Source organism: Oryza brachyantha, chromosome 4, assembly GCF_000231095.2.
Source record: "Oryza brachyantha chromosome 4, ObraRS2, whole genome shotgun sequence".
NCBI lineage: Eukaryota > Viridiplantae > Streptophyta > Magnoliopsida > Poales > Poaceae > Oryza > Oryza brachyantha.
Genome location: NC_023166.2, coordinates 37,174 through 96,288, shown reverse-complemented (window position 1 = coordinate 96,288; position 59,115 = coordinate 37,174). Strand labels below are relative to the sequence as shown.

Here is a 59,115-nt window from a genome sequence, read left to right as displayed (position 1 = left end):
TATTTTTTTCAAATTTGTATTTCTAATTGATTTTTTTATTTTTCTATTAATATGTGTTTTGTTTAGGCAGTGAGAGCGCATGCAGTGGCCTCCTTCTATAATATTACTTTATTAATATAATAGAATGTAAACCTCAAATGCAAAAATAAAGTTAAAAGAAATAAACTTTGCGGTTGGTTGTTACATTCTCCTCAGACCAAATAATTTTATCCACGCATTGGCATGGAAAATATCGATCAATGCCCATGGGGACATATTTTACAGTCTGGATTGTTCTAAATTTTTTGTCCTTTTGTTTTCCAATTTGGAGGTCTAATCGGGAGGACTCAAACTACATGAGCCTCTGTTTCCTATTTTTTTTCACAATTATATCATAGTCCAGATAGGTTGGTGATATCCATGACACTGCAACCTTGTTTCTTCTTTCTTGTGTACATAAAAGTCCAGACATAATTAACGCTGTCAATCTGTATCATTATTATTTATCTCACCCTGATTTAACGTTATAATCTTTCTCTTTTTCTATGATTAATATGGTAATTTCTAGCCTTTACAATAAATATGGAGCTTATTTCAAATTTGATTTAACTTAGGAATATCTAAAATACAAATGATTGTTTCCTAATCTGACATGCTCCAACACCTACGACAAACATGAAGTCTTCTTTTTAAGCTGATTAACTTGGTAACATGTAAAATATGAATATCCGTGTCCTAATATGATTACAGGCTCCAACACCTATAAGAATGCAAACACATGCATGTCCGACTACTGGTTTGTTTAGCTTGTGCCGTTTGGTTTTGACCGGTGTGGCTTAGAGCCCTGGACACCTAGTATCTTTTTATCTGTTCTCCACTCGGTTGGAGTAAAAAAAACGATACTAATTGAAAATAGCTTGTTTTATTGGCTCTACTACTCTAATGTATAGATATATATCTATACGTGCTATTAAATTCTAAACATTAAAAATATGCGATCACCTATAGAGACGGATTCTAATTCCATAATGTTGCATGCTCGGACTTCTTTTCTCTCTTATTTGATACCTGAGTTATGATAAATCTCATCCATCGAAATCTATAATTTCTCTTTTTTCTGCGATTAATCTACACCGTTATAATCTGGACCCACCATAATCTAATGGTCCATTTTTTTTCTTTTTCTCTGATTAACGTGGTAATTTCTAGTCTCTTATTAATCTATACCGTTATAATCTGGACCCACCATGATCTAACGGTTCATATTTTTTTTCTTTTTCTCCGATTAACGTGAGAATTTCTAGCCCCCAGAGTGAATGTGGAGTCTTCTTTTCAGGCTGCCTTTATATTATAATAGAATAATAGATAGATAGATAGATAGATAGATAGATAGATAGATATTGCTTTATACTCCCTCGCAATATTTAAAATTAAAAGGAACACACCAAGCTCATCATTTCGATAATACATAAAATTTACCCAGAATTCCTTCAAATATATTTTTAAATTAAATAAACAAATCTATACTAATATAAAAAGGAGTAGTTAGAATTTCTCTATAACCACCCTACCAATTATACACAGGATTGACTTAAATCGACTTTTCACCATTAGATGTATAAATTCAATGGCCTAAATTGATTAGAAATCTCTCTCTTGCGATCCTACGCAGGACACATCCCTCTAACCACACCCTCCACGCCGTTAACTAATCCTCCTCTCTATCGTCCTCCACGTCGTCTCTTCCCCATCATCGGTCGCCCCCACGGCTCCGCCCGTCGCTTGCCTTCCCCACGCCGATGCCCACCACCGGCTACACCCATGCTCCCGGCCATCGTCGGCTCCCGCCACCACGCCGTCGGCCACACCCACGCTCCCGTCCGCGGACGGCTCCCGCCCCCACGCAGTCGGCCGCAGCCATGCTCCCGTCTGCGGCTGGCTCCCACCCCCATGCCGCTGGCCGCCCCCAAAATGACACCCGTTGTCGATATTTATCATATGACTACAACTTGTATAAGCTAATTGATCATGTTCATTACAATACATTCAATGTGAAGATGGCATTCTGTTGGTTGGCCGCTGCACCTGCAATAAGTTGCATGTTCCATATAATTTTCATAGATTGCAATTGTTGGCAATTTGATGCAGATGAATCGTCAAGTGTATGCAGCACTCCCTCCATTCATTGCCAAGGGCATGAAAAATAAAGAAATGATTGGATGATGTCTGCATCTACTTATGAAAAAATAAGTTTCTTGAATTGTAACAAATTTGTTTTGCAACCTTCAGTTGTGGTGCAATGAATTGCATGGATTGGAGACCCAACTATTTATTTACCATGAAAAGCAACATACACACACATCTTGATTTTTAACAAGGCTCTTGTGATCAGTTGATTGTTAATTGAAGCTTTGTAGTGCTACAGCCTGCTTACATTATAGAATAGATAGCTTCAAACTTAGGATATGGTTATAAATTTTAGTAATTTCAGCGCACAATAGTTTCTTATAAATGGACAAAAAATTTTGAATTTTGGCAAACAGTCTGACCTAAACTATAAACCTAAATCAAAGCTCCTCAAGAGATCCATCTTAATTACCATATTTTTCTTTCTTTTTTTGTTCCAGATATCCAACATAATGAATTCAATGTTGTTGTGCTCAATAAGAAATTGGGAGTTAATATCACCATAAATGAACGGCTAATTAGGTTTTCAATATAATGGTTAGGGTCGCTCACAAGAAAATATACCATTGTATTGTTAATAAAGATGTCTCCTTTTCTTGTCATAGTATTTGATTTATTTTATAAACACTTGTTTTCCTTCATCTGAGGTGCCTTTTGTATTATATTATACATTGATTTTCACTAACATTTTATTTTCTTAATTTTTTGAACTTTGAGGATTTAACTTGGTTACTACTTTGCAAATGTTGTGCAAGTTAGAATGGTTCCTTTAACCACAGCCAACCAACAATTAAAATCTTAGTGAGAGAGTAAGAATTTTAATTCGAATAAAGCACCCAAATGCATCATAGGTGATATAATTTGTGAAGATACCGTAGGTAAATTTGTAAAATATGCATATCTGTAACAATGCTGGTGGCTTCTAAATAAATTTATATCTTTATTTTGTGAAACTAAAGGTATAGCTTTAAATGACACAGCGACTATTTTACAACATATAAATTTTCACAACGTGGATTCCATGTGCACACTTACTAGTTTACATAAAAACATATGCATGCAAAACAATCAACATAGACATTACATATACTGACAAGAGCAATAAAACATATTTAGCTTATTAAATTGGCTTATCTTTCATTGCTCGTGGCAAAACTCCACAGGTTAAAATGTGGTGATACTACGCTAGTGATGCACCCAAGATACAATCATACCGTTTAAAACACATCAATATTTATTAAAAATAATTAATAACGGCATTAATTATGAATTTATGGTTACAGTTACTAAAAACTAGAGCATGGATTCTAAGCTCTCGAGGGAACATCCTCTCGTCGGATTCTTATCTATCGCATGCTATTTAAATAGTCATTAAAAATATATGAAACAATTTGTGAAGATAGATTAATATGTGATATATCACTATACAAACATGCAAGTTAAAATATGACTTCTAAAATTCATAATAAAAATAACAAATTAAATTGTGAATAGTATACACATACTCACAATCATATATTTGTTACTTTTGTTATAGATCGTAAAAGTCATATTTTTTAACTTACATGTTTGTATAGTAATATATAACATATTAATATATATTTAAATTTTTTTTCATATTTTCTAATGATTATTCAGATAATGATTATTCAGATAGTATGTAATAGATGAGGAGATGTCTTCTCGAGAGCTTAAAACAGTTTCCCATAAAAACTAAACTGGTGCATTTGTAATTACGCGTGGCAACGCCACGCTTTCTTTCTAGGAGACTTCTAAAACAAAACTGATTTATAACAGGAGGAAGCTGGGTAAAATAGTCCCGGAAATTAATTAGGTGAAGTATATGTAAATAAAAAGATCCATGTCTTTGGCTGCATATATATATATATATATATATATACACTGCTATATATAGGTGTGTGCTCAAACACACACACAGAGATAGAGAGAGATTAACAATTGGTAGGTAGGTAAGATAGCTAAGCTAAGATGGCATCGTTCATGGAGGCAGTGCAGCAGCCGCTGTTTCCAATGAGCAGTACGATGGGCGCCCTGGCTCTGGCCCTCGTCGTCATCGTGCTTGTGCACGTCGCCATGAACGCCTTCGGCCGGCGCCGGCTTCCCCCGAGCCCGGCCAGCCTACCAGTGATCGGGCACCTCCACCTGCTCCGGCCGCCGGTGCACCGCACCTTCCACGAGCTCGCCGCGCGTCTCGGCCCCCTGATGCACGTCCGGCTCGGGTCGACGCACTGCGTGGTGGCGAGCTCGGCCGACGTGGCGGCGGAGCTGATTCGCAGCCACGAGGCGAAGATCTCGGAGCGGCCGCTGACGGCGGTGGCCCGGCAGTTCGCGTACGACTCGGCCGGCTTCGCGTTCGCGCCCTACAGCCCGCACTGGCGCTTCATGAAGCGGCTGTGCATGTCGGAGCTTCTGGGCCCGCGCACGGTGGAGCAGCTGCGTCCCGTGCGCCGCGCCGGTCTTGTGTCTCTGCTTGGCAGCGTGCTCCAGGCTGCGCCCAAGGCGGTAGACCTCACCCGCGAGCTCATCCGCATGTCCAACACGTCCATCATCCGGATGGCCGCGAGCACCGTGCCGGGCAGCGTGACGGAGGAGGCGCAGGAGCTGGTCAAGGTGGTGGCGGAGCTGGTCGGTGCCTTTAACGCCGACGACTACATCGCCTTGTGCCGTGGGTGGGACCTGCAGGGCCTGCGCCGGCGGGCCGCCGACGTGCACCGGCGGTTCGACGCACTGCTGGAGGAGATGATAAAGCACAAGGAGGAGGCGAGGGCGGCGAAGAAGAAGGAGCTGGAGGTAGACGGAGCCGGAGGTGGCGGCAGCGGAAAGGACCTGCTGGACATCCTGCTGGACAAGGCGGAGGACGGCGCGGCGGAGGTGAAGCTCAGCAGAGACAACATCAAGGCCTTCATCATCGTAAGCTCGCAAGCATCTCTTCTCACAGTTGCTTCGGAATTAAATTACTATCTACTTGCGTACCTACTCCACATCATACATACAGAGTATATATATACACATATGAAAATACAAATACAGTACATCGAGACAAGCCTTCATCATCGTAATTCGTAAGCAAGCATCTCTCTTCTGTTGCTTCGGAATTAAATTACTATCTACTTGCGTACCTACTCCACATCATACATAAATACATATGAAAATACATATATATATATAATACATCATATATATATATATATACACACAAAAAAAAAAGAAAGGAAGTTAAAAATATTCGTGCGTGCGCAGGACGTGGTTACTGCGGGTTCCGACACTTCGGCGGCCATGGTGGAGTGGATGCTGGCGGAGCTGATGAACCACCCGGAGGCCCTGCGCAAGGTGCGGGACGAGATCGACGGCGTCGTGGGCCGGGACAGGATCGCCGGCGAGGCTGACCTGCCCAGCCTGCCGTATCTGCAGGCGGCGTACAAGGAGACGCTGCGGCTGCGGCCGGCGGCGCCCATCGCGCACCGGCAGTCCACGGAGGAGATCCACATCCGAGGGTATAGGGTGCCGGCGCAGACGTCGGTGTTCATCAACGTGTGGTCCATCGGGCGCGACCCGGCCTACTGGGACGAGCCGCTGGAGTTCAGGCCGGAGAGGTTCCTCGCCGGCGGCGGTAGCGAGGGCCTGGAGCCGCGCGGGCAGCACTTCCAGTTCATGCCGTTCGGGAGCGGGAGGCGCGGGTGCCCCGGCATGGGGCTGGCGCTGCAGTCGGTGCCAGCAGTGGTGGCGGCGCTGGTGCAGTGCTTCGATTGGGAATGCTCGACGGGGGGGAGGATGGAGATTGACATGGAGGAGGGCGACGGGCTGGTGTGCGCGCGGAAGCATCCGCTGCTGCTCCACGCCCACCCGCGCCTCACCCCCTTCCCGCCGCTCCTCTAGCTTTTCATCTATCCCTTCCATTCACAACTCTACAAAACTACTTGTCTACTAGTACTACAAATGCATGTCTCCACTCAAATATTGCAAATTTGAATATCACTTGTATATCTTACGTTTTTCAAATATTCCGTTTTCGTTAAATAAAAAAGGCAACATCGATGTATATATTTTATACTCTCTCTTTCCCTAAATGTTTGACGTTGCTAACTTTTTTATAAACGTTTGATTATTCGTCTTATTCAAAAATTTACATAATTATTAATTATTTTTATATCATTTCATTATTGTTAAATATACTTTTATGTATATATATATAGTTTTATATATTTTATTAAAAAATTGAATAAGACGAATAGTCACACATACATATATAAAAAAAATCAACGAGGTTAAACATATATGAGTGAAGGGAGTACTTTGTTTGACTCCAAACGCACATTTCCATTTTATACCACATCCCTTCCTAAATTATAAAAGCCTTTTTGGCTTAGACAAATGGATAAAACTAAGAAAGCGTGCGGAATTCAACGGGAGAAGGCCATTGTGATTGGACACAAGTAAAGAAGAAATTAAATAGGAGAAGAATGTGGTTAATGGAGAAAAATGCAAGTGGACAAGTTGCTATATTTTGGTATAAATTTTGAATTCTAAAAGTTTCAACATTTTGGCACATGTAAGTAGCATATGTCATGTCCATTATTAGAAAACTCTTTTAAATCTCTCGCATCCCCTTATTTTCTTGTATGTCATGTAAATAATTGTGCAAAAAAATTTAAAAAAACATAGATTAATATGTGATATATCAATACATAAATATGCAAGATCATATTTTACTTCTACAAGTTAAAAAATCAAAAAGAACTAGTAAGACTAAATTTGTGTATAGTAATCTGAGTTTAATTTGTTCTTTTTGTTAAAGTTATAAGGATCAAATTTAGACATGCATATTTATAGAGTGATATATTATATATTAATCGATTCCATCAATTTTTTTATAACCAGTTAAAAGACAAGCAAAAACAAGGGGATATCTCATCAAACGATTACAATCCATTTATTATAGGATTACGCAGGGATGGATGGCCAAGATATGAACTAATGTTGGAAAATGCTTCTCTGCAATAGTACTTACTACAGGGGAGGATCCTCATTCATCTGTCACAAGACCGCACGCACAGTAGACAACAAATAGTAGACGATACCTTCCACAGTACTCCTAACGTAGGATGCGTTACAATAATTTGGCTCGTAAGCTAGCCTGACATATTTCAACAAATTGGCTCAACACATAGCATCTACTTTTGTCGATCATTTGGCACAGTTTCAGCCCTCAGATCCTATCTCATTGGAGTTGGAGCCCAACCAAATGATACATATCTACTAGAAAATAGCGTAAAAAGATTAAAAAGCTTTGAAAAATTGAACTACAGAGTGGAGTAGGCAACCTCGCCAAGCCTACCTATCACAAAATCCCACTTATCACGTCTCTGCACTAGTAATAGTTTTAAATTAAATGCTTTTAAAAGCATTGTAGATGACTCTTCACAATGATACTCCCTAGGAAAATTACCTGTTGGATATGAAGTTTCATCATTCATATTACTAAAAGATTTAGTACGAGCAATCAAAAATATAGGTCATACTTAAAAGTATCTTTAATAATGAAACTAGTCAAAAAAAATGATCTATAGGGCTTGTGCATTTCATTGCCAAAAAAAAAAGAACTTACCAACTTTAGCAATACTAGTAATAAAGGATTGGTAATATTTGGTTTAAGACATTACTAAAATTTGGTTTCAGTTTTGAGAAGAACGTTTTGGAATTACCAAAATTCGATAGGGTTTTGTTAGTAATAAATAAACTTACTATGATGTTTACTTTGTTAGCTTAGCTATGAGTATGTTACCCACCAAAATCAGACAGTTTTAGCTTTCTCTCTCTTTGGAATTATCTAAGATTTCCGCTTCACAAGAAATTAATAGCTTGTATTCTGTTCTACGCAGACCCATCAGTGTCAAGTTTGGACATCTCTCATACACGATCCATCCCATTCCACCAACCCCTCTCCACCCAACCCATGACATCTTTGCGTCACCATTTTTTGGTACCATGTCAAATCAGTTCACCATTTGCTTTGCATTTTTTTTGTTCCTATGGCTGGAGCTCAACTGTTCTACCAAAATTTAGCAATATATCTCTTTCCCACCCCTATGTTATTTATTTGATGGAAAAGTCAAATATTCCTTTCAATTTAATGTGAAATTTTCATCTAGCAACCCAAGTTGTTAAACCAGACATTAAGCGCCTAAAGAAATCTCAAAACTGTCCAAAGAAGAAGAAAAAAAAAACTGTTTGTTGGGTAGATTCGCCTGCATGATGCATTAAGCCATTTAACTCAAAACGGTTTTCTGTGCTAGCAGGCTGGCTCATTATTTTGCCACAGCCACATCGACAAGATGACTTAAACGTAAACCACTAACAAAAGAATAAAAAAACAGGCCAAGGGAAAAAAATGTTGCAGAAAATTCACATTAAAATTCATGCTCATGCACTAGCAACACGCACATGTCACGCTCTTTAGGCTGCATGGCAGCTTCAGTGGGTACAAATGACTTTACCTGCAGGTGAACCCAAGTTGTCAAGTTCATCATTCGTGCCATTCAAATGGTTTGTATAGCTTAACAAAAATTTTAGAAATAAGTTGATACCCAGCTGAAAGGAGACTTATGCTACAATTTGGTTAGTTGTACATCAATAAAAATATTGGGAAAATATAACCCCATGTATGATGCAAGTGCTCAACTGTCATACAAACCAGCCAACATTCTACCTTCAGCAGCTCTTTTACATGAAATTAGCATTAGCAAACAGTGCTGTTAAGTACTAAAAGTTTTCACTGACGCATAGTTCAATCACATAGAGATTAAAACAACACAGAGAGAATTAAGTACAGTCAACATACAGATGCAACAGTTTGCTTCTATTTGGCCTTTATCCCGTCAGTACCTTTAGAACCACTGTCATAAGCAGAAAGGAAGAATGAATTCTGATTCTTCTGCAGAAACCTACCATGAATTCCCAATTGGTTTAGTAAGCAAATGTGGTATCAAGTATGCCTAACTATTCGGGACTAGTAAAATCTGGTTTGCACTCATATTCTAATACAGACAGGAAGATTTATTGTGCACGGGATAGATATTTTCAAGCATGTTTCCCGAAGTAGACTAACCATAGAGCTGCTAAAGTGCTAATACATATATAGAAGAAAAATAACGTCTCAAATTATATGAGAAGATGCTGGCTAACTTCACATATTTGTGTAATTGATGGAAAATGAATATGCTGCCATAGTGAAGCACAACAATAAAATCAAGAAAGATTTGCGTACTTGAGAATGTCCAGCAATTTCTGCTGTAGTTTGTTGAGTGCATCTTCTTCCATGTTGACAGAAGCAAGTAGCTCTGGCAATTTCACTGTAAAGTGACAAAAGTGAAGCATTTCAGAAATTGTACTTACATCGCCTTCCAAATTATTCTGTGTCAACATCCTACCGATACAAAGCATTCATCTTAAACAGAACCATATATTTCATTCAGCTAAGCAGGTTCCATAAACCCCAAAATTAAGGTTGAAAATTCAAATTTTGTCTTATAAGCATGAGCAAAAGCGAAAAGATAAGGCCCTTTGATAGTTGAGGGGTATACAATGTCTGGTTTCATAGTTAAGAATTGATTTCTAGACTCAAGGGAATAGATGAGGAAGGTAATATAAATTTTACTTGGTCATAGTTAAAAAGCGTGACTGACTGATATAACTGGCCTCAACAAGAGATGTTTAGAAGCAATGAAAGCTTGAAGAAGTAAATTTGCATGATAGATTCAGGGAGAAAGTAAATTTTGAACAGAAAATGAACCTTGTTCCTAATTGTTTTCTTACTTTACAGAATAATTTGTTAATTTTTGGATATATTTTTTGATAAATTAATTCGGAGGACAACAAACTATGTCTGTTCATCATTTGTTGTTCTTTTTGAAAATCATGCTCATCTAGTGCTTGAACAGGGCTAAGCAAAGGTGAGTGTAAACATGCAATTAGTTCAATCTACAATGTACATGTACCTATAAACCATGTTGTAGGCACATCTACAGATAGGGATTATGCCTTTGGATTTAGTTAAATTTTAATGCCACAAAGGGGTTGTTGAAGAGCTACAGGCTTCATTAAACAAATAGTGACTAAGCATCTTATCATTTGAACAGGAACAATAAAAGCTAATGGTTGATCAGTTCAAGTGAGACCAACTAAAACAAGTTTCTAAAAACAGGCTAATAAGATAACACTCAATATGATCGGTATATGGCCTTATATGCTAAAGCTCTTGTGAAGCATACCATTCAAATGAACTATACAAAAGGATATATCCTAAAAACAAGATATCTCATGTAATGGACAATAATTGCACATACCAAAAAGGCGCAGTAGATGCTCAGCTCCATATATAGTTGAGGGTGAAACATCACCTTTAACCTCTTCAGAGTACTGTTGTCGCTCTTTCTTATACAAAAGCATTGCAGGCAATGCTTTATCAAAGTAGCATCGCAATCCTTTCAAAATCTCAGCGTAAGAGTCATTTATCCTTCAATGAAAAAAAATGCAAAGTTTTAATGGGTCTTTTCACGAAACATAAATAATTTGGAAAGAACAAGAAATATTGGTGATGATTTCCCAACCAAGCGTTCAAGTCAATTGTAAAAATTCTTGATGCAGACGATCTAAACAGCTCTTGATAAGAATAACACAAAACCTAAAACATTGTTGCACAAGGACAGAAGTTGCATAATTATGGTTATTGTGAATATTAAAAACAATTTTATTGGTTTTAGATCTCAGACATTTCAACAAGTGAAATTTTACCAGAAAGAGTTAAAGTGTTGATGGTTTTCTTCAGCATACAAAGAAAAAACAGACCAGACCATAATCTTGACCATAGGAAACCAGAATAGGCAACCTCAATGGTTTTGTTTGCTTCATTGCCTGTTCATGCAATCAGACAGGTAAAAACCAGGTGAATCATAAGGTTACATCTGAAACCAAATGGGCCATTAAAATCTTGAATCATGCCAGAAATGTGCAGCAAGAAAGATTTGTCCAGGACATAGACTGACAAATGCTGGAGCTCTCCTTGTGAACACGGTACAAATTAAATCAAACATACACAAAAATAGGGGTGGGAAGAGCATCTAGCCCTAGAGGGAAGGCTGACACCTCGTTTCCATGACCATTCAAGTTAATTATTTGTTGTGCCTAAGTAGAAATATACAACAGAAATAATCCCACTGGTCAGGCCCAGACAGTGAACTAGAACAGACGCATTTCAATAGCTGGTTTGACTTTTGGAGCTATGGTTTTCTGTAATGTAGTGAATGGAATACACATCATAAGTATACTGCTGGTTTGTGCTGCCCATAATAATCAGTAATTAAAAGCTAAGAGTGAAAATTATGCAGTTGCACAACAAAGATAGAAGCTGCCAGTTGCGGCGATTACTGTTTCCACTCAATATTCAAATGTGACATGTGGTTATTGTAGTCCACATCATCAGTTGATTTATTTAAGTTAAAATTATCCCTTTAGTGGTCGTAGGTTGTTAGGGCTTAAGGGACCGATGAAATGATACAGCACATTCTTGTAACCAGCATTTTCAGCTAGCATATTTGGATGTTGATCTTTCAAAGATTAGGTTTCCCTACCACCTATCTAACGCATAACACACATCGGTTCTCTAGTCAGTGGACTAAGACAGTGAAGGGGACCTGGAAGGAAGAGAAGAAAGGGCTTAACTCAATTATTAACCTAGTGGATTGGGAAATTTGGAAGCACAGGAATGATTATGCATTGAACAGTGCAAGTCCTAGTGTGTCGACGATAATTCAAAATATGGCAAACAAAGGTGTTCTTTGGTGTTTGCTTAGCTAGAGCTTCAAAACTCCATGAGGAATTTTATACGTTTATAGCCCTTGCGGCATAGAAGGGTCATTGTTTTTTTGTTTTTTCCTTTTGATGCAAATCTTGCTGGTGGTTAGGGTCAGGGGGTATTTTACGTCATGGTCGGCACCACGTACGAGAGCAGGAGACGTGCGAAGAAGCCAGCCGAACAGCTTGCCGGATAAGGAACAGTACCGCGCAAATTACCAGCAATCAGTTTTAGCAAGTTAGTTCAATGTAAGGTTATTTAGAGCCACGAAATTTATGGTTAATGCAAGCAAGAATCAATCTCTATTCTCTCATCTCCACTTCTCTACCTCATTCTCCGTTTTCCTGATACGCAACCATGGGTCGGCTATTGACGAGGCTGCCGAAGCCTCGCCCGCCTGTGTCCCACTCTTACCCTATTCAATCACTTGCCGGTGCTTGTGACAACTTGGTATCAGAGCCCATGGTGCTCAACGACACTTCTTCCGCACAATTCTCTACCGATGTTGATGCACTGGCGAAGCTCCAAGACTCCATGGCGACGGTGCTCAACGGCATTTCACTCCTGGCATCCAAAAGTGATCTTGCCGATCTCCGTCTCTCTATTGTCGTGGTCACTTCCCGCATCACAGCCCTCGAGCAATCCTCTGCCACCTCCTCTGCGCCGTGCCTTGGCGGCGATGGCATTTTGCCACCTCCACCACCTCCGTTGCCACCACTGTCCCCACCACAACCTCCATCACGGCCGGGATCCGGCGCACCACATGACACCAACTCTAGTAGCGCCATTCCCCGCTTCTACAAGCTCGAGTTTTCGAAGTTTGATGTCTCCGACGATCCGCTGAACTGGCTTAACCACTATGAACAGTTCTTTCGTGCACAGCATTCGCCAGACGGGTATCGAGTGTGGTTGGTGACATACCACCTCACTGGCGCCGCATGTATCACACTCTTCTTAAATGAAACCCCCGATCTTTTCACTTATGCTTATAAGCCAAAATTTGAATTTGAAAGCTTAAATTTGGAGTTGATTTTGGGGCTTTTTTCACTGTGGTTTATTTTCCAACCTTTGCTTTTAGATCACTAATAACACATATATAAAAGTTTTACCCGTAAATTATTTTTATCATTAATAAGTCGTTTCCATTGTGCATATAGAAAGCAAAAGGATGAGGTTCAAAATGATGTGGAGATCTCCTGCATTTTTGAGAAAAAAGATATTTTTTGCACCCCTGAAAGTTTACCTATTCCCTTGTTTGCCTCACAATGACATGTTGGTCCAGTGTCCAAAAGTCAGTAGGGGGCCTTGGAGCAAAGGGATCGCATGAATTTCCAAGTAGCAAGTAAGGAATTGCACTAACGGCACTAACATTTATCTTTATTCAAAACGTCATGGTGTATGCCTCAAACGCCTATAGTGGAAATCCAAATCTCGCACTGTCTACAACTTGCAATGTCAAAGATATGCCATATATTTATATATAATGCTTACTTGTTATCCTTCTTTGTCCGATGCTCCAAGTACTTCGCTAGAATATCATCGACAGTGGGGGATCGAGGTAGCTTCACAACCTGCAGAACAAGTAAACTTGGTCAGGAAAGGAACTGATGAGAATGATAAAAAATTAAACATAGTCACCAAATTCGGCATAGTGATAACCGAGGACAAACACATTGTATTCATAGTTTTGTAACAAAAACCTTTCCAGAACAGGGATTAGGGCAACGCATTTGACTTGCAACATTAAGTCAATCTAGTTATCAATAATTCTTCTTGACATGAGAAATGGAAGGTAGTATCCTTAATTCTTACAATTTTCCTTAACATGAGAAATGGACATGTTGACATCAGTCAATCACGTTCAAAAAGATGCAGAAAAGCAAGCACCACAGATACCATGAAATAGACAAGAGACACAATATATCTAATCTAGCAATCTAGGTAAGTCTGGGTAATATATATCAAGGTTACTTGTCTAATACTAAGGTGGAAAGGTTGTCTTTTTATTATTTTAAACAGAACTCCACTAGCCGCCTAATGTAAAATGACAACCTATCCAATGGTCAAGATTGTCAGTTTTTTTCCCAAAGAAAATCAAGATTGATATGATTCATTCTCTTATTGGAAAGCTTGCTCCTATGTGATACAAACATGCCCTCTTAATTACCTGTTGTTTTCATGCCAATTCAAACAAAAACACAATATTAAATTAGAGTTCAAACAAACAAGCAATGCCATTTGAACATAGATAAATCAAAGGCAGATCAGAGAAAGAATTGAATACCTTACCCAGCTGCGTGACAAACTCCCAATCATCAACAAGTTGCTTTTTTAGTGTTGAAGGAAAATGTGACATGAAGAGACTCTCTGATGATTTTCTTTCCTTCTCCTGGATCAACCAGTCCGGAGTCATTATTATGTTTACAACAATGCCAGACAACTAAAATGATCTACCACATGCTTGCCAAATATAGCTGAAAGCCTCAAATTGTTAACTTTATCGGTCTCCTTGCATAATAGGTAGGCCATGAATTATCTTCACATATTGTAAAACATTCGTTTATACTTCCAATTTAAAATTAAAATGTGTTCTAAATTTATCCATACTACACAATTTTTACACAATTAGACTGTTTTTGCTGGTATGAAACATCATGTAGTCTACAAATTGTATTGTTTGGTAAACTAAACAAGGCGCTGAAGCAGCACAGATTTCCTAATATTCATCGTTACAATTTTAGAAATATTCATAAAAAAAAGTCATCATCATAAAAGAAAAGCCAAGAACTTTTAGTGTTCTATAGCAAAAAGAAAAGAAAGAAATGTAATCCACAAGGACCAAAGAATGTTCCCATTTCCCACATGAACGCTGCAAAAAATGAACATAACTACCAAATCATGCAATACTAGCAAATAAAAAGAGAATTGATAAGATTTTTCAAAAGATAAAAAATGTGCACAACATCAGCAGTTAAGCAATGGTATCTCAAAAGGGAAACTACAGCTTCATACTGGTTACTTAAAAATCATAAAAAATGAACTTCATAGTATAACATAGTTGGAAATGAGAGACACCTCAGTCACACCAGGCTGACTCTTGCGTTTCTTCCCCTTGACTGCAGTTTTAACATCACAGAGATCAAATGAAATAAGTATCATGCAAATGGAAAAGAACCTGTGAACCACCAGAGACAATGATAACAAGAACTTTGGAAAATGTATAAGTGAACTTACCAAGAGACTTTGTGTCCTCTTTGTCCGTTTTTGCATCTGCTGATGCAATTACAAAGCTTAAGTAAGACAAATTTTAGGAACAAAATACAAAGTAAGACATTAAGTGACACCCATCCTTTAGTGGAAGGATGGAAATAATTTTGGTCTAACTACCATAGCAGCATGGGAAATTCCAGTTATCAATGTAGCATATAGAGTGGTAGCAGCGCCACTTTAGAAATTCAAGAACAAAAAAAAAATATTTGTTGCAAATAGTAACTTCTATACTTTTTCTCCTCTGGTATACCATTTGTCACCATTTCTTATTTTAGAAATACAGATAAAATTGCAGTTCAAATTCGATAAACAGATTGATTGGCAACTGAAAAGAACATATACAATGTTTTAAAAGGTTTTCTTGCTGAATTGGTTCGAAGCCATGGCAATTTTTCATGATTGAACCAAGAGATAGCTTGCACCATAAAAAAATATGATGATGAGTTCATAACCATATCGAAATGAAAAAAGATGAATGGGAAATTTCATAACGTCCTATATGCATAGTACCAGTGCCCATAACAGTAAGTACCGTGTGCTTATACCAGAAGCTATCACAAAATTACGCCAAGATTGGTTCATATTTCCAAACTTCCCAGGAAATATATCCATGAAGTTTGAGCCTAATCCATGGATGTAAAAGATCAAGGCATTCAGTTATAGCCATCCCATCATTCACAATGTATTTGCCATTTGGTATTTCTGTTCTTTTAAGTACAGACTAAACATTGCCATGATGACGTATTAACAAAGTACAATTTTTTCATCAAAAAGACATTCCACAGCTGCAGCACACGGTACAACAACAATTTGGCAAAATAGTTCCTAGAAAGGAAACTCCCAGTGGAACATAGCTTAGACATGATCCAACAGTACAAACATTGATTTAACATACAAATAATTTGTCATGGATAGAAGTAAAAACTATCGACCCAGTAAAAAGCATGTGTCATCAATTCCAATGGAAATGATACAGGGAAAGAGGAATAAGCTAACCATTGGAGCCTTTTGGCTTATGCTGAGATGACCGTCCAGACTTTACACTTTTATCAGCAGATTGGCTCTTTTCAAGCTCTTGTTGTTTACGGATATTTTCCTCCGTCAATTTCAGTAAACGATCATTTGTGACCCATTCATCCCAGCTATACCCATTGAAAATAAACATATCAAGAAAATTGTTTACTCAGATTAGGAGGGTAGGAGCACAACTTAATGGCATCAGTGCAATGAAAGAAATAAGCACCTCAACAGGATTCATGGAAATATAAAGAAAAAAACAAATTTTGCACCGTAAGTGCAAAGATGTTAGACTATCCAAATATGGTGGTAGACAATAATATGACCCTTGCAGAGAAATAACAAGACGGTAGAACATATCTAAGGTCATCCATATCCAACTCAAGGTCCAAAATCCTAACTTGAATTCTTTTAACTCTCAAGGGCCTAAGTGAATTTTTTTATCCAGCAAATCTATTAAACAAATTTGTGTTGGCCATCCTTCAATTCAAATGTGGAAAATAGATTGGCCATATTTCAATATATGCCAGTCATCCAGGATCCACATAAACAAATCTAACAGTTTCATTTAAAAGTGAATTTATAAGTAGCATTGGATATATTGGTGTTCAAAACTATAAAATTTTGAGTGCGATGGTTTCAGAAGCATCATACTCATACACAACACAGAGACACAAATGTAGGCCCAAATCAACTCTGTTTACTATGGCTTTGACATGATGAAAAGCTTTCGTGCTGTATTGCTCCGATTTAGGACATGAAGCGAATTGCACTGGAGACCAAGGTATTTGGCTAAAACAAAACTGCATTTGGTTTAGTAATATCAGTTCAGATGCATGAGAAGCTTTGTATACTTTGACATATCTCATGCTATTAATCTATAAGTATAGTAATAATGTAAATTGTTTGATAGAGTAAAACATCAAATGTATGACATAGGTACTGGTATAGATCATCTATGCATGATTAGAAAAAATATTGACATCAATATAAAGAACTGGAAAGCATTGGTAATGAATTATTCACGCAAGGAAAACTTATCGAACATCCATTTTGGTATGCACTTGCCTCTTACTCCAACCCTACAAAAGTAAAGAGGAAGATTAAAGCAAGCCAAAGAAGACGGGAATCTTTAAGGAGGTGGCAAATATATGAACAGGTAATGGCAGTTCCCCAATATCCTAAGGAAACATCCAAAGTCAATGCTTTTAAGCACCTGTCATGCTATAAAAATGCCGTGGCGATGGAGACATAGAGGACTCACGAGATAATGGACGTGATACCGCCACTCATCCTCCTTGTTTTCGGACTTTTGAACCTTGGGGAAATCCAAATGAAAAAAGTCCGTTAGGCAATGCATAGTACAAGGCAAAGAAGGGTACTCCGGAAATTATGTAGAGAGTTTCAGTGCACAGATATGGCCTAAGACTAGCAGAAAAGCAAGCAGCGGATAGATACCCTAAATAGTGGAGTAGTAAAAAAAATTTAGATGGAGCTATGGTGAATGCTTGTTTGTTTTGTCTGGATCCGAATTCCGTAAATCCAATCCAAACGCCATTGAAATGAAAAAGGGGAGGGGATTGGGCAGGAATCGAATGGAGATTGAGAGCTGACCTTGGCCTCGTAGAGGAGGGGGCCGTGGTAGGCCAGCACTCTCTCCCCCTCCTTGAAGGACGCCTCCTTGGTCGACGGCGAGCCCCTCTCGTCGTCCTTGTCCTTGCCGCCGCCGCCGCCGCTGCTGGTGTTGGAGCTTCCGCCCATGTCGGCGCTCGGGAAGCCCTAGCTAGCGCAACTGCGCGCAAGATCCACCTCTTCCTGTCCCTGGGTTTGGTGTGTGTGTGTGTTCCCTTTCTTCTTAACTCCACGTGGAATTTCTGCCCTGCCCTGGTCCGTGGAGGAGTAGTTCAACAAATTCTTCCATTCACCTATTGTATTTCCTGGTTTTATTTAAATTTATATATGTGCTAATAAACCTATATATATATAACATATATATTGATATATAAATCAAACTCAGAAAGTTTTATAATATAAAACAGAGATAGTATATTAATTAGGTCAGGTCTTTGTAGCACAGTTCGACTCTAGCTTCACTTTAGAGTGGGTGTAATACTCTTAAAAAATAAATAAATAATTTTTGGTTTTTAATGTTGGGTTGTTTTGTAGATATAAATAACTGTTACATAGATATAAAGAAAATACTGGTAATAAATAAATTAAAAAATATATCTAGAAGTGGCCCGAGCTATCGTGAACAGAAGGCGCATAAACTCAGCCACTTTCCCAACCCACCTTCCCTTCATGCCACCACTTCTTCATCTCCCCCTCTCATGTATGTGATTTTCTATTCCTCTCGTGTGCAACACCTTCTCCAACATAGATATCCACCATTAGAACTTGGATCAAGAAGCGATGTAGAAAAATGAAACGAGGAGCATAAGACAAGTAGGAAGATGGGTTTAAGATTGGTTAGATAGGTGCTTCCCCATAATCTCCTTGTGGGTTTTTCAGGAAAACCCTACGTTAGTTTTACCCCTGTTCGAAGAGTTGTTTTTATGGTTTATGTTGTTGTCAAGGAAGGCTAAAGAAAAGATTAAGGTATTTATATTCGGATTGCTAGTTCTACGCGTCGGCAGATTTATGATGTTTTGATTTTTCATGTATATGTGTTCTGTCTATCAGTTTACTTCTGTTTTTTTAGTTGTTGAAGTTAAGAGGACTATTAGAGGTTCTTAACGTTTGATAAAAAGGACATCATAATTATGAAAAATGCAGATCTTTCTATTATTTACCATTGTATAAAAATTATTAGCTTCTATACTGTGGTTTGTGGTCAGTGCATTTTCGATTAGGTGTTGTGCAAGGTGGCCAGCGACTAGCACACGAAAGTGAGATTGACGCAGGCAGCGGCAAAGCACACGATAGCAAGGGTGGCCGATGGCTAGGCTAAGCAACGGATGCGGCAGCGGCTTGGGTGCACGAACTGGGACTTCCCAAGGGCACGTGCAACTGGGGCCTGAGATAGGTGGCGCACAACTGGGGTGGACTTTAGGGGAAGGGATCCTCTATTTATAGGAGAGTAGAGATAGAAACAATCTAGGAATCATCTCCCTATAAAAAACGTAACAAATAAAGATAAAAGCAATAGATAGATTAGAGTCCCTACGATTTTATGAATTGTATGGGAGGGGAGAAGTGGACTTCAACTAGCGGAGGGGAGGCCAAGAGTGCTACCGAACAGGAGAGGGGCGCCTAGGCCAGTTGGCTGGGCCAAGCCCAAGCCCACACGAGCACAACTTTCAGCCCATGAACGACGACCTATGGCTAAAAACAGGAAAAATGACTGAACATGCTGTCGACTATACTTAAATTTTGAATAACTTGTATTTAGTGAATTTTTAAGTCGTTTCTTCGGAAATTTCAACTGTGCGTCTGTTGACATCAAAATGTGAACATTAACGTGTCACACATGAAGGCTTAGGAGTCAATCTTAGACAACTCCAGTGCAGGACCTAAATTCTTAGAAGGTGCACGGGCGTGCCAATCAGTTTGATCCTGTAACTGACAAGATAAACAGTAAAACAAGTTGATCGGCTATCGAGCCGATAGGTGACTAAATATCCAGCCGATCGGATGTTGGTGTAGCAGCGTTTAGCCGATAGGATGAACGGCCGGCCGTAAAAAGCTTGGATCGGCTAGAAACTTAATAGAAATGGACTTAAATTAAATATTAGACCAACGTAATTCGCCAAGTTACACATTAATCTTAGTCGATCGGACGAGCCCCTAGGCCAGCACTTAGGTTCTAGCTGTTGCTTGGGGTCGGATTGTCCAGCACTTAGGTTATAGCTGCTGCTTGGGGCCAGACTGTCCGATCCTAACCGGACTGTCCGGTCCAGGCTCTCTGGAAATACTCTCTCCTAGCCTCTAACACTCATTCATACACTCATGGATGCATGTGTTGACTAGATGACCCCTCTTAACAGTACAGATTGTCCTATGACTTAAAGCGAAAAAGAAAAACGCCTTTTCATCGCTTCAATTCCGTTCGCTTTACGCTTTAGGGATCACTTCACGTCTTTAATGAATTTTCGCATTTGGAGCGTGAGTCAAAAACATATCTTACTTCTCTGCAACCACAAAATGTTAGCACACACATGCTTTGACTAGAATTATCATTAATCATCCAAAATCCGCTTTAGGGGCTAGATGCACTTTCATGAACTTTCGACAACACCAGATCTAGAACAAGATATGAGTAGATCTAGCCAACCAAAAACACGAATAAGCAAACTACCTCCAAGCTTTGCACAAATAGCAACTAGAGTATGTGCGGCAACCAAAAGCAAAGTTTAAATCACAAGTTAGAGAGATTTCACCACAAGTAAGCACGGACACTTTTTACCGAAGTTCCAATCCTTGAGGGGATTGTACTCTCCGTTGAGGAGCTCAACTTGAGTCGGGTTTCTACATCCCTTTTCTCAGGGTTGCACTCGTGCACTCCCCCTTATTCGAGGTGTCTCTTCCCTTTCGGAGGCGAGACCCAACCTTCACAAACTTTTTCCTAGTGCACCATAAGAACTTTGGTGGCTCAAGAAATGACGTCTAGCCGTCTAGGTGTCCTTAACCACCAAGAGTAACAAGCTTGCAATGAGCTCTTGGGGATGAATCTAGTGCTCCAGAAATTTCTCACGAAGTCAACACCAAGCACTCAAACCAACTCAAATCAACCAACTCTCACACACAAAATCCAAATCACTTAGATCTGTGGAGAGAAGAAAGTGAGAAAGCAAGGCTCAAAGTGAATCTCAAAAAATCAAGCCAAGGGTCAAATGAATCAATAATGTAAGTAGCAATCCTAGCTTGGGGGTGGGAGAGGGTATTTATACCCCCCACTCAATTTCTGCCCGTTGTGGGCAAAATATGCTCTCTTCGAAACTTCCAAAGGCTCCTTTGGAACTTTCGGTCAATTCAAAAATACGAGCCCCCACATTTAGAAAATTCAAAGTCAACTGCGAAAAATCAAGTCTTCGGAAGTTCCGGTCACAATCTTCGGAACTTCCGTGAATCTTGCAATACCGAAATCGATTTTCTTTGGAACTTCTGAAACCCTTCTTCGGAACTTCCTTGATTCTTACAAAACCGAATTCTGCTATCTTCGGAACTTCCAAAGCTCTCTTCGAAACTTCCGCGAATCTTACAGAACCGAATTCTGCTGCCTTTGGAACTTCCAAAGCTCTCTTCGGAACTTTCGTAAATTCAGTACAACTTTAAAAAGAGAGCAAAAAGACCCACTTCAAAAATATTTCCAAGCACCGGATTCATTCCTAGAATTCATTTGTGCACCCCTCTTTATAGTACGACATTCATAGTTGACTCAATCTCAAAATAAATACACATGCCAGCATAAATATACCGAAATTCTTCTCACTTCCACGTGGACGGCGCAACAACAACATTTCTTATGATGACTAGATATACCTTCACATTCTCACACAACTCATAAGTCCTCATCATTTGATTATCATTAATCACCAAAACAAATTAGGGGCCTAGATGCACTTTCAATACATACATATATAATTTAGTATAGCTAAACCCTAAACTATTCTATACACCCCATACGGAATAACTATTCTATACCCATCTCCCCTCTCAAGGTCCAAACCCACCTTCCACCCTCTTCCTACCACGGTCAACGTCTAGTCAAAGCACTCATCCACCAGTCAAACTTGTCTGTTGACTTGCCCCCATAACCCAACTTTTGCTACTTTTTTTTTTGAAATGAACTCTGAAATAGTGCATTAACACGAAAGCTAAAATGCAGTAACACGACAGGTAATTTTTAGTAACAACATTAAAATGTAGTCATGATGAATAGTGTTTTAAATCACTTTTTTAAGCATTGTGGTGAAAACAATTTTTAAAAATAATATAGGACACGAGAGATACTACTCTATAAAAATTGAGAATACAATCTTTTAGTTCTCCACATGTACTAGTAGTATTGCTATACTGCATGTTACTGCATTTTATGATGTTATTGCAAAATTGTAATAACTTATGAGTTTTTACAGTAACATATGGTACATGAAAAATAGACTATTAACAACGAGCCATATTCATGGTCACAATTCTCATGTTACTGTAATTGTGTGGTAACAACGCATATATTTTATAGCAACTTAGCGTGTTACTGCAATTCATTATAATGTTAGTATAGTGTCCTATTATATGTAAGCAATTATATTCTTAATTTAGTATGTGCTTCGATTTGTATTTTAGTGTAGATGTGACATCCATACGGAACCATGCTTCAATAGATTGTGAGGACACGGAAGCATTATTATATAGAAATTACAATGTTACTGTGCGGCTATTTGCGATAGCATTAGTGTATACTTGTACAATTTCTATAGATACTCTTAAGATTTCAAACTTTAAACAACTTTATCTCTCACCTCATATATGTTTTTTGAAAACGTTTATACCTCATTGTTAGAAAAAAGTGATTTAAAAAGTAGATCTCTCATGGCTATGTTTCGACGTTGTTACTGTATATAAGTTGTGTTGTTCCTACATGATGACCGTTATGTTACTAGACAGTTCCTATGGGCGAGGGGTGGGCTTAGTTGGACATTTGGGAAAGCCCAAAAGAGAGTTGACCAGCGAGATACCCTTTGACCAACCTTTGGTTGTGGTTGAGGTGGGAAGTGGTTTTTGGGTCTTGGGAGGGTGGAGGTATAGAACAGTTATCCTATAGGGTGTATATGTCACACACACGCTCTTTGCACATCTTTTGTATGTATAGTTTTCCATAGTTAGGAGAAAAATGCACTATTGGCTCCTTTGGACAAAACTAATTTCAATGAGCTCATAAGAGCATACTAATACTTGAGTCTTGCACTAGAACATATACCTTGTAGGTTAAAAAAGAATTTTTCAATAGAAAATAATGGAGTAGTATCTATTGGCAATGTTCCAGTGATGCCATTTATGCACCCAACTACTGATCCAAAGATTTGGTAATGATTATATGCAAGGCTTCTGATCATAAAAGCAAGGGCCAACATGTGGGAAATGTTATGTTATGACCTTGTTTCACTTGAAGGCATGTGTATGTGTGGAGCATTTGAGACTAGTTTATTTAGGTGTGGGTAAATATGCACCTATCTAATCATTGTAAACTTATTTAAATAGTTGTGTCCATGGTTACAAAACAACCGAGTCATGCCTATGGTTACAAGATGACCGCTTCATGTGCTAGTCCGTCTATGCTAGCATCCAACTTGGTCTATGACTTGGTTTAGTCATGGGTTATGATAGTATGTTGTGTGTTTATTTGGAAAATGGTGGTCCATGGATGAGGTTAGAGCATGGGTTTGTGCTCAATTTAATTTCAATTTCAGATTTGCATACTTGTTGTCCTTACTTTTCATAGTGTTATTTTGCAAATGCGAATTTAATAAAATTAGCTTTATGCAAAACTAAGACAACATAGACTTCCTTTGTACTATTATGTTGTGTAAGTCTTGCTGTGTACCATTCATACTCACGCTGCTATCTTTCATGTGAGAATACCGACACAGTTGATGTGGTCTACGACTATCCCGTCGAGGGTGGCGAGGGCAGTGAGTAGTTAATGTTAAGCCCTTTCCTCGGTTGGTTGCCTTGTGGGATTTATGCATGACTTCTGCTACTATCTTTTGTGCCACTTTGTGATGAAATGGGCATGTGAACCCATTATGTATTATATAACTTGTTGCACCTTTATCCATGTGTTAAGTACTTGTGATATGTATTAATTGCTTGTATTGAAAGTGTGAGGCTATTTCCTTTCCTGGGACTACCTAAACATGAGTATGACTTTTGAAAATTTGAGATAGTTAGGGAATAGTGCTTCTGTTTTGAATCCATCAGAGTACGCATTGTGATTGGTCGCCACCATTGAGTGGTTTGAAGGACGTGGGACGAGGAGGACTAGTAAGCTATCCTTTTGAGTATCTCTTTAGTTCATTGGTCATGTACATGTTGAGGATGAGTGACTATTTACGTGTTTATGGATCACACTTGTACAATAGCATGCGGTAGTCATGTTGGACACTAGATGATATAATACTTGTGGTGTCCATGCTAGCTATGGTTATTTCCACACCAAAACCTCACTGCTAGATGAGTCTTTATTTTTTTTAAAAAAAGTTATATCAGTCAACGGTACATTCTCTCTATGCACACTCTCTCCTTGAGACAAAGATAATATGATATGACTGTAAACATGTTGATAACTAAGTAGGATATGTCTATATTGTGCATGCTAAAGGTAAGGCTTTTTTCATGGTGACTCAGCTCCTAGTATTGAGGGCGACCTCTTCCTTGGCACATGAGCCATGCATATTTCCAAAAAATAGATGGTGAAATCATCTCTCCCACTCTCCTTTTATACATAAACCACTTGAGCGATTTCTAAAAATAGATATGTAGGTACAGCCCATAGCAAAGATCAAGACGTCAAAAAAAAACCAAAAACCTAGGGCAGTAAAAAAATAATCACTCTTCCTCCTCATCCTCTTAGATTATATTGGTGTTTTAATTTGATGCTGCTGATAGTTGGATTTGTTTTTGTTCTGTTTGGTTTCCAACTATAATGGAGAAAGATGCTTGAGCTGATCGGCCATATCAGTTTGTATTATTTCTACCTGTGTTCATTAGTGGGAGCGATCGATGATGCAGAGAAAATCTCTCATTTTGTTTTCTTGTGATAGCTCCCCATTTCCCATACTACTCTTTTTGATCATTCTCAACATTCCAGCATAACCAATATGCATGGCACATGTAGAGGCATCATCAGATTCTTTCGCCAAAAGATTGCCTCGCCGCAGAAACTCAAACCATTCTGATCAATCAACGGCATTGGCAAAGAGAAGAGGAGAGCCGACCTATGAGCAACAACAGTTGGGCAGATCGGAAGGGATCAAACAGTCAATCAATAGGAGGAGGAAATTAGGAATCAAATCATATTCATATATTGCTAAGGAGATCGACACACGATGAACAAAGCGAGATGGTTGGTCATGGCCTTCCTGGTTTGTTTGCTGCTCCTCACACCCACAGACTTGGAGGGTTTGCAGCTCGTTGGCGCCATCAGGAACCACCTATTCTTGCCCGCATCTTCACCGCTGCATCATCTGCCTGATCTATTGGAAGAACAACCGGTAAGAACCTATACTGCATACCTATTCTATCATTTAATTACCCGATCTTGTTGTTCGGTTGAGTTTTCACTTTTAGTTATCCACAGTTTGTTTTTTCAACATGCATGTAAAGAGTCAATTTCATAGGGTTTCTGAATATGTAAATTATCGATGACTATTCGCATATATTTATACTGGGATAGTACTCCCTCTCCCTCCTGTTGTTAGGAAATATATAGGAAGCGGTGTCATCTGTGTCTACATGCACGCAACCAAAAGAAAGAACATTACTATAATTTAAATCTTTTTATCTCATTTGTATAGAAAGATAGTCACCTCCATCTTTTCACTTCTAGTTACGCTTCTATCAAAAATATGAATTTTCAACTTTAAATTCAGAGTTGATTATGTGTTTTCCCATCGTAGTTTATTTTTACAGCCTTTATTTTTAGGTAGCTAAGACATATTTATAGAATTTTTATTCAATTTTATTCATACATTATTTTCTATTTATAAATATATCGTTTGTTTTCTTGTTAAAAAGAAAAAAAGATGACCCGACTAACACTTCAAAAATCAATGAAATCGGATATATATATGTGTATATTGTATTCCCCTATATATACAAATTAACAGCTACTGTGTAGAATAAGGTGACTGTGTATTCAGGTCTGAACCCTTTCTAGGGTGTATATCTTATTTATCATTGAAATGAGGCAGATCTTCTTCCATTGTTTCCAGAAAGGCGACTGAATTTATGTGATTTTGTATTGATATTTCAGTTGGTAATAACTTGAGAAAATTAGGATTTTGTCCTAACCCCTTATGTTTACCTCTGTTCTAAAATATAAACATTTCTAGTCTATTTAGCAATGATTGAGGTTAAAGGGAAAAGGCAACCACACCTCCTAATAAATAAGGAATGAATAAAGATAAAACGTTATGTGAGAGATAAAATGAGAAGAATTTTGAATGTAAAGTAATTTATGGGATAGATAGTATTGTAAATAGTGTCAGAAATACTTAAGAATCAAATCATAGAAATACTTATATTTTCAAACATATGGATAATTTATTGATATATGTACCAAATGGTAATGGTAGTGGTCGGAGATATAAAACATTTCTGTGATCTAAAATTTAGGTTTTACAAATATTTTACAACAGTTAAAAACTGCTACTACCTCCATATTTTTTTATATGACGCCGTTGACTTTTAGGTTCACGTTTGACCTTTCGTCTTATTCAAAAAATATATAATTATTAATTATTTTGTTATAATATGATTTATTATTATAGGAATTTTAAGTATGTTTTATAATTTTGCATATTTAGATATAAATTTTGAATAAGACGAACGGTCAAACGTAGATTCAAAAGTCAACGGCGTCGTATAAAAAAATACGAAGGGAGTACTACTCTACCTACCTAGAAATGGAGAGCATGAACAAATATGACCATCCACGACAGCTATATATTTCTAATGTTAACTAGGATCTCGAGCATAAAGGAGGAGGAAAAGCACAACATTAAGGTCTTTGGTCGATTCTAAGCAGCTGGCCTAATTAATAATCCAATATCAAATGTTTAAAAATTTTAATTACATCAATCAAATACGGTCACTTCCGTTGGATTATAATTTGAAGGCATGCACGTAAGTCAAAAAAATCTTATACACGCCCTCGCCTCCTAGCCTCCCATGCATTGCAGGCGTGTTTGACAGAAGAAAAAAAAATCAAACGTTTGATTGATATATAATATATGTAGTCTCTTTGCATAACTAGCCTATATACGGGGCAGCTGGGTAAGGTAAATAAACAGCCTTAATTCCCACCGATCATTTTCTGAAAAAACTCATAAAGTAAGTACTGTATGTACCTTCATTTTTAACGTATGATATCGTGATGTTTGATCATTCGTTTTGTTTTAGGAAAAGAATAGTATAAATATGTATTGTGTTTACAATATTTTTAAGGATAAATTAAACATGACATAACAAAATAAAGTATTCTTTCAGAAAATTTAAAAAAGACGAATCGAGTGATATGGTCATTTTTGTTACTACAAACTACAGTAGATGACTAGCTATGTATCTATTTATGATATGTATTAATGAACATGTGGTATGTACAGGTGAATCAGTTGTGGCTGGATCGTAGGAGAAACAATGTTGAAGAAGTTAGAAGAAGAAAGAGTGAGAGGAGTGAAGTGAAGATGGGCGGTCAACGACCGTTGGTCGCCGTTATGAAGAAGGAAAAACATGGGGCGGCGAAAAAGAACAGCAAGGAGTCCTCTGGCAGCAGCAGTATGGTGATCGTTGGCTTGGCAGTGGCCTCCGCAGCATTGGTTGCACTCATTGGCATCTGCTGTTGCGCCTGTCGTGATTCAGCATCTTCGTCATCGCCGTATGATCTACGCGACGATAAGCCGCTGTTGAGCCTGAATCTGGGCGACATGTCATCCGGTTCCTCTCGCAAGTCGTCGGCCACCCCGATCGACGTCAGCAGGCTGGGAGCGTTGACGTCGGAGTGCCAGCAGCAGATGGACAGAGGCAAGCCCGGAACCATGTCGATGAAGGTGTCAATGCAGTCGCAGGCGATGCGGATGAGCTCGCACGAAATTACCACCATCGCCGGAGCTGGACGCGGAAATAAACTGTCAGCTTCTTCAGCAGCAGCAGCAGCAGATCATGCACCTCCGCCACCGCCACCGCCACCAGCTCCTACGGCTCCGGCTCCTCCAGCTCCTCCCCCTCCTTCTTCCTCTCATCATCGTCCACCACCAGCAGCACCTCATCCTCCTGTGCCTGTGCCTGCGCCTGCGCCTGCGCCTTCTCCTGCTCCTCCTCCTCCTGCAGCAGCAGCTGGGCCACCGCCTCCACCTCCTCCTGCTGCTCCTGCAGCTCCCAGGGCTCCCGGTCCTCCACCGCCCCCAGCAACAGGCAGAGTAGGAGCTGGACCCCCACCGCCGGCGCTGCCTGGTGGTCCCAGAGCACGTGGTCCGCCGCCATTCAAGAAGTCGGCGGGGACAGCAGCACCCGCCGCAAGCGTGGACGCATCCAAGGCAAAGCTTAAGCCCTTCTTCTGGGACAAAGTCACTGCCAACCCAAACCAAACCATGGTCTGGGATCAGATCAAAGCAGGATCCTTTCAGTAAGCCAGCCCAGCCCAGCCCTCTAGCTAGCTAATTATTTTTACTCCATTTCTTCTTCTCAGTAATTATTTGATTATATATATATAGGTGGTAACAATAAACCAATGGTTAATTAATTGTAGGTTTAACGAGGAGATGATCGAGAGCTTGTTTGGGTGTCAGTCGACGGAGAAGAAGAGCAGCGACGGCAAGAAAGAGCTGGCGGCCAAGGAAGCGACGCAGTTCGTTAGGATCCTGGACCCGAAGAAGGCCCAGAATCTGGCAATATCACTCAAGGCACTCAGCGTTTCAGCTGAACAAGTGCGCGCTGCAGTGTTGGAAGGTAACCTAATTACGTACTGTAGTACTTAGGCGGCGTTCGTTGGAGGTGAGAGGCAGGGTTAGTTAGAAGCAGTTTTTTATCACACGGGTGTATACACCCGTTGCTTGCATATCTTTTAAATAGTCATAAAAAATATAAAAAAATTTAACAAGATAGTTTAATATGAGTTATATCACTCCACCAACATACACATTTAAATTCATCTTCTACAAGTTATAGCAAAAATAACAACAATTATGAATATACGTACAGTTAGTTTCAGTTTTTTTTGCTACAACTTATAGAAGTTGAATTTAAAATTATATGTGTTGTGGAGTGATATAACTCTAGTAATAGATTAATACATGATCAATTAGTTAGTAATTATTAAAAAAAATATAAAATAGATTAATATAATTTTTTAAAACAACTTTTGTATAGATTTTTTTGTTAAAAAATACACCATTTAGTAGTTTGGGAAGCGTACGCGCCGAAATCGAGTTATTTTAGCTCCCGGCTGAACGTGGCCTTACTAATATTACTGCCTCCCTTTCATACTGTAAGACTTTCTATCCTTGTCTAAATTCTTTAATTGATGAATGCATATAATTTATATATATGTCTAGATTCATTACAATCTATATGAATTTAAACAACATTAGAAATTCTTACATCGTGAAACGGAGCGAGTATTATATAGGAGTAGTCGCATAGCCGATCCTACTTATACCAATCATTACACTTACTAGTTAGTATTAGTACTATTATATTATAAGTTAGTTTTGAGTATAGTATAAGATGTCTTGACTAGAAACACACACTTAGATTGGTAATTGGTCTAACCTTTTCTTCTACAAATTTTAAGTGTTAGGCCTAAGGGTTCGTCTCTGGTGCATTTTACCGTCAGTTTGAATTTAATTGATGTCGTTGATATATTTTTATCGGACGGCTGTAATTAAATTATATTACCAACAATATTAGGTGTAGGGTACCATCGGCCTAAAATAAAATAGGTTAAAATTTTAAAGATTTTCAAGTTAAAAAATTTAAGGGTTAAATGGAGTTATGAAATGCCTTAACCATTGCCTCCCCTCACTTACTTGCAGGTCATGATCTCCCGCCGGATTTGATCCAAACGCTGGTGCGGTGGAGCCCGACGAGCGATGAGGAGCTGCGTCTCCGGCTCTACACCGGGGAGCGCTCGCAGCTGGGTCCCGCCGAGCAGTTCATGCGCGCCATCATCGACGTCCCCTACCTCTATCAGCGCCTGGACACGCTCCTCTTCATGGCCTCGCTGCCCGAGGAGGCCGCCGCTGTCGAGCAGTCCTTCGCCACCCTTGAGGTGGCTTGCCAGGAGCTCCGTGGCAGCCGCCTCTTCAAGAAGCTGCTGGAGGCCGTGCTCAAGACCGGCAACCGCATGAACGACGGCACCTTCCGCGGTGGCGCCCAGGCCTTCAAGCTCGACACCCTCCTCAAGCTTGCCGACGTCAAGGGCGTTGATGGCAAGATCACGCTGCTCCACTTCGTCGTCCAGGAGATCATCCGCTCGGAGGGTGTCCGCGCCGCTAGGGCAGCTAGCGGCGGGGGCAGCAGCAGCGTCGGCTCCATCTCCTCCGCGGAGGACCTCATCGTCCTGCAGACCCAGAGCAGCATAGGCAGCGATTCATCGTCATCGGATCAGCAGGAGTACGATGAGACGGAGCGGTACAAGCAGCTTGGCCTTGGCGTGGTGTCCAGCCTTGGCGATGACCTGCAGAACGTGCGCAAGGCAGCGTGCCTTGATGCTGACGCACTCACCATCTCAGTGGCTAGCCTCGGCCACCGGCTGGTGAAGGCCAACGATTTTTTGAGCACGGGAATGAGGAGCCTGGAGGAGGACAGTGGCTTCCACCGCCGGTTGGCCAGCTTCGTGGAGCAGTCGCAGGCGCAGGTCACCCACCTGTTGGAGGAGGAGAAGAAGCTGCGCTTGCTCGTTCGCTCCACCGTCGACTACTTCCACGGCAGCACCGGCAAGGACGAGGGCCTGCGCCTCTTCGTCGTCGTGCGTGACTTCCTCGCCATTCTTGACAAGGTGTGCAGGGAGGTCAAGGAACAAGCGGCTGCCAAGGCCAGCAAGAAGCCAACGCCGGCGCCAAGGAGCAGGCAGTCATCGCAGTCGTCGCTCTCCAGCTCCTTCCGCGACCCGCGGCAGCAGCTCCAAGATCGAAGGGCAGCGGCACAGAGCCGGCACAGTAGCAGCTCCAGCTCCTCCGATTCCGATTGACTAGTTAGCTAGCTAGCTATAGCAGGTATACATTAGATGTTGGGGGTGGACCGCCTAAATATAAATTTCTTATATCGCATGACTTATTTTTGGGGCAAAAATCACACAAATTCTTACCTTTAGATTTCCTCCAAGATTCGTTCGTCATCTTCGTCACTACTCACTAGCGAGCTTCGGTGAACTCTAACAAACCCCAACTCTAAAGTAGAGAACCTCATGATTAGGTTTTCAGAATTGGGGTCAACTCTCCTTGGCCAAACGGGCCAACCGGCCCGACACGGCCCAGGCACGATCGGATCCATGCCAAAATAAGTCGGGCCGGCATAGCTCGATCAACATACCGGGCCATGTCGTGCTGGCCCACGAGTGGCATCGGCGGCCCACGCAGCCCATGCATGACACAATACCACTCAGGCCATGCCAAGCTGTCCTGAAGACACAATGACACATCGTGCTTTTTTAGCACATAAGTCTATATTTCGCCCCACACTTCTTTGCATTGTTGAAAAAAAGTCTATTTCTCCTCCCTCTTCTTTGGGCCATGTTATATATGGCTAAAATAAATCTATTTTACATACTTTTATTTTTGGCTAAACCTTATATGAATAAATTAAGTATATTTTAGGTCCTAAATATTTTTTAAGTTGAACTGGGCCGTGTCGGGCTAACCCAGCGTGCCAAGGGTGAGGCCTAAACATGCCCCAACTGTCGGGCCGGGTTGGCCTGAGCCCGACACCAACCATGCCATGATGTTGTGCTTTCGACCGAGCCGTCGGGCCTCGGGCCTTATGGCCAACTATAAATGAGCGGGTGTCAAAGGAGGCTGCGGCGGCACTGCCATGATGCCGCGAGGTTAGAATCCGACAATGGTTGGTGTTGTTGGCAACCTTTCTACTTTACATGACATACATTTTAAAAATGTAAATGTCTGTTGCTAAAAATTGCAACTCCTACAGTGGGAAGGCGGCCTTGCCGACCCGGCGAGGCTCGATGCCTCTTTCATTGTTTTATAAATGGACAATTTAGTCCGAGGAATAAATATACAACTTATTAGCAATAGAAATAGGGGCAATTGTATAACTGACCCTACTTTGAAGTCTAGCGGCGGATTTAATCTTATTTTGTTGACCTTATATTTTTGACCCCGTTTTTTTTTAAATTGAAGCTTTCTTTTGACGCTACCAGTATACTTCCGTGAGAAACTAGATTAAAAAATGAAAATAAAATGGGAAAATTTCGTTCTTACCCTTCTTTCATACTTTAATATTGATTTTACCCCTCTTTTTAAGGTTTTCGTATTCATCCCTGTTTTTTTGAAACAAATGAATTAGATGCCATCCAAAAATTGGATGGAAGTTAGAAAACCATAATCTGTGATATGTAATCAGTGAAAACAAATAAAAGAATTAATTCCCGAAATTCTAAAGAACAATTTTACCCCTGATACAACTAGAGAGAGGGGAACAACTGGAGTGGCATTTTGCAACATCTCAAGGCTAGGAGGCGGTCACGCCGTCGGCAGCAAGCGGTCGCGGCATCAGCGGCGGCCGAGAGGGGCTCGCGCGTCGGCGACGGGCGGGAGGCGGTTGCGGCGTCCACTGCGGGCGGCTGCGGCGTCGATTGCTGCCGGGAGAGGCTCGCGCGTCGGCAGTTGCCGGGAGGGGCTCCCACATCGGCGACGACCGGGAGGAGCTCGTGGCTCCGACGGCGGTTGGGACGGCACCGCCTGTGCAGGGGAGGGGCTCGCGACACCGGCGGCGGCTGGGAGGGGCTCACGACACCACCGACGACTGGGTTGCCTTCGGCGCCGGCGCTGGCGCTAGCGCTGCCACCTCGCCGACCACCTTTGCTCCCTTCCCATACTCTCGCCCGGTCGCTCCGGCTGTGACCGCCTCCGCCGCATCTCGCTTCCGGAGCCGCTGTACTTGCTCTTCCATCTTGTTCTAAGCAGTATAAGGTAGTTGTTTGTGTTGTATGGAGCAATATCTAACTATTGTTCTCTAACTATTATCACATAATTATCACAATTAGTTGGACATGATATGCTATATATATCTAACTGTTTTTAAATATGTACACAATTTCTAATAAAGCTTTGTTAATTTATTTTTAAAAAAATTAGGTATTCTTTTGAAGTGATGATGAATTAATTGTAATATTTCTTTTGTGATTGTATATATATCGCAACAAAGGGCAACAAATGAATAAAAAAATAGGATTAAAAAATGAAATTCTCGAAAGAGGGTAAAATATTCTTTTAACCTAAACCCTAACAACGTTAGTCCTTTCATCCAAAAGAAGGGCATTCACGTTTGGTTTAAAAAAATATGAACAAATACGAAAACCCTCTTAAAATCAATATTAGAAAAAAAGGTAAGAATGAAACTACCCTAAATAAAAATTACACAGATGAAAAGATCAAAATACCCCTAGCCTAACCTTACCCTCCTCTTAATTAGTAGCTGAGACCGGAGAGGTGCGTACGACAACGACGGTGAGCCGGGGCCGTGGCGGGCAGCTGGGCGGAGCGGTCGCGTGCGACACTGCTGCGGCGGGCGCCCGGGCAGCGCGTCTGCGGCGAGGGGCTAGGCGGCGCGGTCACGTGCGGCGCGTCTGCGACGGCGGCTAGATGGCGCGTGCAGCGCGACTGCGGCGGCGGCGCGTCTGCTCCTCAGCGAGCGGCTAGGCAGCGCAGCGCGACATCGACGTGCGGCTGGCGACGCTGCTGTGGTCGCGTGCGGCACAACAGGTTTTTTTTTTTGCCCATTTGCATACAGAAGCTGCTGAGCTTTCAGATGGATTCAGGAAATTAGCAGTATCAAATTAGCAGTTGCACAACAAGTTCTTTTTTGCCCCTTTTTTTTGCATTATGTGTCCGGTGATTTAAATGTTGGCAATGCGTAGTGCCACTTGCATTTCATTTGCCATAGGGGGCCATCCCCATTCCATCTACCGGTGATTTTGGCATGGATTTGTAAACCCTGTAACAATATTTGTTATAAATACACCAGGTGTACAGTATGGCCAAGGGGCAACAAGCTGTGGAGTGGATTTGATCTTTTTTTTTATTTTGCACTTTTGACCCGTTTTTTAAAATTAAAGGTTGCAAATGACCCTACTCCGTTAAGTGGAGATTCTATTTTTTTTGATTTTGCACTTTTGACATGTTTTTTCAAATTAAAAGTTGCAAATGACCCTACCCCGTAAGTTGGAGATAGCGGTGTTAAGTGAGGTTTAAAATGGCATTTATACCCATACAAATTTGACCCTGCTTTCTGAAGACTTTCTACGTATTTGGCTATATGGACAATTGCATAATTAGCCTTGTTTTGAAGTTGTCAAGTGCCAGTAGTAACCAGCATGAATTATATTGTTCTTTTGGCGAGGGAATTATACTGAATGGCCCAAGAAACTTTGTTTGCTGCAGGAATTTGAAGTGGGAAGCTGGCATGTGCCAACAACAAATGGTGATGATATTGAAAAACCAGAATTTTTTTAGAAATAATATTATTTTTATGGAAAATCATAGAATTAGATGCCGTCCATGGAAATTCGTAAATTCCTGTCAAACGATGGGTATTTGATTGGACCCTGTCGAATTGTTACTGTTCGACAGGGTCCCCTGTCAAACACTCACCGTTCAACAAGGCCCACCACCTGACGCCGCGCGGCCTGTCGAACTGCTGTAGGCTGATAGGGCCTGTCGAACTACTGCTAGTGTTCGACAGGTGCCTGTTGAGGGCATATCGAACTGCCCATGTTCGACGGGCCCTGTCAAACTCGCAACCATCTAATCTTCTCACCAGTCGAATGTTAGTTGTTTGACAGAGGGTCCGTCGAACTAAAGTTCGACGGGACTCTAAATTTGTGATTTTCCGCGGACAACCTCTAATTTTACCATTTTTCATAAAAATAATATTATTTTTTAAAAAAATTCGAGAAACCACGGGAGTGGATTTTGATGAGGTTGAGTGGTTATAGGCTGCTGAGCTGACCCAATCGATGCCGGTCAAGTTGTAGGGAGCAAGTATGAGATTTCTGTAGCACACTAGCACATGAAAGAAATTTTGGTACTCTGAATGACTGTTTAGCTGAGCCATTGTTGTACAGTACGATAAGATGACTGGCTAATCATTTAGTATTTATTCAAGGCAGTAACCTGAAACAGCAAGGACTAGTAAACGAGAGCTTTGTGCCGTGTATTACTAAACCTAAAGGCGTGCGGGCTGGGCGAGCGCTCGCGTGTGCCACGTCGGATAGCTACAGTGCTCGCGGATTTTTTTTTGCACCTTTTTGCGTTGCTTGCTCGGGTGGAGGCTGGCTTGGTTCATCGCTGTGCTGGCGGCCCTTGGTTTGCTTTGGGGCGTCTGCTCTATCTTGCTGTGCGCCTGCTGCGGGGGGCCGTGCTGTATGGGTCCCGTTGGTAAGCGTCTGGTGCTTTTACCCGTGCGTCCCCGAGCGTTTTCCCTTCGTCTCGGTGTCCGCCAGCCGTTGATTGGACGGTTTCTTTGTGCTTTGCTTTATTAGGGCAGTCCTAACGGGACATTAACGATAGTTTCTATGTTTCGATAACTCAACAATTTGCTAAGGTGGCACCAGCTTTATTACGGAGAGAAGAAAAAACAGAGACACCGTTTCCTCCGAACAAAACCAAGTCTTCTCGCGCACCGATACGCTAAGAAACGGTAGAACTAGCGATGGGGAGACTCAGGTCGTTTCTTCCTCTTCTCCCCCGGATCCCTTGCACCGCCGCTGACTTCTCTTGCGCGCTCTGGTTCTCTCCCCCATTCCCACGCGCACCCCTGCTTCACTCGTCCTGTACAAGCTCTCGATTCACTCTTTCTGCGTGTGCTCATCTCCCGCGCCCTCATTTGCCGCTCCTCTCAGAGAATGGATCAAGTCAGTGGTTCCATGCAAGAGGATTTGGTTCTCCAGCTGCCCACGGTGTTGCGACCTCTGCTCTGGCCACCGGCGACGCTGCAACTGTGTTCAAGTCATTGGTGTTCCTGCATGGTGGACAACGTCACCCCTTGGGGCCTTCTTCAGGCATGATTCTACATGGTTGTAGCGCATTATTTCCACTAAATATGTATTTTTATTTGAGTAAAGTACATGGTCAATGCTTAAACTTATGACGCGGTACCACTTAGGTCTATAAACTTAGAAATTACACGTTTACGTCCATGAACTCATTTTAATGTCACCTGTATGGTATATTTAAAACAAGTTCATGGACCTGAATGGTATATTAAAACAAGTTCATGATCTAAACGTGCATTTTTAAAATTTATGTACCTAAGTGGTACCGCGTCATAAGTTTAAGTACCGACCATGTACTTTACACTTTTTATTTTTTCAGGATGTACCCACCAGATCGGTTTACCAATTTTGTGCAATCAAACCAATATGCTAACCATCTCAATGAAATTAATAGTATAGATATACTAACCAATTTTCTGGATTAGTATGTTTAATATATGGTTTGGGAAATTGTAAGTGGTAGTCCGGACGGTGAACAATATTCCTATATATTCTTTGTTGTAAGATGTTTCATCTGATATATAAAAATGAATCAGGCTATATGGTTGCTTGCCACAGTTAATCTCTTTATTGTTTTTATTGTATTTAAATTATATATAGTATAGAAACTATTGTAAAAACTATGAATTAAGAAAGATAATTTCTATTACACTTTAGTTATCCTCTTTCTTTCTTGGAAACTGCGTCAAGAAAATTATTCATTGGGACTGCCCTTATCCTGCTTTTTTGCCTTGCGCGTGGGCCTCTGCTGCTCGGGGCCCCTGTGCAGCCTCCTTGCTCTCCATGCCCCTTTTTCCTTTTCTCGTGCTGCGAGGTTTACTGTGGATATGAGCCACGTATGTCCAAGTTAATGCACTAACTGCCCCTTTTCAGTTAATGCACCAATCAAATCAGCCAGCGGTAACGTGCACCCTGAAATATACTGTTTGGATTCGGGACTTTTTATTTATATTCCGTTAATTAAAAGTACTAAATATAGACTAACAATAAAAACTAATTACATAAATAAAGACTATTTTATTAGATAAAATTTTAAAGCCTAATTAATCCATGATTAGTAAATATTTACTCCAGCATCACATTCACTAATTATATTTAATACTTTTAATCAGTTTTTAAAACAAGGAGAAAGTTGAAGTTGACAGGGCCGTAGAATAGTGCGTCCGTTGGCGTTTTCTTCGCGGCGAATGTGCCGCTGCTCTCTGCCGAGGGGTTCGCCCGTTCGTCTCTGATTGGTTCGCTCACTCTGCCTGGTTGGTGGCTTTTTGCCTACGTTACGCACGGCTCGCGGCTGCCGCTGGTAGGTGGCCCTCCTAAAGGGCTGGTCCCCATCGTCAGTGTCGCCTGCTTGCCGCTGCTCTCGCGATTTCGTTCTGCTGCGCTCTGCTCGAGTACGCTTTACCTTTTTTTCCCTCGGTGGTGTCGCCTTTTTCTCCCCTAGACCGCCTCGTTCCTTGCTCATTCCGCTCTTCTGTTCGGTTTTTTGGTTGTTCACTGCTTGCATCTGCTCGGTCTGCTTCCCTTTCCCTGCTCTCCGTTTGTTCTGCGATGGGTTCGGCCGGCTGAGCAGGCCGCCGATTTTGCTTGCTGCGGGCAAGATTTTACTCCTTGGTTGCCTTCCTCATTTTTCTCTGGTTTGTTCCTATTCCTTCAATCTTGTGGCCTGGGTTTTGCAGGGTTTCTGCCGTCGTTCAAGCTATACGAGCGTCGGAGCGTCCACAAGAGCTTGAAGATGATTGTGCCGCTCGCGATGGCGGCGGCCGCGGCCGCGGGGGCGTCGCTGAGGAAGGCGGCGCAGGAGGTGCTATCGCCGCGCGTGCTCCACTGCTCATCCCTACCGCTCAGCTCTGTCACGCCGCCGGTGGCCGACCCCTTCAACCAGTCCCCGGCATTGGTGTCGACTTCACCGGCGGAGGAGGCAGCGGCCATCCCGTAAAAGTTTTTTCCGTACAGCCTACCAAATGCTTGTTTAGAACCACTGCTATGGATTTAACCAGGTGACGAGGTGAGTTATGCTTCCTCTTCTTTCAGGTCTTCGCTGCTTGTGCTTGCTGATTTGTCCGGTGTCTTTCCTTCGCCGAGGTAGAGATCTTTTTTTAGCTCGCTCTGTACCTCGTTTTATACTATGCTGGATCTTACTGTTTCTAACTTATTTTCAGGATTTTCCCCTTTGATTCGTGGAGTATGCCCTGGTTTATCGCGTTCATTTCTGTCTCGCAGCTTGTATTCCTCCAGTCAAGGAATAGGTTATTTTTGTCTATCCCTGTTTTGCTAGGGAGGCGCGATTACTGAAGAAAACATGCCTGGTAGCATCATTGATCAAACTAGCTTCGTGTTTTTTCGGTGTGCTTCAGACCAAATGCCTATTCCCTCTACGTTCCTGTTTTGTTTGTGTGGTCTGTGTGTTCTGCTCTTCCTACTGGACAGTCTGCAGGTTGGCTAATCTTGTATTTTTTTTCTTGGGTTTATTGGAGTTCTTTTGGAAACAAGGTTGCTTCGTTTGCTTTCTTTTTTCTTGTTGGGTCTAGATCTTTTGTTGGCAGGAGGAATGATAGAGGTTTATGGATTGTTTTGTCTCCTGACCGTACAGGTTGGAACTTGGAAGGGCAAATTAGAGCCTCGTTACCTGGTTACGTTGTAGCTTTGCGGGTCGTGAGGCCTCCTTCTGTTAGGTTAGCGTTGGTGTTTATTATTGCCTAATCTTCTTTGAAGTTGGTCTAGGATTGATGTCACGATTTCACGTTAAGTTTTCGGCTATTTACCTGGAAAAGAAGAAACAAAGTCCTGGCATCTTAGATTTGTTTCTGCCGTATCGTTCTCCTGTTATTTAGGCCTTTTTGTGCTTTCATTACCAAGCTCGCCACTCTGGTTATTCTTCTGTTTGTAGGCTCTCTTTTCCTTCCTGCTGACTTCTTCATGTTCTGCGTTGATTCTTTGGATGTCGCACGTCTGGATTTTTTTACTGTATGCTGGTGGTGGTTACTTGATTAGTTAATTTGCTTTTAATGTTGGTCTCATCGACTATTCTTCATGTCCTTTTTACCTTTCTATCTTTCCGTTCGCTTCCGATTATTTAAGTTTCGGCGTGTACGTCCTTGAGCCTTTATGAGCTTTTGCCTCCTGATATATTTACGTTCAGATAGGTTATTATATCTTTCTATTTGATTTATGCCACTTCCTATTAGGTTGTTCTCTCTTTCCATATTTCGTTATATCAGAGGTGATTATGGTTTATACTTTGATTAATGGGTGGGATTGGGCTGATGGAGAATTTTAGGCGGTACTACCTGGTCCATGGCAACAGAGCAGGAGGTCTTCTGGGCGCCCGCGCCCCTCACCACCAAGTCCTGAGCCGACGTCGAGGGCGATGACGACAACGACTACTTCGCCACCACCACCACCCCTCGCCCCGTATGGATCACCTGCCATGGTGATGACAGGGTCAAGGAGGAGGACGAGGATGCCATGCACGCAGTCCTGCAGGAGGTTTATTTCTCCATATGAATGCCTGCTGTCTGCTACGCATGGATTTTTTAGCTTGATTAAATGCTATGTTTGTGTTGCGTAATGTTTGATTATAGATAGCGAATAGATGCTATACACATATGCGAGTACTTGTTGGATTGAGGTAGGGTATATTCAGTTAGCTGTAGTGGTAGTGCTGATGCCTGCAGGATTAATTTTGGCAACTGCGATGCTTGGTAGACATATGGATTTATATGTGGGTATTGAAGGCTGTACAGCATGAGGTTAGAATACACTAAGTTTACTTATGCTTTTGCATAATTAGTTTTACAGGCTATGTATGCGTTCATACGAAATGGTAAGCAAGGACTGTGGATATCTCATCTGTATGTATTTATGTATGATTAATTTTAATAAATGGTATTTCGATGCCTAAGTGGTGAATCGAGACAGTGAACATCCCCGGTCTATTTATTCCTACATTATTATTTTAATCTACATGCAAAATAATTTCCTTTTAGTATTTGTTAAATAATCTAACACTGTAGGTGTAGCCCTACTTGATACAAGAACATGTATGGTAGGCCTGTTTATACCTATAGGATTGTTTCTTGAAATGATGTTATTTTGTTTCTTGTCATACAACGTATGCTTAGCTGATAAATTCACATTGGTGAATCCCTGCCGCAAATAAGAGCACACAATATTTTGGCTTCTAATGAGTTGGTTCCCTGTTGAACATGAACATGATATATTATATTTCTTCATAAATGATTTCTTTTCCTCTCGTAATTCTTCCTCATTATTAGATTTTAGAGAGGTGGATGATTGATGCAAAGTGTGAGAAAATAATTGACTTTTGTTTAATACAATAATGATTTTAAGAGAGAATCTGGGTGTTGCATTTTTACTGTTGCCACTTTATGCCTGATTGGTAGCATCTTATATGTGTTTGCCTCTACATGCGGTAGGAAATAGAGAGTGAAGATGAGGACCTCGATGATGAGGTTTTGATGTCGGTGCTGTGGATGAACCTGAGCATGAGGGCATGCAGGAAGCAGGTGTCTCGTACAAAAAAAGTGATACCATGCCATAGATAGAATACGTGCTTCACAATGCACAATGTCTCGTGTGGGACCCACCTAAACTTTTCCTTTTTTTTTTATGTCCCAGCCTGTCTCCTCTCCATCTCTTCCCCTCTTTTCTCTCGATCTCTCCTCTCTCTCTCTCTCTCTCTCTCTCCGGCGGCGACGGTGCGTCTCGGCGGGTGACGGCGACCTCGGCTGCGGCGCTCCGGGATCTGGCGGTGGCGGGTGGGCGAGGTCGGCGTCCAGGGCGGCGTATCTAGGCGGGGACGGCGCTTGGCGGCGGCTCGCTCGGGGACAGGTCGGCCTCGAGCCACCTGGTAAGAAAGCTGCCGTAAGAAAGCTGCCGTTCCAGTTGCACTGCCTAAAGATACAGAGAGGTAGCTGCCGAAAAGGGAGTTGAAAAAGAAGGAATTATCTGAACTTGATGCTGTGTTGGCTGAGTTGGGAATTTCTGGTTCTTCAAGAAATGCTACCCAGGATGAAAACAATCGTAAGCACTACAGTATATCCTTTTATGGTACCGACATTATACTTGATGAGTGTTTCTGTGTTCGTATGTCTGTCTGCCTCCATGGTTGGGTGGTCTGAATGTTTTTTAACACGCTATATTCCCTTGCAGCTGAGAACAAAGGTTCAAACCAAACTGGTAATGGAGAGATAAAGGAGGATGCAACGGTACCTTCAGAGAAAGAAGAAGAAAAACAAGAAAGCAAAGGAGGCAAAAGAAACACAGGAACCAGCTGATGGGACAGAGGAGACTAACCTGATGAAAACACAACCTCAGTTTTTGTGAAAGAGCACCTAAAGAAGATGGCTTCAATGAAGAAAAAGAAATCAGGCTTGCGGCAGCCAAGAAGAAAGAGAAGAACCATTAGAACCAACAACCTGTGCGGTAAATGGCTGCCAAAGTTTTGAAAAATGTTCTCTGGAAAATCCCCTTGTATATATACCCTATTAAACAAAAGAGGTTGGGTACTGTTGAGAAAAAAGCAAAACATGTTCTCTAGGCGGCGCGCCAATGGCGCGCCCAAATCTCTAGTTTAACATACTAAGGAGCTCTTTGGATCGGACTTTTTTTTTTCGCTTTCACATCGGATATTTATGTTTCGCTGACGGCAGTGGAGGGCGCGGACGACGGCTAGCTGGCTGGTGGCTGCGGGCGGCACTGTGGCAGTCCCATTCACGGTGAACTCCTTATATGTTTTCTGTTCGTTGTGAAATTGTGAACTGATGATTCTTGGATGTTTTAAATTTATATGTTGCATAGGGACCTAGAGTACAGATGTATATTGATGCATACTTGCATCTCTGTTTTAAATTCTTGTGAACAGAGAATCTGAGATGCATACTTGATACCTGGCTACTTGCATCTCTGTTGTTGTGATTTGTGAATTTGTGTATTGAATATTGATGCCTTGTGCCAACTTTATTTGCAGCAAGTACACACCGGGTACCAGGTCACCCATCGGGGATGGGTTCGGGTACAATAATTTACCCGCTAGCAAATTCGGGTATGGGTCGGGTATAGACGGGCGGGGATCCGGTTGGGTATGTTCCTGCTCTGCCCGTACCCAACCCGACCCATTGCCATCCCTACCAAATACTCTCCCTCTTCCTTCCTTTCCTTCCCTTTTCTCTGTTACACCCGGAGTTTAATCCTAAGCCTAAATTTGTAAATAATAATCGGCTTAATTAACTTAGAAAAATCTCTCTAAAGGAATTAATTTAAGTAAATCGAAGCCCGCAAAATTATTAACAAGATTTAAACTCAAATTGCAAAATATAAAATTGTGCCAAAAAATTTAATTTAAAATTCAGTACAAGTGACGTTTTCCTTTTTCCCTCATTTTCTTTCTTTTTCCCTTCCTTCCCAAATTGGGCCAAAGTCCAATTTCTCTTCCCTTTTCTTTTTCTTTCCTTCTTTTCCTCCCTCCCCTCCTCCCGGGTCGGCCCAGCCGAGCCGGCCCAGCGCCCCTCTCCTCCCCGTGCGTCGCGCGCTCTCCCCTCCTCCTGGCCGAGCTGCCTTGGTCTAGCTGCGCCCCGCCCCGGCCCAGCGTCCGCGCCCATGCCGAAGTCCGTTTTGCCTCACTTCCCGGCCGAACCGAGCTCGTGCCGCCGCCGTGGCCGAACCGAGTCCGCAACCGCCGCCGCCGAATCCACCTCATCGCCGACTCAGTCTCCAACTACCTTCCCGCCCTAGCCGCGCCACCCCGCGCCATAAATACCCCGTCGCCGCGCGCCGCCGCACTCGGTCCCGAGCCGCCGCTGCGCCCAAGCTCCGTTGCCGCCGCCGTTCTCGCTCGCCGCCGGTCGTCACCACCCATCCCGTCGACTCGCCGCCGCCCTCAAAGCCGCCGGTGAGCACCCGCATCTCTCTCCCCTCTTTCCCCTCCCGCCGCCGTCGTCGGGCCACCGCGCCATCGCTGGGCGCCGTGCGCCGCCTCCCCGCCGTCGCCGCGTCTCCTCCTGTCGTCGTCGTGCCGTCGCTGCCAGCATCCCCGTCGTCCCGCCGCCGTGCGTGCGTGTTGTCGTCACCCCGCGCCGCCTCCTGCACGAGTGCGTCGCTGTCCCTATCGTCCTGCCACCGGTCGTCGCCGTCGGATCGGTGCCCGACGTCGCCGCCGCCACGCCGTCATGGTGTTGCCCTCGCCTTCGCGCGCGATTGCCTCCCTCTCCCGTGTGCCTTCGCCGTCGTCCCCGACGTTGCCGGCCGCGACCCGGTCTTCGCGTCGCCGCGCAGGCCGTGTCGCACCCGTGCTGCCGTGTCGACGTCGTCGCCCACGCTGCCTCAACCCCCGCTCGCACCGCCGCCGTCGTCGCCGTGTGCCATGCCGGTCACCGTCGCCGAGAGCAATCGGCCGACGTCTCCCCTCTCCTCCCTTGTCCCCCTCGACAGGTGGACCCCTCGGCTTCTCTCTCCTCTCCCTCTCCTCCATGGCCCACCGGTCAGTCGCCCGCCGGCCACCTCCCCTCTCCTCTCTCCCCGGGCTCCACCTGTCATCCTCCCCTCACCCCTCTCTCCCACCAACAGTTAATGCCAACTAAAATATTGCTAATGGTGGGCTGTGGGTGCATGGTTTTGAGAGTCGCACCTATGGCAATTAAGGACCGGTTCACGGGAAACCCTGAAATTAATGTAGTGCTAACCACATGCCAAAATGGGTAAGGTGGGATTTGAAGCATGGCTTCGAACTATTTGACGTACCAAGGCAAGGGTATGCGTGATCGAGTATGGACGGACAATCGTGGTGTAACGAAAGCCTCTGCTGCTTCCGGATCTACCAAGGCACAAGAGGGGACTACCCGACTTGGTGTAAAGGAGGGGGTGAAACCTAAAGTGCGGTGGGATTAAATAGGGATAGTTATGTGACAGGTCCTATCACGGTCTCCTTTCCGGTATACCATGGTGGCATGTCGGCGCACGTTCAAGTGCAGTGGAGTTGTGTCTTGTGGGTATAGTACTACACCTCTGATCAGAGTATAATCTATTCGAATAGCCGTGCCCACGGTTACGGGCGGACTCCCAGCTTCACTGTGATTAGTTGAACCTTTTAATGACTTGGTTAAACTGGCTTTCTCTTGGGACTACTGCAACGTGATGTAACGTTGAGTAGTGTTTGGGCCTGTCGCAACGTGATGTAACGTTGGACAGTGTTGTGGTATTTTACAACCGTTATTTATTTATTCTTTAATTTACCTAATTACCTTTATTCAATTTAATCTCTGTTATTTATTTAAATGCTGCTTTATTGCAACTAACCCTACCCTGTCCTTGATAATCCTTATGCATCATTTATTACCCTCTTTTCCGTGCTGCTTGTTGAGTACGGTGGTTTGTACTCAGCCTTGCTCAATTTCCCCCTTCAGAGTTAGAGGTTGAGTCCGTTGGAGGTGACTCTCAGGAGTGAGCTGTTCTGCCGTCGAAGCGTTGCCTGTGGACTAGAGCCGTACCCGCTGGAGCTAGTCTATGTTATCTTTTTGCTGCATTTTCGTTAGAATAAATGTTATTTTCAGTTGTTTCTAATAACGATGGTTATGTAATCAACATTGTCTTTTTGTGTATCCTGGTTGGTCATAGACAGGGATTTTAATACACTATTAAGTTCAGAAATTCGTGTAAGTAATTTCTGGGCATGACATCCTTCCCCTTGGGTCGGCCTGCCTCGGTCGTCGCCCACACCCTCCCTCACCACTCGCGCCTCCCCTCCCCGAACTGGCCCGCCGGCCTAGCTTGCTCCCACGTCTGCGCCCGAGTCCGCCGCGCCTCCACCGAGCCACTGACGGGTGGGCCCTACCCGTCAGCCCCGCCTTTCCCCTCTCCGACTCGGCCTCGGGGTAACTGTCGCCTCTATCGGTCGCCGCCGCCAATCGTGCCCCTAACTGCGTCCAAAATCCCCGCTTTCCTTGCGCCCTACCCTTTCCTAATCGGTGACCCCATCCTTCCCCTACTTAAACCCCGCCACCGCCCTTAGTTGCCGTTTTCCCTACCGCACCCGAACACCGCTGCCCACCTCGCCGACGCCGATCTCGTCGTCCGCCACTGGTCTCCCTCGCCGCCATCCATCACCTCCTATTCCCTGTCGACGTCGACTCGCCGCCGTCCTTCTATTGACGCTGAAAATACAACAACGTGTCACACACGTATGCCTGGGAGTTACTCCAAGACCACTCTAGTACATAACCTAATTCTTAGATTTGTTGGGCGTGCCAGTTAGTTTGATCCTGTAATTGACAAGATATAACATAGGAAAATAGTTAAACCTAAAATCTCTATCGGCTGGATAGCCGATACCGTTTCAGGACCCTAGACGATTGATTTTACAGGAATTTCATGGTGGTATATGATAATATGCACGATCGGCCGAATCAGAAGTAGTATAATTACTAAATAGCCCAATCAACCACTCAATCTCAAGAGATCGGACCTAACCAAGACAGTCTCGAGATTAACTAGCCGATCGGACCGATTTAGTGCTAATCGCACATGTAATCAGCAGCCGATAGGAAGCTAAACGTAGAATTCAAGGTAAATCGCACTAATATAGCAATTACTAGCATAGAACAATACTAACCAGTTGTATACACATTCACGCTAAACCTAAACGATCAGACCTAATCAAGACAGTTTGGATATAAACGTGATCATGTATAAAGCTTGTAGAACATTGCAGCATACGAGCGATTCAATATTAGACAAACGTAATCTGCCAATTTACTTACTAACCCTAACCAATTGGACAAGCTCCTGTAACCAGATTGAACCAAACATACATAGATCGGACTTAACGAAGACAGTATGCAGTCGAGCACGATATGACTATAGGAAACATGAAGATTGATAAATCTAATAAACAAATCGACGAATTACTTAGGATAATGCTGGCTAGAACTTCAGCGATAAGTCCTCACGAGCACTCGATCCAATCCAGTGATACACACTCGACCAACTAGATTGATCGGACTAAACTGAGACAGAATGTAGCTAACCAAGCTCATATTACCAAATTGAATAAAGGAACTCGCGAGGACTTGATCGAGATCTACCACTACTTCAAATAGATTAAAGCAATAATAGAACTCAAGCCACCGATCAGCTAGGCAAGAGATCGAACTTAATCGAGACAGTCCTGTTCTAGCCGACCGACGGGTTTCACGAACTTGAAACTTACATTGCGAAGTTGCCAATCCTCGCGCCGGGAGCTCAATCAGTAGGGAAGTTTTGGCAGTGCGCCGAAGGTATGTGTTTGATCTGATTGATTATTTACAATGACCCTAGACACACATATTTGTACCCTCGGGGTTAACTAACAGGATCCATACTAACAACTAACTATTTACATCCGGACTCTAATTAGATATAAAATCCTAAACAAACTCTAAGATAAAATCTAACTAATTTACACTGACTCTTGATTAATACCGAATCTTTCTCTAACCTTCGGGCCCAATCAGACTTCACTCCCTGTCCGATTCAGATTTTATCGGCTGCATCTGTGTCGTCTTCAATCTTCTTTTTTCAGCTGATTCGCCTTTCTCTTGTCCGATTCGGTCTTTTAATCGTGCATTAATCCATAATGGCGATTTACCAAAATCTGGCATTAATACATGCCCCAATTTCGAAATAATTGATTGTTCCGAAATTTCTTTGTAACCGATCTTCGCTATCGGCTCATTTCTGTTGCAACGGTATAGTCTTAACGGTTCCCCTATTTTAGCACCACTGTGCTAACGGTTGTTTCCTGCTGGCTTGCTTTGTAAGCTTCATCCTCCGCCGCACTTAGCCATTCTTCGCCACTGCTCTCATCTTCTTCCTTGCGCTCCTATAATCTTCGCACGCACTCCCTGCATCCACTGCGCTCATCTTCCCCGCTTAGAATCACATTTCCCGCCAGAGGCTACTGGAGCGCATCTCAGTTCCATGCTAGAATCACATTTCCCCTTGCTCCGTCGCTGCATCAAGCTCCCTTTCGCATCCATTGCTTCATCTTCCTCGTCAGCCGACACCCCTTACGATATCCTAGAGGTAAGTTTCCATCTCGCTCCACTTTCACTCTCCACCATTACGTGCCATGTTTTTTCCACCCAGGGTTTACTGTTAGAATTTTCCTGCTCAAATTTTGTTCTTTTTTGCATTGGCTCAATATGTTGTAGTACTCCATCGGCCCCTTAATGCTTTAACCATTATGCCTCTTTTCTTATCCAACAATTCAAAAACCAAATTATGATTCCATGTCATAACCCTAGGTTTTACTTCCTCGGTCCCATGGGCAGTTCTGACCCGATAGACATTATATGCTCAGAGGCCAATAGGATCCCTTTTAAGAATGTGTTGACGTCAAAATGTGAACGTTGACGTGTCACGCACGAAGGCCTGAAAGTCAATCTCAGACAGCTCCGGTGCAGGACCTAAATTCTCTAGTCAGTTTGATCTTGCAACTGACAAGATGAATAAAACGAGCGATCGGCTATCGAGCCAATAGGTAACAAAAAATCCAGCCGATCGGATATTGATGTAGTAGCACTTAGCCGATAGATTGAGAAATCGGCTGTTAAAAGCTTGGATTGGTTAGCAACTTGATAGAAATAGACTTGAATTAAATATTAGACCAACGTAATCTGCCAAGTCCCTTATTAATCTTAATCGATCGGACGAGCCTCTATAACCAGATCGAACTAAAAATACATGAATCGGACATAACCAAGACAATATGCATTTGAGCACGATATAATTATAAGAAACATGAAGATCGCTAAGTGTGGAATACCTATACTAGGGGTATCCGTAGACTACATGTATACATACAGTCGTAGGGGTACCGAATAAGAAGGAGATTATATCTGTATGGTATCAACCGGAGTTTGGTAACTGTATGATTGCATGCCTCATGTACCGGATCCGAGTTGTAACCGAATTAAGAAAGATCTTAGTCCCTTTCATATTTAGTACATTTTCTATAAAAGTTTCCTCTTTCTGCATCCTCCCACTTCGCACGCCGAGTGGTTCTTACCCTTAGCAAGCCAGTCGGGGGGCTATACTGTATTATGTCATACGGTTATTTTAGAAGTCTATTGTTTAAAAGCTCTTTTTTTCATGAGATCAATATCTGAATAAAGCCCTACTTACCATACCAAACCGAGTAATACGCTACGCTCCGTGCTGGCTAAATCTACTCGGGGGCTGTCGGGATGGGTACACAGCACAAGTTTACAAAACTCATTTCAGATTGGGAGATCTAAATCAGAATAAAGACTTAAAGCAATAGCAAAACAATTGACATTATAGACAAACAAAGGTCTTACAAAAGACAGGTTACTGCTAATGGTCATATTTCCTATTTGCAGTTCAAAGGTCTGAACTATGGAGTCGACACCGGCTTCAGCCTCCTCCACTAGCGCCAATAGCTTCCCCGAATCGCAATCGACTATAAAATCTTCGACGGTGGCTGAAAAGACTACCTAGGAGCAAAGGAACTTAATTATAGTGAAGGCTTGACGAGTTGGAATCATCGACATGTCCCTCACCTCCTCGGCCACGCGCCCGGGTACCTCTTTAAAGCCTCTCAAGGATTTTATTGGGTGGCATAGAGCTGAAGTTGGTCGCCATAGTCTCGAACGACCTGACGATCACCAAAAACCGTAACAGCAAACCGGTCCCGAGTAGCTTTGAATACATTAAGTCGGGCCTTGAGATCAGCTACTACGGCACAGGTGCTCTATCGCACCAAATCTCCAAAATCACTGAACTAAAACAGTTCAACCTCTAAATCTCCAAAACCGACTGAGTGTTACTATGTCCCTCTGTGGGCCTAGCGGACCGATGCGTAAAACTCGATGCTAGCATAGTTGATACCATGTCGACGAAAACGTTGCGAGTTTATGGTTCGCCCAAACGGTGACATAAAATTCGTGATTTCACATTTCGGGAATCAACGGTGCGCCCATATAATAGGCTATAACTGTTTTTACATGGGCACTATTTAATACGCACATGGCACTTAATTGTGCTTTTCAGCCTGTGCCTAATCTTTGAGTAAATCTGAATATACTCGGTACTAACTACTCTGCTATAACGGTCTGGCAGTACTGCATAACCTACCCTACGGGCACAATGTAATTATAAACTACATGTCTGGGGAGACACGGCACAAACCATCTCCAAACCACTCGGGTTCAAATCTCTCGGAGAGAGCAACCAGAGTTGGGTACCACTCGGGTCCGGAAACACTCAGAATAGTATTGCCCGAGTCAGAAAACTCGAAACTTCGAGAAACATCTCTTGGGTAACAGTCCATAGAAGACTATATGTTTAGTTGTTACACATTTAAGCATAGAGTCGGGGGCTACACCTATTTAGGTAAGCCTTTTTTTATACAGTTTTGAAAAGACTCTATGTTTAATTGTTACGTATTTAAGTATAGAGTCGGGGGCTACACATAATAGGTGCATCTTCGATGCACTTATACCTTTCTTCCATTCGGAGCCATCCACAACCTCTACAACACAGAGTACTCAGTATCACTCGGGGAACGCCCAGAAAGCACTCGGATAATGTCAAGCATACTGTGCGAAGATACGCCTGATGATCAACAATCTATACGGACGATTTGCGCGGCTATGTATGACTCCGGGGGCTTCTGTGGAATACCTGTACTAGGGGTATCCGTAGACTACATGTATACATACAGTCGTAGGGATACTAAATAGGAAGGAGATTATATCTGTATGGTATCAACCGGAGTTTGGTAACTATAGGATTGCATGCCGCATGTATCAGATCCGAGTTGTAACCGAATTAGGGTAGATCTTAGTGTTATCAGATTAGGACTCTACCTTATCAGTAAGCCCTACCCCCCACTATATAAGGGGGACAGGTGCACCACCCCTCATGGGGGCACGGCCAGACAGACGGTATATTCAAATCGGTTATCTTCTAGTTGATCTATCCACAATCCAATACAATCGTCAAGCAAGAGTAGGGTATTATCTCGCTAGCCGAGAGCCTGAACCTGGGTAACCTTGTGTCTTCATCCTAACCATCCATCTTTACGCCTCGCTAGCCACTCCATAGATATTGTCGACATCCAAATCGTCGACAATAAGGCTAATAAATAAAATGATGGATTACTTGGAATAATTTAACTCTACAATAAATATTTTGCTGCGATCGGTTAAATCCAATTGCATGTAATCCTCATAAGCCGATGCAACATAGATAAATACCGATCTAAGTAAATTAAGTTGGTCGATGTAAATATAATAAACATGTAGATAGGCAAATATCATCGGGTATAAACGACTGACAAATGACCAAGATCTATAAAATATCTAACATAGATTTCTAAGAATAATCATAGAAGATTGGACCCAACCGAGACAGTTCAAGATTACGCCTAGCAATGTCAAGCTAGATACTAAATAGATCTAGATGCTATCGAGCCGATGATGGATAACTTATCGGCTGACACTCCGATAAAATGATGAGCAAAATACAGCAACATAATATAAACTATCTGATAAATACAATCTGCTAGATCGGACTGAACCAAGACAGTACTAGATTGAATATGTCAAATAGCAAATATCAAATCAACCAAGATCGCTCAAAGTGGTAGACTAGATCAACTCGAGATACAGAAGTAATTCAAGTTTAAACTGATACGATAACTAGCAATCGCACAACCAGATTAGAAGATCAGACCAAACCAAGATAGTTTCAATCTAGTCGATTCGATTACCGTGGCCCGACGAAACGTAGGACTTACCCCTCCGCCGGAGATCGAAGTGTCAAGTGCCAAGTTCCGCCGGAGTTGAAACCTCGGTGAAGAGGGTGGCGATGCGCCGAGAGTAATTGATCTAATTATGATGTAGATAATTTATAATGACCCTGGGCATACATATTTATACGCTTAGGTGGATGCTAGTCCGTGTTGGACACGAGACCTGACTTCTAATGAATAAAAAGAAATAACAAACTCGACTTCTAATAGAGAAAAAGAAATAATAAACTCCTATGTAGACTCTATTTCTAACACACAAGTTTCGATCGGACTCTAACTCTCTTGGAGATAAAATAAAATTTATCTATTGGTAAATTTCCTTGTTGAATTCGAACTCTTCCTGATAAAATTTATATCAGCGATGGCACATTTCCTTATTCGAATCTAACACGGAAATTTACCAAATTTTGGTGTAAACAGAATGTTAGGCTGAACACATCTGATTGGACCCAATAGGAAGAGCTTGACATCTGCCACTGATAAGTGTTTATTTGTGGATAAAAGATTCTACCACTGATAACAAAGTACAAGATCCTTCATCTGAACAAAACTGATGCTTGCCTTGCAAATAATGGGCTGCCTATGGAGATTCAGAAATTGAGATGCCATGTCAATTTTGCTGCATTGAGATTTAGCCCTGAAATAGAAGAGCTGGGTAGGCGTGTGGTCCAAATTCTTCGTCGTAGTGGGCCCTTTGTGGTTCTCCAAATCGACTGGTCGGCCAGACGCGAGGTTGCGAACTCGACCCTCTGGTCAGGCGGCTGTGCGTGAGCTCAGTGCCGAGAAGATGAACATGTGCAGGAGAAGATGGAGAAGATTGGGATTTAATGCTTCGAGATTCATGCAAGACAGGTGCCTCACTAGAAGGGAAGTCTTTACGATCAGTAAAGTCCGATCAGTTAAGGACTGAAGTCCTACCAAATTTCCTTCCACCGGCTTGCTTGGTATTACACAATTACTTTGTGTCATGCTATTAAACTAGTGGACTGGGCGCGCCCAGGCGCGCCGCCTGGTTATAATTGATGCATACCGTACTAAAAGGGTTTTATTTATCTGTGTATAAACTTATTCTAATATGTGTTCAAATCCTAAGAAATTTATTCAAGAAGATAATGTCAGGAATATCCCAACGAATCGGCGAGCGAACACACGCGAAAACCTGGACGAACACCTAGTGCGAGCACTATAGCTGATCCGAAAACAAAACACACAAGCGAACACGAGAGTTTGGGCGCTGCGTAAGTCTAGCTGCAGCCTTTCTGTTTTCTCTTCCTTATTTATAGCAAAACAAAGATGCATGAAAGTTAAAATCAGCACTGCTGCCGTCCCACGTCGCGGATTGCTCGCGTCCATCCCCACGAGTTCGCGATGTGTGCATGCCCCGCTGATGCCGGTCACGACGTAGCTATTCTTTCGCCATGACGCTAAGACTCCGCACTGCAACCACATTCCGGCGCTCGTGCGTGATGCAAATGCAGAAATAAAAATAACAAAACAAATAAGCTAGCACAAGGTTTACTACTAACAGATAAAAGAACGCATGAGCTAATGAAGTTGGGAAATTCAAGAACAACATACGCGAAAGACAAACACTCCAATTCATCGTGCAGTGAGGTCCAAATGTCCAATGTACTCCTTAATCTAATAGATTTTGTCTAATCTGTAGTCAACTCATACATTTAGAGAACAAAAACTTGCTTTTGCAAAGTGTAAAAACATGTTCAATCGCGGCAATAACAAACTCTGGGACAGTGCAATACATTTACGTTATGTACAGCTCAGGCACTGACAATGCAGTGATCACTCGTTAGACTAAACGCCTCCCAAGCAAAACTGAACCGGCTTATCACTTTGCAACATTAGCATAATATAAATTCAGGCCGGCATAAAATCAACCAGCCAACACTTGGCGAGTATCAACCAAAGGCAGTTGATCCGCCCTCAGAAAAGCCTGGCCATGCCAATAATATTGTGACCACAAAAGCTCGCATTCACGAGGACATAGGAATGGCATAATAGCAGATGAAGTTTTGTAAGGGCTTTCTTTAGTCTATACTTGAAGGACTGAGCTTACAACCTGGTCAGAACGGTTAGACCCTGCTTTCCAATTGATGTGTCTCTACTTTGTTTGCTTCATTGCTTGTCAGATAGATTAGCCAACATAAATCTGATTTCTTTGATAACCATAAACTTGTTCTGAAAATTACAGGTAAAAAAAAATCAACAAAGACTATATTGCACTGTATATTTCAGAAAATAGTCTAGTAAAGATATAAGAGGTTTGCAGCAACAGCTCTCCTCCAAGCATGTAAGCTTTGCCTGAACTCGTGCCAACGAGAAACAACTATAGGAACCTGAGAAAACACGAGGAAACAAATAGAGCAAAAAAATTACATAGGCACTTACACTGTTCCTGCAATGTACAATGAGTGAGTAATAGTGTCACGAAAGATCTTGTCCAGTTCAAAATCTCTAGTTTTAGGCAGCAACTTTTTAATTATAAAGTAAAATGTTGCCGGCCTGCACGATGAACAATGCATGGTTGTGCTTCCTCATAAAGAAATTCTAACGCAGAAGCAGTTCTTCCGATCGACATAAATAGTTGTTTTTTTACATCTACCTTTTGGTACTGATCAGAAAGATAAAATTAATATGTTGATTGTACTTTATGTGGATATGTCATTATTGAACAGACCGATCAAAACAAGTGCCAAACTATTATTATGTGCATATGCATACACCAATAGTCTATTAGTCTCCTCAACAGAGCAACAAATTAGCTTTACCAGCCTTGATTGCCTGACAGTCCATATGGCATTTTTTTTGTTAACAATTCATTTGTCCCTTGCTCTGATTCAGCTGATAGCTTTCTAATTACAGATTTGAGTGCCATCTTTAGGGCTATCCTAAATGAAGGAGACTCTTACGAGTCATTATTCATTATATAAAGCTCAATAGACAGACTTAATCAAATAAATTTCCTAGCTTGGCTAGTTGGTTCATATTTTATGGTGCTTATTTGACTAAGAGTAAAAGCTTAAGATGCAACTGATTCTCATTAGTGGGTGTGACAAGTGGCTTCGCTCATTTCTAACAGCCACAAATACAGTTTAGATATTCTAAAAAAATTATGGCTGCAAATACCATTAAAGGTTACATTTCCGGTTGGAGCAACTTACCTATCTACTTTTAAGTAGTACTTTCAGTGAAAATAGTCTATGAAATGAGCCAAATGTAAGACGGGACAAATAGAAGAACCAGAGAAAAAGCAGAGAGCAGTCTGCAGATCGCAAGCCTGATTTACCTTCCTTCAGAGTCATAAGTGCCTGAATCGCTTCCATGAATCCCCTCGTGGATGTTTCCTATGTAGACAGATAAGCGTGGTGACGTTGCATCACCCTGCATGAATTCGACATGATCCAATGGCCCCATTAGTTAGCCAGATGAGGAGAGAGGCGGCGACGGAAGACGAATGCGCTGGTGGTCGCATAAATGAGATTACTGCCGACTTTATGAATGCAGAAATAAGAGTTCACATACTAGAGACCTAAAGACTAGAGTTACATAGAAGTGAAAAAAAATCATATCCCTAAAACCTCTTACTAACACGAATCGGGGTGGGGAAAGAAGCCAAAGCCTATTAGGTAGCCCAGAAAATGGAAAACGAAATGAAAATAAACACAAACAAACCCTAGAGTAGTAGAAAAAACACATGGAAATGGGGAAAAATTCACACGCAAAATAAATCATGCTTCATGAAACAACTATGGGGTCCTGTATGCAACTCGAATCGAGTCGATTCGAAATAGATTGGGGAATTTGTAGCGGGTTACCTCAACAAAACGCTAGGGTGCTTCTCGGAGGAAGAGATGCCGCCGCCGGGGACACCGATAGGCCGACCGGTTGTCGTCGTTGAGCCGGAGAAGAAGGCTAGATGGGGGAGATTTACCTCTGCGAACCACTAGGGATTTCGAGGAGAAACGCAGGGATTCGAATCAATTGATTGAGAAAAATTGCGGGGGGGGAGGGGGGGAGGGAGGGATTTGCCTCTGCGAACCCTAGGCGATGTATCTGGGGGGAATGGATGAGACGCCGAGGAACACAAGGATCGCCGTCGCAGCCACCGGGGAGAATAGCCCGCAAGCTCGCTCCCTCCTGCAAGCTCGCCGAGTCTCCTTCCCCAATCCGGCTATCCCCCAGATGCGATGAACATGATGACAGGGAGTAGTGAGAAATGAAAAGGTAAAGAAAGGAAATAAGAAGCTTCCTCGGCTATTATTTGATTTAGGTGACGAATCAAGTAGTACTTTTATTTTAGTCTATTTTTAGTCTCTATAAAAATCTAAACGGAAGGGATAAAAACGAGTAAAATTGTATTAGTCTATTAGTCCCTTCCAGGGATACTTATTGGGATTAATTTTCCTTTTGACGCAACCAATCTCGCACGCCTGGGCAAGGGCTGTCGCCGACGGCACCAGATGTTCTCATCGCCAACACCTGGGCAAGGGGGCACTGCTGCCGCCGCCGTCGCCCACGTAGCGCACGGGGCCATTGCTGCTGCTGCTGATTTGTGATTTGTCAATTAATGCACTTTTAGTCTCTCTAACCAAATAGTAGGGACTAAAGATATTAGTTCAGGGACTAATTTTTAGTCATAGGACTAAAGAACCAAACAACATCTAAGTCTCTTCAGTGTCCTCTTAATGGGTTAGAGGATTTGCAAGTGCAGGTCAGGTGCGGGTGTGAAGCGCGGGCCTGAAAAGTGCACATGAAGATCAACCATATAATGAAGATCCAATGGCTTTCAAAAAAGTAATCGAGACAAACTGAAAAATCAAGCATTAGAACTCTAGCAAAAGGATATGGAGATAAAAAAAATGTCCAAATCCCGGTTGATTCCAACCAAATTTGAGCATCTAACATTGAGGTGAGATTGGTTAACTCTGATTCTCTCCGTCTCTTCGCATGCATATCAGGAATCCGCTTTCACTAGGTGTGACATGTCGAACGGTCGGGCCCGGGGGCTGGAAGCCAGGCCTGTGCCGGAGCACTAGGGTTACCACCTCTCCCTCCGCCTCGCCGGCGTCGGCGAGCCAGACCCAGGTACCCCTCACATTACACTTAGCGTATTTTCATTTCCACTTCGTCCTCCTGAGCTGCCTCCTCAGCGTCCCGCCTAGCTCCTGCCATCGGAGCTGCCAAACAAATGCTACGGATTCCAGTTCCAGGCCTTTGACTCACCAGCCACAATCAGAGAAAACCGGTTGTCCTCTACCACTGGCGCAACAAACGCCTCCGCCGCCTCGCCGACCTGCTACCATCGCCACCCCACAGACGTTGTTGGCTATCCTAGGTAATTTCGAATCCCGGAACGTAACTTGAATCAAATTCACGAAACACTAACTCTGAATCCCCTTACAAACTTGTAATTGTTAAGAACTGATTTCATCAGTTTGTTACTGTTTAGGGGTTAAGACATTTTTATGTGGCTGAAATAGGGGCGTAGGCAGGGGTGGTCCAGGTGGGCCCACCCCCAATTCGGCCCAGTAAAAGGGTACCCCAATAGCCCAGAAAAAAGTAGGGTTCGCTCAATTTGCTGACTGAGTCGGGGCGTATTGGCACCCCGCATGCACGCAACCCAACCAGCTGACCGCCGACGCCGCCTGCCCGCGGCCACCCCGTTCGTCTCCCGCCCGGCGCTTGCGGCCACCCCGTCGTCGCCCGTGGTCGGCCCCTTCGTCTCCCATCCGTGGCTGGTAGCCACCTCCACCCTCACGCTTGCCCGCGGCACGCCCCGCCGAGCGCCGGCTGCCAACCGCCATGGCGTCGCCCGCCCGGGCCGCCCGTGGCCCACGTCCCACGATCGTGCCACACGCCGTCGCCCCTAGCTTGCTGCCTTGCTGTGCTATGAGTGCCGACCCAAGTGCCAACTTAGTTACTCAATCTCTCTCACATTCTCACTCTCTGTTAGACTGTTAGATATGATTGCTAGAATTATAATGTTATTAGAAATTTAGAATGAAAAATATTTATTCATTATTTACTTGTTAATTGTTATTATAGGATTTATATTGGGCTATTTGTATTTGGCTAAAACATGACAGGAAAGGATAATTGATTGTTTCATGTCTAAGGATAGTTTCTATTTGGGTAAAACACGAAGTGGAAAGAATAATTGACTTTTACAATATATGTCATGATTTATGAAATCATTGCTTAGTCACCTATATTGAGCAAGACATCTTCTCTAAATTTAGTGAGGAAGAGATAATTGAGTCTTTCTTGTCAAGGCCAAGCGTAAACTGATGTCTAAATAGCTGCAATGTAATTTTCTATTTACATATATCATCTTTTGTATTTGAACTATCTGTGTTGTAGTATTTCAACATTTCGAACTTGTTAAATTAGTCTATTATCGATGTTGTAGGATGCTAATTCTACATTCTATCATATTTTAACTTATTTTTTACCCATATATATGATTGTGGTGTTCAATTTTTTTGGCGTGTCAGCTGGCGATGTTGGAGACTCTAGAGGACCACCCATTGGAATTTTCTTGGCTACGCCACTGACCGAAAACTGTTTGGAATGGACGTTTGTACCGGTAGATTTATATATGCCCTGTAAGATGCAGTTGGTTTTTTGTTTGAATTTGGTTGTGCTATCTCTTTTTAGAAACATGGTAGAATGTCTGTCTTTTCCTTCTCCATAATAAAAGCTCTTAAGTTACATACATGGACTTTTGTCTTATTTTATAGAGTTGTGAAAGCCCAGGTATAAAAGACAAAATAAACCAACCTTCTATGTTATGGGATAATAGAGTTGTTTTTATGGGATGCTTTATTAATAAAGTTGTGAAAGCCCAGGTATAAAAGGCAAGCTAAAACAACCTTCTGGATTTTGGGATAATAGAGTTATTTTTATATGATGCCTTATTAATAGAGTTGTGAAAGCCCAGATATAAAAGGCAAACTAAACTAGCCTTCTAGATTATGGGACATTAGAGTTGTTTTTATGGATGTTTTATTAATAGAGTTGTGGAAGCCCTGTTATAAAAGACAAAATAAACTAACCTTCTCGATTGAGATAATAAAGATGTTTTTATGGGATGCATTTAAGGCAACATAGATAAAAAAGGTGATCAGGCCGTCTAGGCTGGATACAGAATTATGAAGTCCCAAGTATTATGTAACCTAAGAGCACTAGCAATACACCCGTGCTATTCATATATTATTTAATTTCGTTAGGTAAACTAATTTTCTCAAAATATGTCTAATTACATGTTAACTTGATTCAAGTCATATATCAAACATACACGTGCTAACGTACGGTGATATTTAATAATAAAAATTAAAGGATTAAAATAAAGTTTATGTTTAAGACATTACATAATTTTATGAGTATAAGTCATATTCAACCAAATAAATTTCATGGTCATACGTGTACTATCCAACATGCTATTAAGATATATCTCATCGGCCCTTAACAATTAGCATCTATTTTCTAATTCATGTAAAATAAAGTATTATAGATACCACCGTGTGAAAAATATCTCTCATTATTTAATATTGTCAACTCGAACGTACAATAAATATTAGATTATATATATACACATAAATGATACAACATTTAATCCATATCCGGCCTATTTTTATTTAACGCCATTGATTTAGGGGTCTAAGGTTAAAACCATTCGTGCTGATATATATATACATATAAAAATTATTTATTTATTAATTTGATTTATTATTAGTAAATGGACTATAAGAAATCCATATCCGGTCTTTTCTGACACGTTAAATTTTGGATCTATATTTGACCGAGATTTAATACGTTAAATTTGATATAGGGAGGATTGATGAAAAATACGCGTGATTTTAGTAGCCGGTAAATAAAAGGAGAGTTTAACGGAATGTAGGCGTGATTTGGGAAACCCATAAAAGGAAGGAGAGTTGATTGAACGTGGGCCGTTTAATCCGAAGCAGATGATTTGAGCCGTTTTTCGCGCACGCT

General features: G+C 42.1%; 4 protein-coding genes, 1 long non-coding RNA gene and 1 pseudogene across 8 annotated transcripts; 4 read left to right on the top strand and 2 right to left on the bottom strand.

Moving 5' to 3' along the window:
- Nucleotides 1-4,093: 4,093 nt before the first annotated feature.
- On the top strand, nucleotides 4,094-6,247 carry LOC102714554 (cytochrome P450 93G1). Its single transcript, XM_040523602.1, has 2 exons — nucleotides 4,094-5,097; nucleotides 5,428-6,247. Exons 1-2 carry the CDS (start codon nucleotides 4,156-4,158, stop codon nucleotides 6,061-6,063), a joined length of 1,578 nt encoding a protein of 525 aa, XP_040379536.1. The 5' UTR covers nucleotides 4,094-4,155; the 3' UTR covers nucleotides 6,064-6,247.
- A 2,556-nt stretch (nucleotides 6,248-8,803) lies between these two features.
- LOC102709265 (protein MRG1-like) lies at nucleotides 8,804-18,183 on the bottom strand. 3 transcript variants are annotated; one of them, XM_040523144.1, is made up of 11 exons: nucleotides 17,939-18,183; nucleotides 17,589-17,642; nucleotides 17,393-17,406; nucleotides 16,304-16,449; nucleotides 15,272-15,310; nucleotides 15,113-15,153; nucleotides 14,322-14,426; nucleotides 13,529-13,608; nucleotides 10,530-10,699; nucleotides 9,452-9,536; nucleotides 8,804-9,080 (listed from the first exon to the last, which is right to left on the bottom strand). In XM_040523144.1, the coding sequence occupies exons 1-11, from the start codon at nucleotides 18,083-18,085 to the stop codon at nucleotides 9,044-9,046; spliced, it is 918 nt and encodes a 305-aa protein (XP_040379078.1). In that variant the 5' UTR covers nucleotides 18,086-18,183; the 3' UTR covers nucleotides 8,804-9,043. The 3 variants fall into 3 exon arrangements, with proteins under 3 accessions (XP_040379078.1, XP_015692222.1, XP_006652068.1); XM_015836736.2 differs by having other exon boundaries at nucleotides 8,804-9,128; nucleotides 17,939-18,177; XM_006652005.3 differs by having other exon boundaries at nucleotides 8,804-9,128; nucleotides 15,272-15,307; nucleotides 17,939-18,175.
- Nucleotides 18,184-24,823: 6,640 nt separating this feature from the next.
- LOC102709551 (formin-like protein 18) lies at nucleotides 24,824-31,380 on the top strand. The gene is made up of 4 exons (XM_040523457.1): nucleotides 24,824-25,536; nucleotides 27,649-28,667; nucleotides 28,791-28,990; nucleotides 30,076-31,380. The coding sequence occupies exons 1-4, from the start codon at nucleotides 25,372-25,374 to the stop codon at nucleotides 31,230-31,232; spliced, it is 2,541 nt and encodes an 846-aa protein (XP_040379391.1). The 5' UTR covers nucleotides 24,824-25,371; the 3' UTR covers nucleotides 31,233-31,380.
- Nucleotides 31,381-37,727: 6,347 nt separating this feature from the next.
- On the top strand, nucleotides 37,728-40,086 carry LOC107303400. Its single transcript, XM_015836812.2, has 5 exons — nucleotides 37,728-37,865; nucleotides 37,949-38,204; nucleotides 38,304-38,354; nucleotides 38,432-38,454; nucleotides 39,550-40,086. The coding sequence occupies exons 2-5, from the start codon at nucleotides 38,005-38,007 to the stop codon at nucleotides 39,621-39,623; spliced, it is 348 nt and encodes a 115-aa protein (XP_015692298.1). The 5' UTR covers nucleotides 37,728-37,865; nucleotides 37,949-38,004; the 3' UTR covers nucleotides 39,624-40,086.
- Nucleotides 39,640-42,255, top strand: LOC102714285 (annotated as a pseudogene).
- Nucleotides 42,256-52,664: 10,409 nt separating this feature from the next.
- Nucleotides 52,665-55,377, bottom strand: LOC102709830. 2 transcript variants are annotated; one of them, XR_001549993.1, is made up of 4 exons: nucleotides 55,160-55,377; nucleotides 54,936-55,063; nucleotides 54,407-54,501; nucleotides 52,665-53,456 (listed from the first exon to the last, which is right to left on the bottom strand). It is a non-coding gene; the product is annotated as an uncharacterized LOC102709830 (long non-coding RNA). The 2 variants fall into 2 exon arrangements; XR_423373.2 differs by having other exon boundaries at nucleotides 54,936-55,372.
- Between the last annotated feature and the right edge of the window lie 3,738 nt (nucleotides 55,378-59,115).

Excerpts from the sequence above, each read along its gene's own strand:
- LOC102714554 (XM_040523602.1), top strand. The coding sequence starts at position 4,156 with ATGGCATCGTTCATGGAGGCAGTGCAGCAGCCGCTGTTTCCAATGAGC. Across the intron at positions 5,098-5,427 it reads ACATCAAGGCCTTCATCATC|GACGTGGTTACTGCGGGTTC; the intron begins GTAAGCTCGCAA and ends GTGCGTGCGCAG.
- LOC102709265 (XM_015836736.2), bottom strand. The coding sequence starts at position 18,085 with ATGGGCGGAAGCTCCAACACCAGCAGCGGCGGCGGCGGCGGCAAGGAC. Across the intron at positions 17,643-17,938 it reads CCCTCCTCTACGAGGCCAAG|GTTCAAAAGTCCGAAAACAA; the intron begins GTCAGCTCTCAA and ends GATTTCCCCAAG. Across the intron at positions 10,700-13,528 it reads CGGACAAAGAAGGATAACAA|GATAAATGACTCTTACGCTG; the intron begins GTAAGCATTATA and ends TTTTCATTGAAG.
- LOC102709551 (XM_040523457.1), top strand. The coding sequence starts at position 25,372 with ATGAACAAAGCGAGATGGTTGGTCATGGCCTTCCTGGTTTGTTTGCTG. Across the intron at positions 28,668-28,790 it reads ATCAAAGCAGGATCCTTTCA|GTTTAACGAGGAGATGATCG; the intron begins GTAAGCCAGCCC and ends AATTAATTGTAG. Across the intron at positions 28,991-30,075 it reads GCGCGCTGCAGTGTTGGAAG|GTCATGATCTCCCGCCGGAT; the intron begins GTAACCTAATTA and ends ACTTACTTGCAG.
- LOC107303400 (XM_015836812.2), top strand. The coding sequence starts at position 38,005 with ATGATTGTGCCGCTCGCGATGGCGGCGGCCGCGGCCGCGGGGGCGTCG. Across the intron at positions 38,355-38,431 it reads GGTGTCTTTCCTTCGCCGAG|GATTTTCCCCTTTGATTCGT; the intron begins GTAGAGATCTTT and ends ACTTATTTTCAG. Across the intron at positions 38,455-39,549 it reads TTTCCCCTTTGATTCGTGGA|GCGGTACTACCTGGTCCATG; the intron begins GTATGCCCTGGT and ends GGAGAATTTTAG.